This window comes from Archocentrus centrarchus, chromosome 8, assembly GCF_007364275.1.
Source record: "Archocentrus centrarchus isolate MPI-CPG fArcCen1 chromosome 8, fArcCen1, whole genome shotgun sequence".
Classification (NCBI taxonomy): domain Eukaryota; kingdom Metazoa; phylum Chordata; class Actinopteri; order Cichliformes; family Cichlidae; genus Archocentrus; species Archocentrus centrarchus.
This window is the reverse complement of record NC_044353.1, coordinates 4,790,959-4,863,047: the sequence shown is the minus strand read 5'-3', so window position 1 is coordinate 4,863,047 and position 72,089 is coordinate 4,790,959. Positions and strand designations below refer to the sequence as shown.

The window sequence follows — 72,089 nt, the reverse complement described above, 5'->3', positions numbered from 1 at the left end:
AAGTTCTTCCACCTCAGAGAAGTGTAAAAATGTTGCAGGGGTTACACTTTATCTACAAGTGCTTCTGCTTTGTACAAATATGGGTTCTTGTGTATCCAATATTGTCTTTAAAACAAGCCTTAAAATTAAAGGGTTGTTTTTACAGCTTCTCTGCAAATGTTGTAGAAATGTTACACAGCGACCTCCTCCAGCTCATCCAGGGAGGAACAAGATTTAATCTCTCCAGCATGGGCCTCCTCCCAAAACATCTAAAGGAGATGCCCAAAACACCTTAACTGGCTCTTTTCCATGTGGGGGAGTAGCACTCGAGCCCCTCCTGAATGACAAGCTCTTCACCTTATCTCAAAGGGAGAGTACAGCCGACTTTCAGAGGAAATTTATTTCCACCACATATGTCCGCAGTCTCATTCTGTCAGTCCCTACCCACAGCTTGTGGCCATAGGTGAGGATGGGAATAGATCTCTTCACCACAAAACTGGTCCACATCACTGTGTTCATCTTTATGGTAATTTTTTTTTTTTTTTTTGAGTTTCTTGTTTCATGAATCAGCATCCAATTCTTCCTGGAAGTTTTTCAGGGTTACTGCGAAGTGCCCACCACAGAACAGGTGTTTGTTTTTTTTTCTCTCTTTTTCCTCCACTAAAAATTGCCACACGTGACAGTGAAGGAACATCAACAGTTACTGGAATCTGATACTGGAGCTAAATAGTGGTTCTTTTTCTGTTTTCAGGACTTCGGTGGTTGACCTGCTCAAGTACACGTGCAGAGCAATTGAAGGTGAATTACACAACACCTACAAACTATCATGTGACAGCAATAAACCCGTGAGGCCACGGCGACTGCTCGTAATGATTATTGGACTCTCTGGAGATGCGCTCGTCAATACAGTTCACTCCACGTTGGAGCGATTTGGATAGGACTGATTAAAAAAAGCTGAATGCTTCCTTCAGTCAGAGTCTCAGTCCCCTTTGTCCAGACCTGCACTGACTGGACGTTTTCACCATTTTCTTGTGAACTATGATTTTCTGTCTTTCTGTTACCGTTACGAATCTGCAGGAAAAGCACTATCAAAGAGAAGGACATCAGTGCAGCTGCAAACTCTTGATCAAATACTGAAGATTTCAACCAGCAGTGTGTACTCACTAAACAGTGCAAACTGGTCCTGAGCTGAATCGAGAGTGACACCATAACTAAGCAAAAATGATAAGTGCATCAGAGTGTCTACTCTATGAAACAAAGACTTCTTAGGGACTCTGCTGGCAGCTTCATTAAATGCTACCCACAAAATAAAGTAACTCAAGGACGTGGACTTTTAGGCAGAGCTGTGAAAAAAATATATATATTTTATGTGCTATTTATTGATGGGCAAAAGAAAACAGGCACTGGACAGAAAAAGATTATTAAAAAAAAAATCATCAGATCACAAACACATTTGAGTCTAATCTGGGTTACTTACTGCACTTTTAGCCCTGGTAAATATTGTGTGGGACACTTAACATTAGACTCATATAAGAGGCTGAGCCGAAGCAGCCACACTCACCCGGAGTCAAGGGCATCAATCAGTTCTGTCTGGATTGTTGCGCTGAATAGGACAGAGCCTTCGAAAAGTAATGCCGTCATATTTGGCAGCAGAAACTTATTGACATCAGTCACTGGCAGCATGTTTAGTTAAGACACACGATCAAATTTTATTTATGTGTGAACACATCAGAACTGTCAGATTTCAGTCGGTTTAATAATTGAGCATGCGTCAGTAGCAGCAGCTACGCAGAACACGCTGCATGTGAAGCCATGGAAAACATGAACTGTCAGATTTATCACTTTATCGCTTGCTTCATTGGCTCTTGTGATGAATCAGCAGTTAATAAATTCAATTTTCGGAAAGCATATGAATGCGTGCAGGTGTTTGCTGGTCTGTTGCTTTGACTTCATTAAAAGTAATAAGGTTAAAAGGATTTAATATGTTGGAAATATTAGATTTTTATGTTTATTCCTAATTCATTGGTTAATAACGAAGCGGGTACAGAGCTCTCCACACTCTGGCAGATGTGGTGTATAGGCCTCCTAATCTAGTATGTGATTTTCCATGCAACACTCAAAGGGAAATGCAGTATTTGGGGGGATAAATGGTCATAATTAGTCAGTACTTCCACAGTCATCATACCTCATCCATTAGTCACCGTGACATCTACCTTTGGTTTGTAAGCAAAAAACAAGCTGAAGGTCAAACCAACCCAGGCTATTGACAGCAGACTGTGACAAGCTGGTAACCCTGAGATGCCAGTCACACTGAACTTCAGCCTACTGTTTACTCATGTATTTTTAACAAACCTTGCTTACACACACACAGACAAATGTACTGCTGCTAGATGCAAAGTGCTGAAGCAGTGTCCTACATTTCCCTCTCAGATATACGTTACCCTCTGCTTCCTGCAGCTTCTGCGAGCCGTGTTACGTGACTGACTCTGTGTCACTGCCAGAAGAGCAGCAGAGGAAACCCCGGCTGTCACAAGAAAGATCTGTGTGACAGCTTCATCTGAAATAATTCACATACTGTCTATGGGTTAATGTGTGACCTACTCTTAGCCGGAAGGATGTAGTACAACACTTGGCCACTAGAGGATAGTTTGAGAGCAGTTCCTGCAGCACTGGGCTCATTTAGGCAAGACATAATTAGCACACTTTCAAGACGGTCATATAAAAATATATTAAAGTCTACAGAGGCCAGAAAGTGGCAATTAATCCACACATATCTTTGCATGTTATTTTGTCAATAAGGACATAGTTACAATATTTGCAGCTTAACTTAATTACTAAGAGGACGGTACAGAGTTCCTTTCACAACCTTCTTTGTTGAGTCTATCTGGAAACCTTTAATTTCTTTAACTGTCTCTACTTCAACAGAAGGGGTTAAATAAAAGCTAATGGCACTGCACAGCTAACCATCCAGTTTGGGCTTGGTTCTTCACCGTTGCTGAGAAAGTTTGACATCTAGAGGTAAGCCTTGCTAACCATGAGGAATCGTCTACCTATTTGATGAAAGCTGACTGGTCACAAAGAGGTATCTGGTGCTCCCCAAAAAGCACCTTGCAACTGTTCTGGTCACTAGCAGGCTGCCGTGGTTGCCAGTAATTTGCATGAAAGATGCCGACTTGTTTGCAATCACTCTCAAACTATTTGCCAGGAGGTGGTAAAACAGTGAAAAGTGCAACAAAAAATGGAAATTGAGACCATTTGCCTTTAAAGTTTGCACGTTTTGAATTTTGCTGGCTGCAGCGGTATGGTACATGGAAGGCAAACATTCTCTGTTTCCAGTTTGGATTGCACTTTTTCAAGTTTCACTACATCTCTGGGACTAAATCCTGAGTGTTTGCAAAGAAGTTGGCATCTTTCATGCAAACTATGGGCAACTGCAGTAATCTGCTACCAACCGAAGCAATCACAAGGAGGTTTTTGGTACCGACTTTGCAACCGATTTTACCTTGCAAAAAGCCAGGAACCTCCAACAACCACTCACTAACTGGTCGGGGAATACACATTTTTCTCTGGCAGCTGGAGGTTTCCGGGGATCGCCGACTGCTCTATAGGCCTGTGTGACTGAGGCCTATGTTGCCAGGTTTCCTAGATAGACATCTCCAGGATAGGTCAGATTTGTTCCAATAGAGGTGACTTCTTTAGTATAAAGTATTTACTAATTAAAGCAAAAATTTATGATAGTTTCCTCTACAGTTTATTTTACAAAATTGAACAATGTCCACCTGGAAAGCCTAGTAAGAACTACATTTTGTCTGAATTGATTTACAGGTTTTTTTTAAAGATAACATGTAGAATGATCTACTCCAAGCAATCTCCAGAGTGATCGCTGACAGTGAGTTTACATGGATGGGCATGAAAGACCAACATAATCTCTCCATATGTAAACATGGATCATATTATGTTGGACTAGGAGTCCTAGTTTTTGTTTTTGTTTTCTTCCAGAAGGATCAAGAATCGTCTATTTTAAACTAATGTCTTAGAAAATGCTCACTATTTTTTTTTAGAATATATCAGATGTTATGATGTGACGGGGGTCAGTGAACAGAGATTATCTTGTACCATTTCTGTGTTTGCCTGCAGTTGGGAAACCCATTGCATGTTTTGGCTCCAGGTGGCAGGGAAAAGGTAAAAGTTTAAAAAAAAAGCTGAGCACCAGTACTTCAGATATTGGCCTCTAATTGCAACCTTAACAGTTTGCTACCTGTTGGCCCAAGAAAACACAAAGACAGCAAAACCTTTTTTTCTGTTTAGGACACAGTGCCACATCCTGGACATGTTTCTGCCTCATTTAGTAATTTATAGTGTGGGCTGTCGTGCCCATCACTTCTTCAAACAGGAAGACTAAAGGCAGAGCACGGGGACATCTTTCATTCGGGTTAACCACTGATTAACTTTCTCTCATTCAAAGCCAGTATTTATATCTTCAGGGCACCGAATGATTAAAAGTTATTAGTTACTGGAGGTCCCATTAATCATCTTTAATACAAAACATAACTTACGGCTCTGATCAATCTGTAATTAACTGCTAAATTATTATGTGAGGCATTTTTTTCCTGTCACTGTATTAATAAATGATGCCAATATAAGAGTTTTACGTGGTGGTGTGGAAACTGTAAATGTCGTGATTCGCTGTACGCTTGCCTTCTGTTTTCTGTATCCTGTGTGGTTTTCTGTATAAATGATGGTGGAGGACAAGAAGAAAACGCCCTTAGCAACAAGTGCAACATTACATTGTACCTGTAATAAACACAACATCAACAAAAGATTGAAAAATAGCTGGAATGCAGAAGGGCGGGTACTGGGTCAGAGTGTGTACTCTGCCCGGATTGATGGTGTGACACATGTGTGAGGCCCTGTTTCTGTGAACTGCATTCCTTGTGCAGGGAGGCCTCCAGGATAGGGGCTTGCTGCAGTATTCTTGTGCCTGCCTGTTTAATCACATTTACAGGAAGATGGAAGCAGCGGATTGGGATCACCAGGCCGCCCGGAGCGGACTCAAAGCTCACATGGCAGGCCATGCTTGCTGCTCGCAACTTAACCACACAGGCACGCCTCTTTTCTCCTAAATGGCGACTCAAACCAATACCTAAACCCGTCCATCAGTGCTCCGCCCACCTCCTGAAATGACCCCACCCCTCCCACAGTCCACCTCTTTGCAGGATTCCACTCCAAGTCTTTCCTCTAGCTTGTTCCCTACATTGAAAGTAGGTCAGTGTTTGCTTTGTATTATTCAGCAACTGGAATGATTGTGCGGTGAGGGCTCTTGACTGTGATCTGGGTGACATGCAGCCAGCCAGTGGTGTGCAGGGCGAGAGAGAGAGAGAGGACCCAGCAAGCACTAACAGCACACCCTGAGCGATGAATATGTGTTGCAGTGGAAAGCAAAGTGAAACTTTCCCATCAGGTTTGCATTCTCACACTTAAACTGTAACCTCAGTATGAGACCTCTCTGCCCACATCAGGCTGTAAATTTTACGCCACCGAGGAACCAGATGGATCCTTAATGAGCAGTCATGAGGAGGCCGGTGAATAAATAGTAGCGGAAGCTTGAAGCTGAAGAGCAGGGAGGTCACAGCAACAGGACGCGTGAAATGTTTCAACGTTATAAAGAGCATGAGAAACGAAGAAAATGCACCCTCCTATCGACAGGATGAACTCACATCGAGTTCATTGCTTCCTCACAGCAGCCCGAGCGCAGCTTGCAGCACATTCATAAAAGCTGGCAGCAGTTTAGTCTGAGCGTGTGCAGGTACATGAGGCATATCTGTGCCCACTTGGTATGAAACACTGTCCATTTTTTTTTTTTTTTTGGAGCAAAAATAAATCCAGTCCACTGAGGCCGGGATCCTACCTGGAATGCAGGGCTGTTACATAACCAAGAGGACTTTGGATGATCTGTGATTGATGCACTTTGTGGCATGTTATTTAGGACCAGCTGAAGCAGTGGCAGAGAAAACGAAAGCACACACTATAAAATTACTGGCAGCAGTGTTGAAGTATATGGAAATACTAAAGAACTCGTGATGTGTGATCACTGCTGTTCTCAGATTTGAGGGTATGCAAAAATTATCCAGGTACAAAAGGGCAAAAGAGGAAAAGGTTTGTGTTTTCTCCTTGTTATATGAAACACTTTTTAAAAATTATTTTATTTCATCCTTGCTTTGGAGCTGCACAGAGCTACCGCCTGCTGGTTCATTATGTCCCCTGACTGTGGTAATAACCATTCAGCTAGGAGCTCCTGGCTCAGGACTACAATGACTGGTGAATTCTGGTAAATACTAAAACATTTCTAACAAGATTAACAGTGTCACCATTTAAATATACATACATAGAAATATAAAAGTGTGTGTGTGTGTGTGTGTGTGTAAAACATAGTGTTCATAGTGGTGAGCCCACAGAAAATCAATCAAATGATCTCTTTTGGTTTCATCACCAGGAGTCGTTCAAGAATCTGAATCAGTGAATTCATAAAAGGCTTAATTAATTTTTTCTTTTTTTTTTAATGCAATTTCAGAAAAATGAAACTAAAGACTTTAGCATCATATTTGGGGATTTGTAAGCCGTGACTGGGTAAAAGTATGAATCTTACATCATGACCACAGTTTGAACAAAATGTTTGTTTCTTATTTTGTTTTTAAAAATAAGTTTCTCAGATTTGGGCCCATCTTCTTCTTTAGGGGTCACCACAGCTTCCATCTCACCCTATCCCAGCATCCTCCTCTGTCACAGCTTCTCTGTGGTCTTCCTCTTCTCCTCCTGCCTGGCAGCTCCATATTCAACATCCTTTGTTCAGCATATCCACCCTCCCTCCTGTACACATGTTCAGACTATCTCAAATTTGTCTCCAAACTGCTCAACCTGAGCTGTCCCTCTGATGGACTCATTCCTAATCCTGTCCATATTGTAAAGTAAAGATGCTACAATAATTAGAGAAAACCCAGCAGTAAAAATGACTCCCTATGAGCAGCACTTGGTGACAGTGGGAAGGAAAAACTCCCTTTTAACAGGAAGAAACCTCCAGCAGAACCAGGCTCAGGGAGGGGCAGTCATCTGCCGTGACCGGTTGAGGGTGAGAGGAGGGAGATTAATAACTAATGATTAAATGCAGAGTGGGGTATAAACAGAGTAAAAAGAGATGAATGAAAAGAAGCACTCTGATTGAGTCCACCATCAGTGCCTCTGACCTTACTACCCTTCCACCTGGTCTCCTGCACACACAATACATCTACCTCCCTTCTTTCCATCATATCAGCCAGCTCTTTCTTTCTTTCTTTCTTTATTTGTTTAAGAAGGACAACACATATTAACAAACATCTGTAACAATGTAAAATATGCCAGATTATAGTCTCTTTAAAGTCCCTACTCTCCACACTCCTGCCTTTCTTCCTCTCTTGCTGCCTCCAAACACACCTTCACCCTCTCCTCTTCCTTTGTCTTCAGCCAACAGTAGCACAGTTTCCACTGGCTCCCTGTTGGCCAACAGCAGCGGAGGTCCAATGTGGAAGTCTCATTCTTGTTGATCATGTTTGATTTGGCAAAGATTTTACATCAGATGCCCTTCCTGACGTAACCATCCCCATTTATCTGGCCCTGGGCCTGGCACTAGGAGCACACTGGCCTGTGGCCCTCCCCATGGATGGGATTTGGCTGGATTAACAAAAAAAAAAAAAAAAGTCAGGCTCTTATGCATCGCCACTTTTCATGTAACAGTAACACCATCTATATTAGTGCGCAGGGATGTGCATGAGCCTCCAAAACACATTCGGTGTTTTCTACATAATTTCCTTGGTCCTGTCCTGTCTGCTTTCAGCCAGCTGCTTTGGGCACTGTAAGATTAACAGCATCCAAAAGCACTATAATTAAAAGAAGGCAGTTATTTTCATCTGCAGTGGGCATCAGTGAGCAGTTTGCAGATGTGTGGCAACAGTGCGCAGGCTAAAGCCACCTAATGGCACATTCCATATAAGGTATACCAACTGCATACAGTTCCTCAGGCTGAATAAATAACTGCCATTCTCGCTGGTTTTTCTTGTGTTTATGGTGTATGCTGTCACAGTGTTGATGCCACTGATGAAACACCCAAATACCTCCCAGCGCAGAGCCGGCAGGTGTCAGATTGAAAAACTGACCAGAATAAAGAGCAGGAATAAATTATCTGCTGTTTCTTGTTGCGGTTCTGATGATCTTTTCCTTCCTTCATTAACAGATGGAGATTACTGATGTTTCTCCTTTTTGGAAATCTGTCACTGTGCCAGCTCAGCCCGATAGAAACGCTTTAACTTGCCTTTGAGTTTGCGTCTGCCACATTCATCTTTGTAATCTGGTGTCATTAAATGCAAAAGTCTGAGAGTCTGGTTTCCCGGGACTTTCCGTTTGTCTTAGATTCAGGAAATATTTTTTGTTTGTGTTTCATGAATGATTATGAGGAAAAATGTCTAACCAAACTGGTCTGGAGGCGCGGATGAGAATGACAGGTGTGTTCTGTAAAAACCTGACAATGCTGTGATTTGTTACTCAGTCATTTCATTAAACCCTCTCTGAGTCGTTAATGAGGAGCGTTTAAGGGTAACTTCCTGTTTTCAGCTTTGATCCCATAATTTAGTTTCAGATCCTCGTTAACATCAGTACAGACTTTAACCCCCAGAACTGCCTTAATTCTTCATGGCAGAGATTCAACAAGGTGCTGGAAACATTCCTCAGAGATTTTGGTCCATAATGACATGGTAGCATCACACAGTTGCTGCACATTTGTTGGCTGCACACTCATGAAGCAAACCTGTTCCACCGCATCCCACAGTCTCTCTCCTGGATTGAAATCTGGTGTCTGTTGAGGCCATTTGAGTGCAGTGGACTCACCGTCATGTTCAAGAAACCAGTTTGAAATGATTTGAGCTTTGAGACATGGTGCGATACAATACACAGGTTGTGGACACAGTCAGCAACAATAATCAGGTAGGCTGTGGTGTTTTAACAATGCTCAATTGGTACTAAGGGGCCCAAAGTGTGCCAAGAAAATTATATTATACCATTATACAGCCAGCAACAGCCTGAAGCACTGACACAAGGCGGGATGGATCATATTCAACAAATCCATCCAATTGTTGCAGCAGAAAATGAGACTCATCAGACCAGGCAACTTTTTTCCAATCTTCTGTCCAATTTTGGTGAGGCCATACTAATTGTACCCTCAGTCTCCTGCGCTTAGCTGAAGTGGTACCCGGTGTGATCTCCTGCTGCTCTAACTACTTCAACGTTCACTGCGTTGTGTCTTCAGAGATGCTCTTCTGCTGCTGCCTGTCCATCAGCTCAAAGCAGCGTTCTCCTCTGACCTTGGGCATCAACAAAGCATTTCCTGCCAGAGAACTGCTGTTTTCTCCTTCTGACCATTCTTTGTAAACTTTAGAGACAGTTTTGTGGGGAAAACCCCAGCAGATCAGCAGTTTCGGAAATACTGCTGAACTGCTGTCTGGCACTAACAGCTGCGCCACGCTCAAAGTCACTTATATCACCTTTCTTTCTCATTCTGATACTGTTTGAACTTCAGCACTTTGATCTAATGATTAAGGCCGCAGCTGCAGGTGGGCGCTGCTTTGACTGCTCTAACACTCTATGCAGTCAGCTGTTTGGTTTTTGTGTTTGTACATTTTGTTTCAAGCCTATTTTCTCAGAGTGAAATTAGAATCGCAAATTTCACAAATAATCGCAGATGTAGCAGTGTTAGTGTTAGCTGATAGCTTCCCACCTCCACCCTCATGTCCAAGCTGGATCATGCCTCTAAAGGCATTGTCTAGCGTTACAATTAAGGTGGTTTGGAAAGGATTCTTGCTCCTTTTACACCCAAACGAGTTTGGCAGGAAGATGAGCTGTTTTTTTTTTTCTTTATGAAAATAAACTGAGTGAAGGGGAAGTCATCAACTGATTTGGACCAGAGCAAATCAGCTTTAGGTATGGAAGTGCCCTCTCTTCTTGAGCACCAACCACTTTTGGGTTTCTGAGCGTTAAACGGCTTTAATGGCAGCTACAGTTACAGTTCTGTAGACACTCTGAAAACATTTGTCAGTGAGAACAGAAGAATTCCTCATATTTATTATATTTATGATAATGTTGGTATGGTAATGATAATGTTTGTGCTTAAAACCTTTCCATTCAGCAGCAAAGGAGAGTGTGTCACGCTAGCACGGTTTCGGTGGGAAGCTGCAGCCCACACAGCTGCCTGCTTCTTTCATTGGGTCTCTGTTGTCTGGCTCAGTGGTGGGTTTGTAAATGGTATTGTTATCTGCCTCGTCCTCCACAGAGAACAACAGAAAATTACCCAAGATATCTTGGAGAGCCGGAGATGGAAGATATTGCCTATTTAAAATAAGCTGTGTGGAGCTGATAAATATTCTGCTTTAGCCTAAAGACTGCTCTTTAGAAATGCTTACTTTTGTGAGGATACTTTGTTTTGGTTTCTTTTCAAGGTCTGTGGCTATTCTGGATGGTGTTTACACTTTTCTCTTTCCACAAAGTGATGGAAATTACTACGTTTGGACCCCGTTGTCTGGGTTAAAAATGGCCTCTCAGGTAGTCGGTGAAATGTGTCCTTCAACACTCGTGAGCCCAAACGTGGGCCGAGAGAAACAATTGAATCGACACAGTCTTTAACTCAGTTTGACAAACTGTACAGTGTTTGGAGCCGAAACCTTTAAAGGTCATAAAAAAAAGCAGTTCCTTACTTTGTGCCAGCACAGCACAACACACGTGGTGGCTCCTCCCCTTTTCTGTCAGGTATAGATGTGCTTACTTACATGAACCTGATGTTTTCTCCAGCAAGACTGATTTATCTTGTAGAATAAAGCCCCTGTGAGTTCATGAAAATGCAATCCTCCTTTAAGTTAGTTATCATATGAAGTAAATATATGTAAAGAAGTAATTAAGCCTCTAGGCGAAGGTCACTAATGACCTTTCACCCTCTTGTTTTGCTGTTTCTCTGGAACTGCCTTGTCAGATAGACGCTGCTGAGACAGAAGAGTGAGCAGGTCAAAGTAAGACTGCAGGAGCCATCTGCTGTGTGCCCTGAGCTTGGCCCTTAAATAGATACAAATCAGGACAGTATCACCCTGCACAACCCCAGGGTGCTGCTTTTATGCATGCACACAAGCATACTAACCCCCTCCCTGCTTTGACAGTCAAGCAAATTAAAGCTCAGTTTGTGCAGGCCGCAATGAATCATCACTTATTCACAAAGCTACAGCAGGTTTCTTATTTAATTTTTATTTAGTGTGCCTCATTTTTAAACATATAAAGAATGACGAGTCATTACAGATTGCACAAAATGCTGCAGTTTGTTCATTTACTGTCTTTGTCTCTGGGGAAAAACGGCTAATTTGTACCCAGCGAGTGTCTCTGTTGTTTATGAATACAGATACATTTCCTAAAAAATCAAATGAAAGCTAAATTGTTGTCTGATAATGACTGTACAGTGATTTTCATCATAATTTGCTCTCTGTGTGGACTGTTTACCTGCAACCAAAGCCGGATGACAAAAGCATCAAAGTCTCTTGTCTGCAGATTTCGCATATTCATACAAAGGTATCTGTTTATAGAGATTAGATTCTGACTAGGTCATGTTCTTTTTAAGAACAAATTAAGAGGGACACTCAGTTCATTTTTATCCAAGCAAACAGGCCACTGCAGTGGGGTTCTGCAGATTCTGCAGAGGTTCCATGTTGATTACAATATTTTTCAGACTGAAAACTGACAAAAATTAAATTTTTTTTTTTTCTTCAAGCATTCTCGTAGCCCTCAACCTCGTGGCAACTCGGAAGTGACAAAGTACTACAAAGACCCTTTACAGGAAAACCCGCCTCAGTTTTTGTAGCAAAACAGTCCTCCTAACACTGCCGTATCAGCCCAGGGTGCCAACTGTGGATCATATAAACTGATACTGGAACTATGTTATGATTAGATTAATGTCATAAGATGTTAATCTAATATGACCAAAATATTACAACACTGCTGCACATGGGTCTGCTTTAGACTGAGTATTGCCATGCAAGTCTCTGCACCATCACATGACTGCAAACTATGAATGTGACTTTTTTATTTTTAACAGGTCGTGTTTTGATTGCTGACGGATGCGGTAAACAACATGTACTTTATTCTACTCATTGTTTTTATTTACATGCTTGTAGTAGATGAACATGTATTTTTCTGCATTTTTTGGGGGGGGTCTATTCAGCCGTTAAAGCACCTTGGGGTGGCTGTTTGCTGTGATTTTGATTTGATTACATAAATCAGATTGAACTGAACTGAATAATGTGTATATTTCTAATGATCACCGTTTTTCTTTCAATTTCGAGACTATCTTTTCCTGCATCTTCAGCTTGCAACTGCTGTTTTTTTAAAAAAGAGGAAATATAAACGCTTGATCATATTTAGAAATACTCAATATACTGAACTTCATCCAAAAATGCACGATTCACATCGGAGCAGAAAAATAAAATGTGGGCTTTTAAACGTTGTCCAGCTTTTAGTTTTTTTGCACAACCATAAACCATAAAAGCTCAGCTGAAAGAGCTTAAAAAACACATTAGCAGCTTGTGATGAGGCTTGTTTTATTTCAGACTTACACGCCTCCATTTGCTATTGAGGATCATCCTCCCACACTGTGCTCTGAATATTGTATTGGTCAGACATCTGAAAATGACCAAAATAGCAGTATTATTAAAGCACAGGTGGAGGTGGAGGAGCACCTAGAGGTTAAAGCGAGTGTTCAGAGCTGCGGGCTGAAACTGCTGCTGTTACTAATTCATCCCAGCGAGCAGAAGATGCAAATGAGGAAAAAAAAATAGACACAGTAAGTAAGTCATCATCTAATTAAAAGGTTACTGGCTCAAGTATAGCATGCAAGTAAATGTGTGAAACCAGGTCGCGCTAACCAGCATACGTAAGAGCGACAGCGTGAACTCTCCTCTGATCCTTTGAACTCACCACGGTCGACAGAGATGATGTTGCCTGGAAACAGAGAAACTGCTTATTCCTCACTTCCCCGAGATTTCACATCATTATTGCAAGGACACCTCATCACAGACTCCCAGTCTGGAGGCTGATTCTGATGTTTAGAGGATGCATTCTGGGAAAGAAAAATGCTGTTATTGGAACTCCCCTCCAAACATTTGCATGAGGTCATTGAACCTGTTATTTCTTCTGTCCCAGCCTCGTGTTTCTGCCACGGTTTTCTTCTTAATGAGGTGACATAAGTATGAGTTACAAGAACTAATCCTTTGTCATTCTGTGCCTATTTGGAGCTGTGGACCTGAACATAAAGACCAGCAATCACTCAGTAGAGCAAATTCTGGCATAACTGAATACCGAATTATATACAACAATGCATGAGTCTCTATTCACTTCTATTTCTGTGTAACTCCAATGATCCAAAGTGCCCTGTGACACATTCAGGTGGCTCGTTAAGATTTCCAGGACACCGGGGGATTTACTTAGTAATCCTCCCATCAGCTGGTCAAAGCTAGCGGTCAACTATTTTGCTCCAAAGACCTTCAGCAGGAATACAAACAGAGTGGATTATGAGTTATTGTTGTCAACCCATTTAACCTCTCCACATTATCCATTTCACTGGCGACCTGTGTAGTGTTAGAGTTGTGGTACTTTCACCTATATGTATGCAAATCTTCTATCAGAAGAACTTAAAGGTCGTGTTCTGTGATGTGTTCACAGTGAGACACTGTGACAAATGTCCCACTGCTGCGCTGTACAGAGAATAAGCTTTATAGCCTGCAGCTTTTCTCTCGCTGCCATTATTCTCTTTTTCCCTCTGTAATCTCCATAAACACCTCATTACTGTAAAAATATGTTGAAGTATTGGAGATTTGTATCTCTAAAAATGCAATTTACCATCCTGAGCAGGCTCTGGATCTGGACATCCTTGTCCCAATACTTTGAATTTAGTTGATCTTCTTAGCACTTAGCTGCTGCTGTTATTCACCAACTCTGTTACAGGAATGCTTCTGAAGGGGAATGCTGACCTGAAGGAAACCACAATATGCATATTTCCACCATATATATATATATATATATATAGGTTGAACATGAATATAGTTATGGCACTGGCAGAGTTGGAAATAGTGACTTTGTCTTTTTGTCCTGCAAACTTTGCTTTCATCAAAACACACATCTGAGGAAATGTCAGCTTTATCGTTCTTCTGCACTCCGTTTCGGTTTGTTGAGATAATCTGGAGACGTTTCACCCCGTGCTTCCTGAAGATCCTCCAATAAGTGGCATCGTGACATCAATTCAATATTAACTTTGGTGACCTCTGATTGATGTAACCAGGCATCGTTACTGCTGACATGAATTATTATTTTACAACATCTACTACTACAGGTAACGTTATTATTAAAGGAGGCCGAGGAGTGACTAAATATTTGACACACTGAGAAGGAAGATGTGGGAGGGACAGGAGACGCAGCCATGCTGCTAGTTTTTTTGGGTTTTTTACTAAAACTTTATTTGAACAAGAAACACAGTACAGAAGTAAGTTGCTACCTTAGTAGCTCAACTTGAACACATAAGGGAAAGAATCTAGGTGTGGAAAATAATGTGTGTGTGTGTGTGTGTGTGTGTGTGTGTGTGTGTGTGTGTGTGTGTGTGTGTGTGTGCGCGCGCGCGCGGGGCGGGGGGGTCGACATCAAGTTATTAAGTTGGGAACAGATCAATGAAGTTATAATTTCACTGACGACAGTGTCGATACAGTCGTGGAATTCCAGCATAAAAGTGAGGAAATTTAATTTCCTGTTTAGCACCTTCCATCTGTAATTTGGCCCAAAAAAAAAAATCAAATTAATCAAAAGTTTGCATTATTGATGTTGATCGAGTCCAAATAAGATATCTTTACAAAACAATCAGAAATCACTTTGTATAGTGTCTTACATGACGGGAAACATGCTGACAGAAGCAGCGGGAAAATAACTGAACAATAGACTCGTGTAAGTTTACAAAAAGAGGAGTTTGTAACAATGTCTGCTTTGAGTCTTTTAAGGAAGCTTTTGATAGGATAAAACCTGTGGAGCAGTTTACTTCCTTCACCTTGTTAGGCAGAAGAAAATAACTGTGCAGACCTTACATCTGCGGTTGACTTAAAGACACTTGGCTCGTTTCCATTTAACACACGAGACGATTTCAATACACAGCTGCATTTGGAAGAGAAACAATAACCTTCTGATAAAGAGCTCTGATTTTTTTAATTGAGATTAAACCAAATTTAACCTACGAGAAAACCATGCTGTTAGTAACTCAGCTACGAGCTAAGCTAATACCTACACTAAGCTAGAAAATCCCTAAAGACATGAGTGAATGCTAAGATTTTTGTCCTCCACTTGTCCAGTTTTCTCAGTCTAATCGCCCCTAGGAATTTTTTTTTATATCAGGATTTATATATTGTTTTGTGTTTCAGTGTGTGTAACTGATACACACTCGCTGTGTGTGTACAAAATGTATATTAAAGATTTAATGCCAAACCACAAATATGCTTTTAAAGCTCAGCACTCCAATCTTCATGTTCTTCGTGACTTTCTGTCACACACGTTCTTCAACCAGCTAAATGCTTGCTAGTTATTACTGTGTGTGAATCATCTGGCCCGAAGGCAGACTGGAAACTCTCCAAAGGGCTTCCGTGACAATACCAGACAGCCAGAGGACAAACACACACGCTCATACTGCACAGTCACACTCACACAACTCCTCCTCTCCCTCCTCTGCTCCAAAGCCAACACTCTGCAGACGCTGGCCTGGCACCGCTCTGGTCTCCAGAAGGCAGGAGGGGGGGTACAGCCGGGGCAGCAGCTGCTGAGCCATACTGACATCGGTACACCAGAAACAACAAACCTAAAAGATGCTGAATGAGAGGGAGCATCATCCGCCATACTTCCTCTGAGAAAATTCTGCTCTTAACCCATTCACCCCAAACAAGCTCAGTTCCTAGTAGACACGAGTAAACATATCCAATTATGAGAAGACACACTTAGAGACACTTGGCTCATTCCCATATTAAACCAGTTCCTGCAGAATGGAAACTTCTTTCACCTTCCAGCCTAACGAGGCCTTAAACTAGACTTCTGCGTGTGGATGGATTTCTGAGTGCGTGCAAATGTAGGTAACATTCAGTGTGTTACCTACATACTCTTACTTAGAGGAGGCTCCTCTAAGTAAGAGTAGCTAACAGCTGTAGCTGCAGTGCAGGTCATGATTATGTAACCTGAGTTAATCAGTCCAATCAGAACCATAAGAGGCAAATGAAGCCACGCATGTTCTGATGGATTATCACCCCATGCAAAAAACAATTTCTATATTTGCAGCTCTCAACTTCAATACAGGAAGTAGCGTGCAGAAGGTGTGGCAGGTACAGGTGTGACAAATCCCGGATGATACGAGTTATTCCCTCAGCTGCACTTTGTTGTTTCCTGTGAAATATGAACTGCTGAGTTTGGTGGAAAATTAAATACATTTTAATCAGCACCACATAAAAAAATAACCAACAACAAAAACAGGGCGTGTTTAACCGCACAATAGCTGCAGTTTAGGATCCCATCAAATTAGCACCTGATCCTGGAACTGCTCTTTCCAAAGAATAATGGAGCATTCCCTCAGTGGGTATAATTCAGATCAGATTGGAAAGTATCAGGAAGCTACATGTACGGAGTGAAATGCACTGGTTGAAGCTGCCACATCCCATCTCTTTATTATTCGACACAAAGCTGCAAATCCCTGGTGAGCTGCACGGTGAGAGAGACACGGGGAGGAAGTGCAGAGGGTAAAGCTGATTGTAAATGAACTTTCAAATTATTTTTATGAGTCTTAAAGTGAAAGCAGCAGCAATAACCTGGAATGAGAGCATTTTTGAAGCGTTAGCTGAGCTGCATTTGTTCCTCTGAAAAGTCAAACCAGTTACAAACCAGTATCCATCTTTTTGGACAGCCCTGCCTTTCTGCCGGCCGTTTTCAGTCAAACAACCAAAACTGACTTTTTTTTTTTTTTCTGCTATTTCTTCACCGTGATGCCTCAGAATCAGCTGAAGTACGAGTACACACTTCAACATAACCAGATGCAACATTGCGTTTAAAAATAAATTTTCCGGATTTGCTCCCACTCAGCCACAAGAACATTTGTGACGTCCGCTGCTGATAAATCCTGAGGTGTAAGGCCTGGATTGCATTCCAGTTCGTGCTAAAATTGTTGGATAACTCGGAGCTCCGTGGCTCCAAACGCACAACTGGATCTATTGTTCCTTCGTTTCTCAATGAGTGCCTGAAGCAGCCTTCAAGTGTAAAAGGAAATTAGGATTAAATGGTGAGTTTAGGCTATATTGGTGCACCGATAGCAAGAAGTAATAAAAAAAAACAAACAGTTGTTGTAATTCTTTGAAATCTAGTTGCACAACAGACTAGCTGTGAATCCAAGCTGACGTCCTAAGTCAAGGCTAAAAACTGAAACCCAGAAGGCCAAAGGAAGTCAAATGATTTGATCAGAAATAGATGCATGTGTAACCCTCATACGGATGTATTCTGTGAAAAAAAAAAATGGCACTCCACAAAAACCTAAAAATAACCGAATGAATAACTGTTTTGCAGAGTGACGAAACAAGAATTTAGGCTTTACATAAGCAAAAGCCATGATCCTATTTTAGCAGCTGAATAGTGCACAAGCTTCAAAATATCCTTAAAGCACCGAAAGTCAGTGCTCATTATGCAGAATCATATACTCTACGTAATTAGATCATAATTAGCAATTCATCAATGTGTCACATTAGTGCTGCAGCTGGAGATAATTGTAATTATGTATAAACTGCTGGGTTTATCTATATTAATACAGCAAAATATATGAATAGGTTTCCATTTTAAAATCTGCTAAATATTCATTAACTAAAGATTTTAAATAACTGTTATCAAATATAAATTACAGTATTTGTATCCAAAAATTGTGGAGTAGAAGTGGAGCGTAGATAAAGTAGAAGTGCATTATAACAGCATTTCAGTAAATGCACTAAGTTAAATTCTGCCGCTGGGCCAATCCACGCTCTCATTCAGTGGTGCTGAGCATTATAAAAGTAACAGTGCTGTAGTCCACTGCTGCTGGTGGAGGAGCACCAGGGGGTCCAATCATATTTCATCCACCCCTCTGGATGCAGCCCTGTCTGTAGCCTGTACCTGGCTTCAGCTTTCAGGCTGATCCAGCCTTATAAGAGGAGAGGAGCCTGATAGCTGAAGGCTCTGCCTCCTGTTCTACTTTGGGAAACTGCAGGAACCACAAATAAGCCTGCAGTCTTACAGCGAGGTATTATATTGGGAAATTTTGGTCTATGACGTCTTTCAGATATGATGAAGTCCAGTTGTTCAGGATAATTTTGCACAAGGAGAAAGATTTTTAATTCAATTCTGGATTTAATAGAGAGTCGAAGAAGCGAGGCTAATAAATGGGGACCACCGAGTCACATGTTCATCTATTTCCTAAACTTCTAAAAAGTGATTGTGCGCTCTTCCTCGTCTAAATTCAACACACTTAAATCTCACAGGTCCGAGTCACACGCTGCAGATCTTCAGGCCACAAAATGACTGCTGCTATCATCCATGTCACACACACTGGAATTTTGTTGTTACTGCAACATGAACATTAATGTAACTGTGGATCTGGAGAAGCCCATAACAGCGAAATGAACTTAATTGTATTGGATAATCACTTATTCTCTGATTGGAGTCCTTCTCTTGCTGAGGGATGCTTTGCTTCAACAGCAATAACTTCACTCAGCTGATTATTGGAATAGGAGCAGACAGCAGTCACTTAATGAGGCGCGCTGCTGGGTCCAGATTGTTTACGCTCTGTGTCATGGAAAAATGAGAGGGCTAGATTAAAATGGTCTCTTGTGCCGTGCGGACGCTCATTACCCATTTTCTGCTTTCTGACTCACTCTCCAGCAAGAGGCATGAGCGTGGAAATACACTGGCGCACAGGCCCATGATATCAACACAAGAGGTTTTTTGTTTAGTAGACGAGACCACAGCAGCGAGAGGGTAATGCAGGAAGAAGGAAAGGGAAAAGAAAGAGAGAGGAGCCTGCAAAGAACAGGACAGAGTAAAGAAAGGAGATAGAAACAAGAGGGTTGGAAACGTGTCTGTCCATGCTGACAGTGTGTGGCTCCATACGAGTGAAGAGCACAGCAGGGGAATGTGTGACTGTGTGTGTGTGTCTTTTTTTTTTGTTACCTTTTGAAAGTGTGTTTCTCAGTCTTTCTCCATCTGCATGCGTGAGCAGGCAGCAAACACTGATTTTTCACCTGCTAGAATCCCACCTTGTCTGTCTGTCATGTCACGTTAAACTCCAAATGACACCAAATCAAACCAGCTGCCTCGTATCCATCATACTAAATGGGGGGGGCAGGCTCTGTTGTTTTGGCAAAACGGATCCCACGGGGAGGATTGGGGTGTCAGCGTGCAGTCACCTAGCAAGTAACACTTCCCCATCCAGCCATCCACACGGGAGGAAATATAATGTGCCATGTGAAGGGGACAAGGTGGTGAGGACAGGATGCATCAACAGAATAAGATCGTGCATACTAAATGATAAGTTAAGGAGGGGGGCACACAGGTGTGCTACAACTCTCTTTTATTGCTCCTATTCATGGAGCCTCACTCAGACAGCAGATAAGGATTACAGAATAAGCCACAAGATTAAAATTCAAATAATTTCTTATTTATAGACTATATACACTCACCATTTTAACTTAATCAAAATCTCTTTGGGATCTGAGTACCTTAAATACTCTAAGCCTAACGCCTTTTATAGAAAGTTTACTTTTATTCCCAGTTCGATGACACTTTAAAGAACAATTTTCCAAAGCCAGAAATCACACATGGGTACTTAGTCTAGTGACTCAGACGATCCATACATTTTTTGCCACTTATCTGGGCCACAGCTCCTGAGGCAGTAGTTTAAGCAGAGTTGCCCAGACCTCTCTCTCCACAGCCACCTCCTCCAGCACTTCTGGTGAGATGCTGAGGTGTCCCTGGCCATCTGAGAGGTATAATCTCTCCAGAGTATCCTGGGTCTACCCTGGAGCCTCCTCCCAGTCAGGCATACCAGGAAGGCCTCACCAAGGAGGTGCCCAAAATCAGATACCCTAACTATCTCAAATGGCTCCTTTCAGTGTGAAGGGGTAGCAGCTGTGCTCTGAGCCCCTCCCTGACTGAGCTTCCTCACCCTATCTCCAAGGCTGAGCCCGGACACCCTTTCGGAGGAACCTTTCCATAGCCGGCAATCTCATTCTTTTGGTCACTACCTGCAGGCAGCCACGAGTGAGGGCAGGGAAAACAGATCGACCTGAAAATCGAATTGATTTCACGCTCAGCTCTCCATTCACCACGACATATCACTGCACATCACCTGGAGACCAGACCAGACCAGCAAGTAAAACACAGAACGCTAGAGACAAGGAGTGACAAAGTAAAGCAGGAAACAACCGAGTACTGAGACGCAGAACAAAACTGAAGAGAAGGAGAACAAAAGGGAAACCTTTCATGGATCTCTGCTGGAAGACAGCAACTTTTGCCACACAGCAGAATTTGACATCTTAGGAAGATAAATGTGTTGCATATTCATCGTTCCAAGGTCATTTCTTCTTCCACTGACCCTCAGTTTTTCCCACAGGGTTCAGGTCATTCACCACACCTTCTCTTTCACCTGTTCTCCTTTTCCTTATCACATCACCTGTACTCACACAGACCTGCTTTTGTCAGGCTGTGTGTCCTTCATACTGTTGAGTCCTATTTCTTACCCATTTCCCATATCTCTACCCTTAAATCTTTTATTAAAGTCACTTCTCCACATCATCATTTCCCCCCCACACAAATTTAAATTAGTGACCTCACTTTAACACTCCCAGCGTTCACTGAGGGTTTAATGAAGTGGCTAACAGCTGAACTGAAGTCTCAGCTATCGGCATTAATTATCAAAATCACTAAATTAGCCAAAGTTCTATTTCCACAGTAGTGAAATTGAATTTCACACACTGTTTGAGACTTGCTCCCTCCAACGCTGCCAAATTCAGTGTCACTCTGCGTGACAAAAATTACTGCAGCCTGACAAAGAGGATCATTTTCATGGGTGGAAATAATATTCACAGTTTTGATGTTTTGCATTTTTTACACTCTGCCGACACCAAATGTGTCCAAATTTAGGATGTACTTTTTAACTAATTTACCTTCCCACATGTTAAACAACTGCATCTAAGAAAATGAAGAATCCCAGCGGGGCATCTATCCATGCATCACTTTTCCCTCCTACCGCTATAAATGGACTCTGAGCACATTACAGGCTCCAGAAATACACTGTAACTGTCAGCCACTTGTTTCACCTGAGGCCCTGTCGATGTGTGTGGGCAGCTGAGTGTATGGCAATGAGCGGAGGGGGGAGATGTGAGCGTTTTATGCAGCGTGTGGGATGTAGAGATGAACAACCCTGCACCTCGCCATCTCTCACCTGCTGGCAAGAGGAGATGATGAGCAGGTAGAGGGAAAGATGGCAGGAAATGCAGAGATGGAGCTCCTGACTTTGTTGCGGCAGAGAGGCAGAGAGAAAACACCAGAATGTGGTCTGGCTTATTTAACATGCAGTGGGCATGCATTAGTTTGTGGTCCCTAAAATGAACTAAATTAAGCTAAACTGCAGTCTTAATTATGCTCCATATGATTAATTATTAAACACATGGAGGAGATAATGAATCATAAGGATTTTATTTTTCCCTCTTTGGATTCAAGTTGCCAGGAAAAACACCAACACTGCACTCAGCCCGCGTCACATGATCCAGCCATTTTCTGAATCAATGTTTTGTTGAGTATTTTCCACTGAAATTAGATCTCGTTAAAGTTTTCCTGGTTCAAAGGAAGAGCTGTTCCTGCTCGAGTACAGCTAACAGACGTATGTTGTTTTTTTCCAGAAGAAGGAAGTTTGCATCGGGTATCATCAGCGTGGAGATGAGTTTAATTTTGACCTTAAAGGCTTGACAGACACATGTCACAGCACAGCACGGCTGGAGTGAAGCTGGTGCTTTCTTTTCTTTTTTTTTTGTTTTTGTTTTTTTTTTTTGGCCACAGCGGCTTTATTAACAGCGGAGAGTGAAACTTGGGAACTTGGGAGGAGAGATATGGGGGAAGACACATGGGAAATAGTGACAGGCCAGGACTCAAACCTCAAACCCTCAAACCAGTCGCCTGCTCAACCTCTGAGCCACCCCGGAGCCTGAAGCTGGTGCTTTAAAGGAGACTGCTCCATGTTTTATGGATGACGTATTGCAAATCACCCAGCAAATGCGTGCTGAATGCTCTGACAGGCTTGTTGTAAGATTTAAAAAGCTGAAACTATGAGCACAAATGAATGGCATCTTACTGCACTGCCAGCACGAACTAGAGACTCAAGTACAGTAGCCAAAACTTTATTAGCATCTTCACCATGAATACTTCACAGAAGGGAAGGGGGTGTGCTGAGAGTGTAAGTGGGACAGGAAAAGAGTGTAAGTGAAACCAGTGTGCATCCTATTAGATTTTATTTCTCATTAACTGAAAATGCTGGAATGCCATTCTGGATTGTGTTGTGTGGCTTTGCTGCCAGTCATCCAGCTGGAGCCCCATCTTTTGGTCCAAGTAGGATTTGGACTTTGAACTGTGGAACCTGCCCGCCCATTCCTCCAGACTACCAGTTTAAAGGTCTTATTGCCAGTTCCATGAACTTTAAATAAGCCTTTTAAACTGTCTTGTGAGTCTGAGTCTGCCTTTGTCCTTTTGACATCATGCAACTCTTTGGCAGTTTTCTTGTAATTTTTAGTAACTCTTGATGATCCCACACTGCTTCAATAACCTTGAGATCCGGGTTCTTAGGAGGCCAATCCATGACTGAGTTGTGTGTTTTTCTATCCAGGTATGCTTTACCACATTGGTAGCATGTTTGGGATCATTGTCGTGCTGAAAAATGAAGGTGATGTTTTCCAGATGGTACCGCATACCGCCAGGATCTGATGGTACTTTTCTGACTTCATTATATCCAAAAAATAAATAGTTTTGAGCATCTTTAGCACATCACTAGAATAAAATTCTTGGTATGAAGCACACAGTATTGTTTAAAAGTATTAAGTCACCGTTCATTTCTTTGTATGTTGCCTCGAAAATGGAAAATAGGTGCAGTGATTTATTGAAAAATGTGGAAATACAGTAAATAAGACAAAAATCACTGGCAGAAATGCAGCCAGTAACCACAACGGTTGGCCCTCTCCTGACCTCCTCCATGCATACTGTCCATTTGAACCAAAAATTCACATTTGGCTTTATCACTTCACTTTCAGATGTGCCGGTGCTGATTTTCAGTCCACTTTCTTTTGTTTCCCTTCCTTAAAAATGACTTCCTGACAGCCGCCCTTCCACTGAGACCACTTCTGATTAGGCTTCAGTGAACAGTAGACGGATCAGCTGAAGGGCCAGATGCATCCCTCAGGTCCTATTTCACGTCTTTATTAATTATTTTTCCTATTTCTTAAAGATTTTTAGATACTGTTCATCTGCTGTAGATAGCTTTTTGGGCCGGACACTTTTCTTTTCCTCCACTTCCAGTTTCCTCAGATTTTTTTCAGTTTTTTTATGCCAGGTTTTCAGCCAATAGCTCTCTGGGAATCACCTTTCTGGAGCAAAAATACTATTTCATGGTTATCAAATCGCATTAGCTTTGGCATTTCTCATAGATTCAATTAAAGGAATGGAAACAAATGATGTGTTTTTGCAGAACAAAGTCCCTAAAGATACGACTTGAAATGGATTCTGTGAAAACTTGAAAACTAGTGCTCAAGAACACTACAAGAAAATTACAAGAAAGTCTGACTCCTTGGAAGCAAAAGATATAGAAATGAGGAGCATTTTACATCTTTATTCAAACTTGATTCAACTTGACAGGTACACTTTAAGGCGAAAATGTAGCTGGCCATTTTGTAACCTTACCCCTCATATGAACTTAGTATAACACCACGCTGGGTAAAATGACCCACTGCAAAGAGCAAAAAGCGTCTCCGCTGTCTTGGTGGTGACAGATTATGTGCAGGAGCGATTACACTTAGAGGACTGTGAGAGGTGATTTACTCTCCAAACATGAACCCTAAAGTTTGCCGCTCAAGCTTAAACAAACAAAAATGAAAGTGATCATTGAGTCCTCCTTCACCCACAATCCTTTCACTTCCTACATCATTTTTAGGTTATCAAATATATTGCACCTAAAGTTGAACGTGATGAGTGACTATCCCGTGAAAGTGGTGGAGGGGTTGAACTCGATACGGGAGGGTGTGTTTGGGACATGATGTGAGGAGAGCGAGGTTTGTTATGTGCACATGACACTTTGCAGTTCAGGTTGCCTGCCTGCACTAGCTCGCAGGCTTTGCTCCAATTTGTGTATCCACCAGCATTAATTAACTTTCCACTGGCATTGTTTCAGTGATCCAGCAGTCATTTTAATAAAGCACCATGTTGCATGGCGTTAAGAGCTCCTTCTACATTTTTCTGTGATTATGTGGTTACTAATTCACAAGCTTTAATCACATGAACTCCTACATAATTCTGAATGTTTTTCCTATCACAGATGGCTGTAACTTTTCTCTGTTATTTATCAAGTGTAAATTCTTGGTCCCTTTTACAGTTTTGTTTCTTTAAATTAGGAAGCTAGATACTTTAGAAACTTATGTGGAGCCTGTGTTTCAAACAGCGAATGCCACACTGTAGAGACAAACGTAGTGGACCACCGAGGGGAGCTGCTCAGCCACGAAGCTCCCGGCTTTTTGTGCTGATGTTCATGCCACAGGAGATTAGGAGGTGTCTCAGCATTTGGCGGCCTCGTTCTGACGTCATGTGGTCTGTCACTGCTTTTGACTGCATATGAGTGAAATTAATCATTTATACTATGCAGTGGCATTTTAATGAGCAAATCTGCTGTTTACTGTACTTTGGAACTGTACTTTTGCTGTGCGAGAACGCATTGGCTTTGTCCGTGTGTTTTTCATGCTGTTCATTATCTTTAAGCACCAGCAGTTATATGATTATTTGGCCGAGGGTGTGTGGACGCCACAATTTTCCACCCATGTGATCCATATTGAGCATGTAATTTCAAAAGCATGAGAATCAGCACAAATAACAGCATTTCTTGGGGTTTGTTTGCAGGCTTTCTAAACGGTTTCTGAACCAGATTTGCTCCCATTCATGCATAAGAGCATCAGTGAGGTCTGACACCACTGCTGAGTGATCAGTAATGTATTTGACTTTGTGGTTTTTTTAAAGATGCATAAGTAAACCTATAGGTGAACAGTGCAATTCTGGGCATTCTGGTCCAGTTAAACTCTTTAAATGTGCTAAACATTTTTTTTTTTTAATAATTTCTGCAAAAAATTGTGACTATAGTACAGATGGGCTGATCTCCCTTGTTCCAAATTAGGGCTGAAACTTGCAAGATATACAACTTGCAAAGTTTTATCAGCATTCCAGACATATCAGGTGATTATATGGAATTGCCGCAAGTATTTTTAAGGCAGATATTCTGCAAATAGCCTCTTAGAAGTTTCCCTCATGGCATGGCTGAACAGTGCGTGCAGGGAGAGTTGTGTGATTTTAACTCGGCACACTGCTGTTAGGAGCGAGGGATAACCGCCTGAGTCTAATTGCTTTCCCGAGTGTTACGTAACGGGAGTAGTTTTGTTGCAGATTCAGGATAAATTCAGCAACAGCAGGCTTAAAACCTCCTTGCTGGATTATTCAGAATATTTGATCCAGTGTATTCGCTTACATTTCTCTTAAAGTTGTCCCATTTCTCAGAAAGATTAAAAAAAAAAGGCATGTCCAAAGATTTCTTACAGTCATTTGCTACTTTTTTTCCAAATCACCTTGTCAGGGTGGTCCACCTTCAGTCTCATGGAATAATGTGCTTTTGGTTGTGTTTTCTTGGTCTAACAAACACAAAGGCCCTTCAGTTCAATTTTCTGTGTCACACCTGGACACATTTTTATATACTTTTCTTTGTTTTTCCCTGATTGGGGAACATACTTCCAATGAAGGGAAATACAATGTTCAGGCATACAAAGGCTTCTTAGATAGTTCTCAGCTTTGTTCCATAGAACAGTATGGGGAAGACCCATTCGTGTTTCAGCATGATAACACCCATGCACACATAGCCAAGAGTGAAATACCAGCCAGTAATTTAATGGTAATAGATTCCATTAATAGTAAAATGAACTCAAAACTTAACGCAACAGACCATATGATGTTTTATTATGTTTTATTACACAATAAAACATAATAAAGCATTACATGGTGGTTAGTAAAGCAGAACAACATGTTTTTCTGCATCATTTGTGACACACAGAACCAAAAAGACTGGGATACAGTCCAGTTTGCTTCAGTGTCTGATCTTGAGCAGGCACAACATCAGAACTGTATGGGGATAATCATGCTGGAGATTCTTTGTTTTGGGGTGCAATGGTGACAGACATGACAGGGACAGTTCAGGTTGAGGGGTTTGGGGACAAAGTCATCGAGGCAAAGCTGAGATGGTTCGGACACGTGCCGATGGTGGATATATTGGACAAAGAAGGATAAATATGAAGCTGTCAGGCAGGAGTAAAAGGGGAAGACCACAGAGAAGATTCATGGTTGAGATGGAAGCAGATGATCTCCCTAAAGGGAGCAGCCAGAAGAAGACTTTGGTTTGGGGCACATTGTAATGATCACAAATGAGGAGGACCCAAACTCACCGGAGGGAGAGATGGTAAAATCCACAGATCGTACATGGCTAGGTATCATAGACTGTTTAAAAGATGATCCACAGTGATGTCACCCAGTGGTTTTGGACTTTGCATTTTGAAGCATCACCTTTAGTGTTTTGGCCCGTCCCATGTGACTTTATTAAACCAAATCTGACCATGCTAAGTCCTCAGGTGATGCCAGCAATCTTGGTTGTCTTTACTATACAGTAAGTCATACTTACATACAGCTGCCAGTATCAGTACCACATACAGCAGAAAAGATCGCCGTAGCTCCGGAGTCTGAAAGATGAAGCCAGTGTGGAAGTGCCTTAAAACCAGGTGGTTATTATCAGATTTCCAGTTGTACAGAAGTCAGTGGGGAAACTAGCATTGGCTCTGGTGCTCTGTGACCTCGGTAAACACACGATGACTTTATGGGCTCAACTGCCCATTTTCTAGTTTCAGGTTGTATTGAATACGCAAATATTACATTTCATTTAATAAACTATGGTGATTATTAGAGTCAGAAAGGAGGATTATCCAGGATATGCTCATGAGCTAACAATGCTAATCACTAGTCGTCAGCCAATGAGTATTCGGTGTCCTCAGTCTCACGGTCAGATTCGCCTCGGCCTCCTCACCTTCTGTTTTAAAAGAGATGGCGACAGCAAATGTCCAACTGTCTGCAGAATGTGGATTCAGTCATGCACTGTGTGCTACAAGATTAGCCCTCTTTTTTTTTTATATGTCCTTGCTTACTTCTTAGTAGATAGGCATCATTAAAAGGATGATGCTGAATTATTTATTATTAGGAGTTTGTGTTTGCAAAGCACCCACAGATGAATGGCCAGCTGTCACCGGATTACTTTAAAGCTGAATAAAACTAAAAATAAAAATGTGATCATTCTCAGGCTGAAGTTCTGAACTGACAAGAACAAACATTTATCCATTTTATGGATGTTTATCCACAGTGGACATAAACCATAATGTGAGCAGGTCACCTGGCGTGGCAGCATTTCCTCATGTCTCTCAAAGACACACGGAAACATCTGGCTTTGACCTTTGTACATATTTTCTCACTATCTAATTGTTCCGTCTCGGCCTGATTGACATGTTTTTAAGCTGTTTTCTAGCTTTCTCGTTATCAGAATCAATATCACTTCAGCTGACGAGCCGAAAAAAAGTTTTAAAAAGTAACCAAACATTTCAAGGTTTTAGGAGATGTTGAGCAAATTCAGTCATGGAACGCTGAGCACATTTTCAAGATTTCTTGTGAGGTAAAACAGACATTTTTGCACTGCGAGAACAGAAAATTAACTGCTGCTCCTTAAGGCCAAAGGATGAGTCTTATCAGCTACAGGAATATATGTGCATTTTAGAGCATTTCTGTCTTTATCTGTGCAGTACGTGCAAAAATAAGGCCTTTTAAACTGTGAGAAAACTCTGTGGAGGGAAATTTGTGACGTATAAGCAGAACAAAACGTGTGTTGTATGAAAGCGGTCAGCTGAAAGGAGCATCATGCCCCCGAATCACTACGGCAGAGTTAGTCAAGGACAGATAAAAAAATGAATTCTAAGAACTCAAGCCCTTTGAAAATGTGATTTCAAACTGTGACTCCAGACTACAAAGACTTGTGTGTACAGGCAGAGGGGATTACGCAGTCTAATGAAGGATAATGTCGGCTCCAAACAATCGGATTTCCAGATATTTCTTACGATGTTTGCTTTCTAGGAAAAAAAAATGTTTATGTGGTTTAATGTTATTAAGGTGACACAAGATAAAAGCAGAACTGGGCATTTATCCCTGTTTCTGTTCAAAGTGGGTCAGACTCTGTTCTGTAAGCCCTGCAAAGGAAAACCTTCATCATAATGTTGTGGTGGGGAACATTACGGATATGTCATGGGAACATTCGCCGTGATGAATTGGTGCCGGGTCTTAAATGTGCTAAGTGGAAAAAAAAAAAAAAGTAGGCACATTTCTTCACCTATCTATATTCTAAATGCATACAAATCCCACAGGAAATGCCATTTTTAAGGCTTTCTAGTACTGAAAAGTGTGTCACACAGAGGAGGCAGCCACACAGACCTAATCCTGTGCTGCAACACGTCGTGTACACGTCTCGACTAACAGTTCAACAATCCACCCGGGGGCCTAAAATCTAACCTTACTTCAAGAATAACAAACAGCTATCCACTCTGCTCATAGCAACATACTGCTACATACAAAGTACTGCTGTTCTGTTAGGTGAATCCAAATCCTTCTTCTAAATGCTGAAGAAGTCTTTGGACTTCCACAGTCATGAGTGGACCTCTACGAAGCTTTAGTGTTTTAACTAGAAGAGTTAAAAAAAATTATTAGACCACCTGTCATAAAAATAAGAAGTAAATGAGTAAATAACTTTAATTTGGCACATCAATCAAAAAATAACAAAGCGATACTATTTTACTATGATTAGCAGCTCTCGTCACCTGTTGCTTATCCTCTTAAATCCTATGGAAGCAGTAAGGGTGAGTCAAGTTTCTGCATTTTGGCTTAATTTTTGTTAAATTAATAATGACATGATGCAATATGTCATGTGTTGTTGTTTATCTGAGGCTGTATTTATTTAATTATAAGACCTGCTGAGGACCAGAATATTATTTTTTTATGTCCTGATACAAAAAAAAAAAACCTAAATTGAAAGAGGATGTATGTGCTTTCTTTTTACCATGACTGCATCTCCATCTGTACATACAGCCAGCATTACACAACATTTCAAACCATTACAGATAAAATGATCACTTTCCTCTGTGCATCCATTCATGTTCCTAATAGTTCAAGGCTGCAGTAGGCTGAGTCTGAGTCATCGCTGCAGCTAGCAGTTCTGCTGTATTTTAGATGTCTGAAATTGCCATGTAGGATGACTAAATGTTTGGCATGAACGAGAAATAAAGAGAGATAAGATGATAAATGGCAAATGTCCTTGGCCAACGAGACAGTTTCTGAATGATCCTACAGTTTAACACTTCACCACAGACCCCCTGGAGAGCCTCGCAAAATTTGAAAGCAAATTCAAAATAGTGTAACAGCTTGAATTTCAGGGACAAGAGGACATTTCCAGTCAGCGGGGCTTTGAATCAAAACGTCTGGGGATAAAAAAAGAAAAGGACTTCCATGGCACGGTGCGATGTTGTGTGACACTTTCATAGGCATGTGGGCAATTTCGGATAACAGGATTTGCCCCCATCTGGTCCTGATCTCCGGCTGCATTTCAGTTCCTTTCATTAACCTTTTTGTCACTCATATCCTAATAAAATGAGTTTTTTTCTCAGCTTGTCATTAATGTCATCCCTGTTTTTCTGGAACTTTACTTTTTTGTGTGTGCGCTGATGATAGAGACCAATCATTAAAAACAAACAAATGGGCAGAGCCAGCAGTTGAGACTATGACTCAGCCACTACTACACTAGAAAGCATGAGTTTCCATGTGCCACGACCTGCACGGATAGAATTTCAGCCAGACATCACCCATTGGATAAAAGTAGGTCAAGTTTAAATTCACGTCATTCTTCGCTGTGGTGTTGGCAGTGGTTTGTTTTCCCCATTGCTCAGATTTACAGTTGAATACAGCAGCTGTGGGAAGCTGATTTTGTCATCTCTTAGAGGAAGAGTTACACAGTATGTAAAGCACACAAAAGCAGGAGCTTATGCTTGAATATGAGCATATCCCAACTGGGGGAGGAAACTGTACCGATCGGGAATCGGTGTCATTGTCACAAAATGAAGCTGCTTCATTTATGGGTGAAGAACACAACTCCAAAAAGTGAATTCACATATTTGCTCATATGTTGGTTTCTGCTCTGTTCCCATTGTCATGTTCAGACTGTTTTTTTGTTTTTTTTTAATCAAAGTGTAAAGCTTGGTGGAAATACCCCCCCCCCTCCCCCGCCCCAACCAACAATCAATAAAAGATGCTGTTTGTGTACATTTTTGATTGTGGGGTAGTAAAAATGATTTAAGTGTCTTTCTGAGAGGAAAGTGCCCACATTCATAATTTTTAAATGCTTTTGGTTGGCTTGAAAAAACTTTTTTTTTTTTTTACAGTCGAGGTGTAAACACACATAACAGAAGGGTTGCAGTCTGTAACAGATTTTAAATATTGGCATAAATCAACTAATTTCTTTGCAGCTTTAGCAAATACTGGGAAATTACATGGTTTAATTTGAACCATGGAAGCGTTTCATAATAGGCTACAGCTTATAACCGACAGCATATACGTTTGAAGCGTCTTGATGGGCAAGCGTGGGCAAGCATGAATTACGCAACCTGTTGTACAACCCAGTTTTTGGGCAAACCACATGATATTCATTTAAAAATAGTACAAAGAAAAGAACTGTGTATGTTTTTATTTCATAGTGTGCTAAATATTTAAGCCCTGGACGAGATTTGTTGTTTCAAAATGTTTAGCATTAATGGGGCCTTCACATATGTGCAGCTTACCCATTCTGAGTGTGTGCTTGCCCCACACCTGTTTGACCTGCTTTTGAACTGTGTGCTGAAAACAAGCCAGAAGGTCCGTCTCCTCTTTAACTCGGAGGACATAGCGTCCAGAGAGCTCTGCAGTACTTCTGAATCTCTTTAATACTTGTATTTTTCTTTGCATTTTATAGTTTTATTCTAAGTGTTTCTAATGTTACTTTCCAGCGCAGTGATTTCCGCTACCGAATCGTGCCTGTTTTTAATGCAGTACTGAAAATCACAGCCATTCAGTAGTGGTTACAGCCTATTCCTTTGCTGAAAAAGGTTTCTCCATATTCTCTGAACGCTTTAATGACTGCATGCACTGTAGATAAAAGAAAGTATTTACCCAAACAGTCTTTCAGAGTGAATCTATCCCACATCTTTAATTCTGCAGACTTATCCTCTCTATGATGTGATTTCTATGCAGATTATGTTACTGACCTTGAAACCCAAATAATTTGGCAATATGTAAAATGTAATTTCTAACATACCTCAAGGTTGGCTAATACTGCAGATCACACCTTTTCTCCATTTTTAAGGCCCACTTCATTTCATTTTGTTTGTTCTTTGGTGACGCACATTCCAAAAATGGCATTTAATAAATCCAGCAGCTTAAACTGTGGCTTTTAGCACCCCTGAGAATCTGGAGCCCCGGTGCAGTTGTTTGCTTTGTGGATAGTCTGGCCTAGTTTTTGTGGAATAATTAAATAAAATCTGGTCTTCTGCTGTGTTCATGCTGAAAATTAATAAACGGTTGTCAGTTTATGAATTGAGCAGATTTGTTAATGCAGATATCTTATGCATCATGTAGCGCTTTCAGCTATTTTTGATATTTAATTTTTGTTTATCTTAGAATTACCTCTACATAGTGTTATGGTTATTTAGGGGTTTTGTAGTATAGTTTTACAATTGTTATGTGAAGACAGGATGAACTAAGATAATAATTTGATAATTTGATTCATCCCCATAGAATCTTTTACGGCAAAGATATTTGGCCTAGTAAAATAAATATGTGCATAATAAACTACTGCTGGAAATAATCTTTCTGTTTTGTTACACTTTAAACATTTTAGAGCATACTATTAAATAATACTTCTTTACTGTACAACATTTACTTGCCAGTTTCAACTATAAGATTATCTCATTAATATTTAACATCAAAATAGAAAAATAATTAAAAGTTAATCTAATTTTGTGGAGCATAATTCTAATAATACTTTTCGTCACATTGAATAATGCCCATATTTCCCACCGTCGCTGAAGTAACTCTGCAGTTGCTTTTTTCCCATGCCTCGTGAACGTGCCGCGCTGCCCGCCCTCCCGGTGCTTTGACGTCACCGGCGTCCGTCTCCGCACATGGATGGAGGAGTGTAGCAGCTCCGACAGATCGCCACTCCTCCCTCTGCCCTCCTCCTCCAGCTATTTGCCAGCCTCCCTCGACGACAGACAGCCAGCCGCTCGCCGTCCTGCTGCTGCGCGGAGCCCCGTCTTCTCCCTCCGAGCACCGGCGTCGTTTATTCCACCTGCGCGGGATCTCCACGCGCCAGCCAGCGAGTTCGGGCGCATCTTTTCTTTTTTTGGGGGGGGGAAATTCAAGTCTTTGCGAGCTTTGTTCTCCAATTGCCCTTCAAGACATATGGAGAAAATGGCCAGACCTCTTCCTATAAACCCAACTTTTCTGCCGCCGACTCACGGTGTGCTCAAATCCCTGCTGGAAAATCCGCTGAAGCTGCCTTTCCACCACGATGAAGGTACGTTTCAAGCCGGCCCAAACTTCACGTTGTCAGCGCGCACTCTCGGCTTTCGGCTGCGGTGTTTATCTGCTTGTTGTTATGGTCATTTTGTGCGTGGATTTGACAGATAGAAGGCAGTGAAGGACACGCACACTAAATCCACCAGCAAGTGTGATTTCCCCGCTTAAAATGTAGCGATTTTTGTTGAAAATTAAGTCGTGTAATCGTTTTATGTCCGGGAGCTGCAGGTTGCCGCTCGTCTCCGTTAGATGAGTTTGACTGACAGGTTGACGTGAACTTTAGTTCAAGCTAACACGCTATGTGGCATTTACTTAGGAACTAAAATTGCACAATACATGTGAAATTGCATGTTATGCGATTGTAACTGCGCCGTTTCGAGCGTGCAGGCTCCTTTTACAACCTTTAAATCCGCTCGTCTTCAATGGGATTTATATTAACACCACCTCAGGCTGCCGATAGAGGGCGTCGTTTCCGTCATGAAGCTGTTGTGGATATTTGCGCTCAGGTTATATCCTTGAGCGTAGTGAGTGAAATTATATTTAAATATGAATGGAAATGTAGCTTTTAATCTTAAAAGGTGAGTCTATGCAGAATACAAATTTTAATGCGTATTTCTTTGGTTTTATTTGTCTGAGGTGTCTGAAGCTTGGACTTGTGCCACCACTTCAGCACAGTTGGAATGAATATACTTTTAACTTTGCACACATTATTGGAAAATGACGCACTAAAATCCCATCAAAAATCATTAACCGACATATTTTATTAGTTTAACTTATTTTTTGTTTACTTTTAACATCTGTTGTCCATATTTGTTAATCAGTTAATTATTAAATTTAGTCCCTTTTGGAAAATTGGTTACACTGACCTTTTTTTTTTTTTTTTTTTTTTTTTTTTTTTAAATAAGATGAAATCCCCAGAAATTCTGTCTATTTATAACCAAGACCTGACCCGTGATCTTCATCACTAGAGCAAGACAATAACATGACTGTGTGCAAACATTTGCAGGATTCGGAAAGGACAAGGAGAAGGAAAAGAAGCTGGACGATGAGAGCAGCGCGGCCAACCACCCACAGTCGGCCTTTCTCGGCCCAACCCTTTGGGACAAGACTCTGCCCTATGATGGGGACAACTTTCAGCTGGAATACATGGACCTGGAGGAGTTCCTGTCAGAAAACGGCATCCCTGCTAACACAGCCCAAAGCGACCAGGCCCCACAGACAGCGCAGCCACCGCAGGCCCCTCTGCAGCAGGCCCCGCCGCCCGCCCCGCCCACGCCCTCCGTGGTTGACCTCAGCAGCCGCGCCACCACATCGGTTCACACGGGCATGGCACCCCAGACTTGCCTCCACAGCCCCAGCACAGCAGGTAGGGAGTAGTGGAGCTTGACATGCACCTCAAAATTGCTCTTGAGAGGTCTGTGCGCCTGTTAGTTCACCTGCTACAAGCACACAGAGTTTTAGACCTGCAGGCTAAATGCACACTGACACACTTTAGTCCCATTATACAGTCCTGAACTGGACTTTGGAGTCCCTGTGTTCAGGGTAAGCAGGCTCAAGTTCAAGGATGGAGTACAATCTCATTCACAAAGCTCTGATTAGCAGAAAAAGCTTCCTGAACAGACAGTGTCAGACATTAGTCATGGTCATTTTCTCTGCTGCGTTTTTTTTTTTTTTAAGTTGTATTGTTTCCTTCAAATTCCTCCTGTAAAAGTTCATTTTCATCCTTTTCATTCACAATAAATCCCTGCTGGGTTTGGCACATACTGGTATTGGCTGTTTACATTAGTCAGAAATGTGACTCAGAGACTACTACATACTGCTGAGCTTCATTTAGTTTGTACACACTCTTCTTTTTATAATCAGAATTTCTAATGAATTTTAAGGCACTATTAAATTGTTTCTTGAGTAGGAATTACATGAAATCATCAGAAGATTTTAGGTGGAGGAATAATGTATATCAGAGCTGAGCTCCAGTGTTGTGGTGATTAAATAGAACTCCTCGTCCTGGAAGATTTTATTATTGTAATGAGCTGACATTAAGTGGGCAGTTCGCATTTAGGCGGAGGCGCTAAACTGTGTAACTGAGGTTGTTAAGTCGCTGCCAGATTCTGTTTGGGTTTTTCAATTCGCCAGACACCAGAAGTATCTAAATCAATTTAAAGGGTCTAACCTTCAGCATGGATGTAAACAGAGTGAATTCTTTGCAGGCAGAGCCAATCGCATCCAGAATTCACTCACCAAGGCTCCCAGCACATGTGACTGATAAATGAGGTAGTCAGTGGGTGAAGCTTTGTGTTTGCTACCTGTCAGTGCTGAAGAGGTGGGGGCCTGATTCAGTCCCAAAACCTATAATCAGGATGAATGCAGACTGATCTGATCAAAGACTCTGGATGATAAGAGAGGATGAATGGTGATTTGATCCTGTCCAGTTTTCCAGGACCTGAGCCTAATCACAGGTCAACTCCTCCTGGATCAAATCGCCCCTCCTGAAACAGAGTCCCATTATAAATGTTACTCATGTTTATGCCTGAGATGTTTGTGGAGCTCTGCAGCTGCCGTACTGCCGCCTCAAAAGAAAACTTCCTCCCAGTGTGTTGTCTCTGAGTTCAGAGATTAGGAAGGTAGAAACCTTGATGAGGTATTGTCAGCATTGTGTTGGCTTTACTGTTATGTGTTAAATTCATTATACAGCATCAAATCTTGGCTCTCAAGCTCAGTCGTGGTCAGGGAAAGCAACCAGGAAACACCAGGCTTTGTTAAGAAGTCATTAAGGGAAAGTCCGTGCAAAGAAGGTTCACATCAAAAATGTAATTAACCAGGTTCTGTTCACATTTATCGATCAGATGGCTTTTTACAAACACATTTAAATGCTCAGTTAAGTAACTGGGAAACGGGGGATGCATCGTGCGACACTGACTGACATCAGTTTTGTGTTGAAAGACTCAAAGACGGTGTGATGAAGACATAATGAAGATTTGTTTGTGTCCATAGTACATAGAGTTGAATTAATTACACATACCGCAAAAAAAAATCAGCAGCTTCTGTTTATTATTTTAAACATGGTCATTAGTACAGCTTCTGCAAGTGTATCGACACCAGCAAAATAATATGATAAGAAAATGGCTAGACTTAATATCATAGTTGATCTAAAATGTATATTTTCTAAGGCATAATTAAGTTTTCAATAAAAAGACCGTGTAGCAGTTTAATAGTGACTTTCCTGCTAAAGAAGGAAGTCGGTGTCGGTCCTTTAATAAAAAGTATTCACTTTGAGTACAGCGACGGTGAAATTCTGGGCCTATATTAATCTAATAATTTCTAATAACAGTGTTACCAGTTTTTGAACATTAGCCAACTTGAAGTTAATGAGACACAACAGATAAATATTGTTGAATGCCATCTTTATTTTCTCGATTGATATTGGCTGATGTATCAGTGCAGACACAAAACTATCCGCACATATTTTTGATTGATAATGGCTTGTAATTGAACTGATAATTAACAGATCATTCAAAATCCCTCATGCAACACTGTGGTTCTTAAATTTACAGCATGACAGCCTAACAGTGTTAAGTTCCTGCATCTGTGCAAAGTCACCAATAAACAGACACTCAGTGGAGGTGCATCTGTACCATATGGTTTAATCCAGCCTTGGTGCACATGTGCAGAGACCAGACACATGAGCGCATGTGTTTGTGTGTGCGTGTGCGTGTTTTCTCTGCTTGGGCCCGTCTCTGTCTACCTCTTCACATTTGTCTTTCACGTGAACGCGGCTGGAGTTTCCTGCAGTGTGCCAGGCCATGTGACGGACACATGCAGGCGCCGTGTGCAGCGCTGAGTTGCAAACAGGAGCTTGTCACGGCATGAAACCTGCCTGCTTTTCTGGTCTCCTTCCCCTCCTTCTATCTCGCGCACTCTTCCTCTCTTTCACTAATGCTTTCACTGTCCCCACTTCTCCTTCCCTCCCTACAATGCTCTCCACTTCCTGTCCAGTGTTCCTCTCCCTCCCTTGCCGGGCTCAGCTCCGACACAGCCTCGGACTCAGAGCCAAGGCACAGGCTGTACCCTGCATAGATCACATGGACTCGGGTGTGCTTCAGTCACGTGAACGCAACATTGTTCCAGCTCAGCGAGTCTAGTCTCGTCTAACCAGCCGCACTGCCACCATCGCCATCGTCCAGCAATACAGGCAGCTGATAAGTTATCACAAGCAACAAACAAATAAGGGGGGGTGTCTCAAGCTAGTGGTTGGTTCAGAAGATGGACTCTGGTATGCTGCTGGCAGGAGCCAAAGGGGAAGTCAGATCTAGGAGGGGTCAAAGGATGTGTTGTGCATTCCACTGTGTTATGAAAGGTGGCTCAGTGAGGGATACGGTCAGCACAGTTGAGGAGCTAAATGTGGAATTCATGCGTCCATCAACATGTAGAAACAATTAGTGTATAAGTCATTTCATAATTACCAAACCTGAGCTCAGAAAAATATCTTTTCACTTTGTTGTTGTAGCCAGCTTCCTCTGGTCTCGTTGAAATGGTAGCTTTCCTCTGCAGGACCAGACCGTCCTGCATGAGTGGCCTCGAGAAATGAAGTCCTTTTGACTTATAAGAGATAAAGACAAACGCTACGGGTTCATGTTAATGAACTCATTATAGAACTGGCTGCTGGCTTTACTTATTGTCTAGAGGTCACATGAGGGGGAAACCAGCACGATGTCTTCGCTGAAGACTTTGGTCTTTCATAGCTGCAGATACATGGTTCATCTTCTAAAAGGAAAACAAAGTCATTTCCTTAAACAGCTGGAGTAATTCATGCACTGGTCTCAAGGGAGCCTTCAATTTGGTGCTTCACTGTAATTTAAGAAGACTTTAAATAGTTTTTAGACAAGGGCCCAGAGGCATCATTTATATCTGTTTTATTATACTTAAGTTAATGCCTACTAATGGAATACATTAGTTTTAAGTTTGTAATAGTGCATTTTTTTCACTTTGCCAGCAATATTTTTACTTTAAATGAGTTATCTTGGTCATATGAATAACGTAACTCATTTAAAGTCAGACTAGAACAGCAATCCTTCTGTCCTTTAACACACAGAACGGTCTCTGGCAATATCAAGTGGCTGCTGTTTGGCCGGTGTCACTCCCAGGTTAGAGTTCTGCTGCAGTTTCGTCCCTGCGCACAGATACGACCAGCAGCTCCGCTTATCGCTGACTGCTGCGTTATCACCCACACGGCCTCATGATTACACTCACAGCAAGCTTGATACGATCGTTTAGCGTGACAACAGCCTGTAACCAGCAGTGCGCCTAAACAGATAAAATTCCCAGATGAAAGCAAGTTCCACAGGTGCTTCTCAGAGGGACCTGCTTATTCCTGCTTTCGTGCAGCTTTTTATAACACAGGCTACCTTTCATGCCTAGTTAATTTTAGATTTCCTGGTCGGGGAGGGAACTATTTTATGCATCCCGATACGACTAGTTCCTCCCCCCTGGTCCATTAGTTTTGGACACTACAGGTCGATGAACAGGCTTGTGCATCAGCTGTGTTGTAACTCCGGTAATTAGGAGATCCAAGTGGCTCGTAAAGATGATTAGGGCGAGGGTGGCTATTTGCAGGTTGGCAGACAGACCCCATTTTTAGTTGGTAAGAGGCTTGCTCTCTGGCAGGGTGCAGTTTATGAATGGTGGGAGGCTAAGTTCAGCTATTTCTATCTTAGCTTATGGACAGATTTACCTCTACACTGGAAACCAAGAATCGTGATTCAGCAATACTTCTGCTTATCAGCTCAACCTTCGTTCACTAGCAAAAAGGTATTCTTAGAAACACTTCATACACCAAACAAGTAATCAGTGCTGCTAATAATTAATTGTTGCCCTGGAGTTTCTTCAAATTAAATTAAGTTTTATGCTGAATTTAATAAAATGTTATGAGGTTGAAGATGTGCAACTATTCCCAGATACACACCCCCATCATGTCGAGGAAAATGCCAGAGAAAATTCCGTTTTCATGAGGGGAATTTTCCCACATTTCTTTCTCAGTTTTATGAGGTAATAATTGGGCGTTTTGATACTCCTGCATAGATTTTCCAAACAAACCTGCTTCACTGCTTTTAGTTTCTATGAGAAATCTGAAGCGAGGTGGCACTCTCTTGAGGTTTCCTTGTGTCTGTGATGAAGAAACCATCAGTTCCTGTGGTTAGGATGGTGCCTCTTAATGGTTACAGACAGACGCAGAGTGAGCTCAAGGATTCAATCTGTTTCTGCTTTGTTGAGCGTGAGTGTTCTCGAATCTCCACAGCAGCCAAAAGCACAAAGCAGTATGACCGTGTGCGCGCTGGCTGAAGGTCTGCAGCATTCACTGGCTGTCTCGGCTGCTCACAAGTCCAACAATTTGGGTCATGATGTACGAGCTGCTAGCATATCAGCAGCTCATGGGAATGTAGGCCGCTTTGAGTCACTTCATAGGCTGCTATGTTACACTTGTGGTTTTTGTATAGGTGGGGAATACAAGTGGGGTTTTTAATCAAAAAACAAATAGTGTTAATGTAATGAATCACTCAGTAATTGTCCAGTGTAGGCCAGCTAATGTCCTGAATCGCCCTTCACTGGTTGGTCCCACAGCTTTAGTTCAGTTAGAGAAGCCTCACGTGACAGGCAGGCATGAAGGCATGCAGCTCATCTCCAGACTAAACCAGGTGGTTTGAGAGCAGCTGAAAGGAGCTCATGATAGCTTTCAAGACAGCTTGCGGAAGTGATGCCAGTGTGTGTGTTTACTTTGTGCTTTTAAAACTTGTGTGCTTGCACCACCTGCTGGGCAAATACGGTACAAAGATTCTTTTGAGAAAAGTAGCAACTGTTCTCAAGTCAAACCCTGACTTCTCCTCCAGGAGCTGCTCTAAAGATATGCATGTTCAGAGGAGATTAAGAAGCCTCCTGTAGAGTCCTTCTCTGTCCTCTGTCCAGCTTTAGAGCTTCTGATTGGGTCACCAGGCCAATTACCTCAAATAGAAGTACCACTTTGAACTTTAATGGTGCCATTTCTGCCCAAATCAGAGGTCCTTACTGTTTGGCTCCTGCTGACTTCAAATCAAGAATATGGGATGCTTCTGTGCACTTACTGACTAATATGTCTGACTTTTGTCCTCAGCCCGGGACACTCCCAGCCCTATCGACCCAGAGTCCATTCAGGTGCCTGTGACCTATGAGCCTGACCCAGCAGACCTGGCTCTGTCCAGCGTGCCGGGCCAGGAGATGTTTGACCCCAGGAAACGCAAGTTCTCCGCTGAAGAGCTGAAGCCGCAGCCCATGATCAAAAAAGCCCGCAAGGTCTTCATTCCTGAAGACCTGAAGGTGACCCGCTGCTCCTTCTCTTTGTTTTTGTTTATAGCTGTGTAAGATCAGATTTCTTGTTTTGGCTAAAATGCCCTTATGTTAAAAAGGTCTGAAGCAAGTTAAACAATGAGGGGAGGAAGACTTTTGAACTGTAAGCAAATGAAGCTGCAGTCGCAAGCATGGGAAGTGTTAGCTAAGAAAGATCATAGCTGTATTAGAAAAATGTGCTATAAAATATTTAATATTAATAAAATATTTAATAAAAATTAGATTTCATCTAGCACCTGCAATCTACTTTAGTACGATGGGAAACATTTAAAAGCATAGCAATGATCTTGCTTCAGTATATGTAGTGATTATCCAGAACTGAATCCTGGACAAGCCCCCAAGTATTCTGCCCACGGAATTTACAAATATTTAACTGAAAAGGAAAAAACATGAAGTCTGTAGGTCAGTATTAGTGGTATGAAGTGATGTATGTAGTATGTATTGACATACTGTATATGAAGGGCATAACAAAACTAAACACTCACAAAAGAAAAGGGAGATGGGCACAATGACGTGCTTCTGTGCCCCCCATTTATGACATCATACAGAGCCAAGAGTAGAAAACCTAACAAACTGAGTATTTAAAACAGTCTGAAACCTCAGCTTTTAGCTCACATGGATTATTCATACACTCGCCTCATTATTTTTGGCCACGTTTAATATGAGCATTCACCCTTGTAACAGTGTATATATACGGGAAAAACAAGGAAATGCATAATAGGTCCCCTTTATAATAGATTCACTCACATTTCCAGGGTGGAGTTCACTGTCAATAATACTTTAAACTAAAAACACTGCTCAGCTAAGGCTCTTTTGACCCCTCCAGCAGCTAGAAATCATCATGGCATCTCCTTTTAGTGGGACTCATCAGCCTTCACATTCAGAGCCGCGTTGCTGTTTTTGACTCGAACTCTAACCTACCCGATGTTCTCTGTAGGACGATAAGTACTGGGCCCGGCGCAGAAAGAACAACGTGGCAGCCAAGCGATCACGGGACGCCAGGCGGTTGAAGGAGAACCAGATCGCCATCCGCGCCTCCTTCCTGGAGAAGGAGAACGCCGCTCTCCGCATGGAGGTAGCGGACTTGAGGAAGGAGCTGGGCCGCTGTAAGAACGTTCTGGCTAAATACGAGGCCCGGCACGGGCCCCTGTGAGCCCTCAAATCCCCACCCTGCCCATCCAACACCACCAAACCCCACCTGACACCCCCTCTGCCCCCCCAGACCCTCCTTCCCCTCGAGTTTGAAGGACAATGTGTCTCTTTTGGTGGCACTGACCCCCTCCCCTCCTCCCACTGCTCCCCCTCCCACACCAACACACCTGTATGATTCTGGTATTTTGACTTCTATCATAAGCTTCAATTTGTCTGTACCTTCTTTTATTTTCTGTACACATTGTTTGACTAAATATATATACATATACATAGATTATTATATATATATATTTACACCTGCATACTTCCCACTTTAATGTACTGTGAGGAGTGATGAGCCAGCTGACCCCCCCCCTGCTGTTTGTTGTTCACTTTCATACCGATTTTATACGTGAGATCAGGACTGAAAACTGATGTTTCCCTTCTTTCTCTTCTCCCTGTGACATGTGTAAGAGCCCGCTCCTAGCTTCAGAGTCTTGTGCGGCTTTTTTTTTGTTTTTAAGACCTGTTAAAGTTCTTTTATTTTTTTAAACCCTTTTTGACTTTTTTTTTTTTTTTTTTTTTTTTTTTTGATGTTCATGTTGTATTTTGGTTGGGTAAACCTTCCCGTGCGCCCCTCCGGGCTTCTTTCAGATAGCACTTAAGGAAACCGTCTTTTCCTCTGCATTCATGCCATTTTTCTTCATCTCTCTCTCGGACACTGAGCAATAATCCCTGACCACCACTAACCTGACACAAGCATCTACGTGTTCCTGCGCTGTCCCGGCTCCGCCCGCTTTCCACATCGCATCCTAGCTCACCTCCGTTAACTAAGCTAACATTAGTTAACACCTGCACTAATGCGTGTCTCACAATCTGATCCGGTGCAATGTTTCCACTCACTCAAAATTTCCTCTGACTCATATTTATCTACCTTTTATTTTTCAGATGGAAGATTGTTGTTTTGAAAAAAATATATATAAATACATATATATATATTTCTGTTGATATAATTGTTAGTATTAATACTACTCTTGACGTTGTTGTTAGGCTCCTTGCTTTCAGATTCAAGCATGATTTCTTTGACAGAATGAAAAGCTCTTTGCATTGATTTTCTCCTTTTTGTTTTCTGTTTTTTTTTCTTTCAAAATTGTTTAATTCTTTTTGCTTCTGTTCAGCTTAGCATGATTTAATATGAGTGTTTTTACTTTAGAAACCAGTCCCGATGTCTGTAGTCTCTCCTCGTAGCTCTATGTCTGCCTTCTTTTTAAAGATGGCTGTTTGAATGTAAAAGGTGTTGACAAAAAGAGTTGGATGGTGTTGTCCAATACTGTGGTTAACCCAATTGATTTGTTTACTGCAGACCAAACGATTCACAGCAGAGATGATATATTGGTTACAAGAGATATGTTTATATAGACCTATTCTATAAGTTGTTCTTTTTGTACAGTATTTTTCCTATACATTACTGAACTATGTATTTTAAAGGCACAGCAGATCCAGATAATAATTAAAGAATACAAATGCATAACTCAAAGACAAATGCATATAGTGGTATTTTGATATTCTGTAGTAGGTAGGATGTGGTAGTTTTACAGAGATTTGCGGACATCCAGCAGCACCCAAAAACCTCATGGGCATTATTGTAACTGTTATAATATCTATAAAAACACTCCTGCTTGTGTAGGTGCCCCCTTTAGGCTCCCTTATTAATCTTGTGTAACTCAAAAGAAGCAGATGTTGTAAATGCAGTTGAGAAGAGAGAATGTGGAGCCAGACCCCCACACTTGGTTTACCGTGGTTGGCGTCACAGACTCCCCAGAATTAGAAGCTGCCCACGAGCATCTTTTTTCTTTCCTTTACTGGCGGCTAACGAAACTCTTCACACAGCTTGATAGTTTTGATTGTTTTCTTCTTTGATGGGATGAAGTTACTATGAAGGAAGGGAGATGTATAGCTGGTTACTCTCGCGCCTGTGTATGTGATTGGTTCCTTTGACCAGTGCAGTTGTAGCGTGTCCCTGAACCTGAGTGATGCACACTGGGAAGCTTTTAAATTTTTTCTTTAAACAAAGGCTTACAGTGAAGATCCCCGAGCCTTAGCTGTGTTGTAGTGTAGAGCTCCACGCTGGAAAACCTTCCATCAATCAGACTAAGATGTGAGCGATTTCGACTCATTGGTCTGGAAGTCCAGATGTGCCAGTATTAAAGTGAAATTATTTATGGGATTAGTTAATGCTTGCTTTTTCCTTCTTTTTTCCTTTTAGCAGCTTCTTAGTTTACCTTAAAGTAAAAATCTGCAGTGGATCACCTTGTAACAAAGTCTATCCACCAGTTTCTTCTTCTTTATGCTTGTTTTTGTATATGTAATAGAGTCAGTTTGTGGTTTTATGCAGAACTATTCATGTAATCCACTATGAATTCCAGACAAAGACTGGGAGCCAATAGGAAGACGTTCCATCCTGATCATTTTTATCAGAATAGATACATTTCCAAATACTTTCCACCATTTAGCTTAATCTCATATTTTTGTTCCTTTAAAAAATATATAATTTTTCATTTTATTTATTTAAAATTTGACACGAAGTGAATCTTTATAATGGAAATATTTCCATATTCTTTTTACTGCAGATGATTGGTAAAAAAGATTAAATGATTTTATTTTGTTACTGGCATCCCTGGACTTATCTTTGTGCCGACATCTTGAAAGTTTAGGCAGGAATTCCCATTTTATTCTTTTTGAGGCTAGGGGAAAAAAAAAGGGCCTAACAACTCCAAACGCAGCAGTTGGAACGGCCGCCATCCGCCCAGTAAAACAGAACTCACACATTCCAGTCTCAGTCCCGGAGTCAGTTGAACATAATCTATCTGATCCAAAGGTGTGTGCGATGAAAAATATTTATTTTGTAACCACATCTCTGTGCTTTAGATGTTTTCCTTCTCCATCTTACCTGCGCAGACACACCTGAGTGTGAACAGTTTGCAGCGAAGACCCGAATGATGCCTCCCGAATCGCCGGAGCATCTTTTTATGAAATCGTATGCCGTACGTGTGTGTATAAATACAGGAAAAAGCCAATAATTAATCCGTGTGTATCCCAAAATTACCTCACTGTCAAGTGATTTCACTACCTCACCTGGAAATGTTAACCATAATTCTGAGTCTATTCCAGTGCCTTGAATACACCGACTGTTCCCCAGTCTCTCAGCAATGTAAAGTTTTCATCACAGCACCACTCGGATAGGTTCAGATCTGCACTGAAGGGCTTCTTAGTGCATCAAAATCTCTATATTATATACTATTTACACTAGTAACTCATTTCTTATTTTGGACATTGCACCGCACTTGTAACCATTGTATTCATGGCAACACCAAAAGGCTGTTTCAGAGTGTACAACAAAAAGGAGTGTTCGGTCTTGCTTGTCATGGAATGGATGCATAACATTGATTCGTGCTGTTCAGCCCTCAGCCTCTCTGTCTCTGTAATTTGTAGTGTCTAATAAAATCCCAGTTCTTTTCTGCTTTGTCTTATTTATCTGCTCAGTCACAGACGATCGCAGGTAGCGGTTAAAATTTGGTGCTTCTTGGTCACACTGCTAATTGGAGAGATGTTTTCTGATGATAATTTTTGAGGGTGTAGGTATTATGACTTCTTTGTGCATGAAATTGATTTACAAAAATCTGTATATGAATATAAAAGTCTGTCCAAAGGGGACGTGATTTGCAGTCCGCATGTTCTGTTGACCAATCACGTTTGAGCAGGCGTTAACTGATTACAGGTAAACGGCCTGTGTGGCTAACAAAAGGACTGCATTTGCAAGAGTACCTCAAACCCTCAGTTACCGTCTATGATTTAGCTTTGTAAAATCTATCTGCAGCCTTAAACAGTGATTGACACACAGAACAGGAAGTCTTGTTCTACACATCCATTATCGACTACAGCCATCAGCTAAAGATGTGCTTTTCTAAACCCTCTTAGAAACTCAATAAAGGAAGATTCTAGTTTCTTTTATGCTGAACATCTAATGAGAACTGGATTCAACACTGACCCAGAAAGTCGGTTCAAAGTGAGTTTAAAAGGTCATTATGAATGAGGGTCTGGAGGCACAGACGTAGGGTATTCTCATTTTTTATTCTCACATCAGAAAGGTGATATTTCGTACAGTGGAGAAGCATTCATGGTTATGCAGCACCATTAACAGCCAACAGGAGATATGAGAAGCTTTTTTTTTTTTTTTCTCCCTTGCAAAGGCCAGGAGCATGTCATCATCACAACAAAGAAGAGAATATACAAACATTACAAAACAGTGGTTAAGGAAAAATTGGAGAAAAGTGATCATTCAGTTCCAGACATCACTAAGAGGAAAGCAACAGGACTATCACTGTACAAATCAGGAACCACGAAGCTAATTTACAAAACCAGCAGCATGAGACAAAGACGGGAACATGAGGATTTTTCCACTGATCCCTTCCAAAGAATGCAGACAGGGAACGCCGCTCGTTCTCAAGGTGCAAATCAAAACCTGAGAGGTCAGTGGAAATAAAAATGTAATACTGGACCACAGTACAAAGGTCATGCATACACACACTGTTCACATTACAGAGAAAGTGGAAAAATTCTGTCTCGTTATACCGCCTCAACTGATCTCTCTCTTGTTTGGCTCATTAACAAAAAACCCCCACCTCGCCTGAGTCGCACTGAAATGGTATGAATCGCTTGCTTTATGCCTGCCCACCAGTAGGCGGCGCCAAGTACTCGCAGGAGAAACTGGTTCTCTGAAAACTGCTTCTGGTTGCAGAAACAAAGCGACGTGCATTCAACAAAACAAAAAAAAAGTGCAAATGTAAGTCAGATGGGTTAAAAAACATCACTGTAACTTTACAGAAAGAATAAAAACTGTATCAGCAGAACACAATGTAGCACTGACTTACTTTACACACTTTAAATGTGTATCAACTACTGCGGAGGGTTTACAATGTCTTTTTTTTTTTTTTTTTGGCATCGAATGTGTGGTTGGATTAATAAAAACATGGTTTTCCTTAAATTCAGCTCCTACATCAACGCTAGCATCTGATATAACATCATAAGAGATACTGATCAGAGCTGATTTTTAGCACCTCATTCGATATTCCTCATCTTCAAAACACCCGAAAGGATCAATCTCTGAGTTTTGACACTCAAATAACCCCAAATGTTGAATGTGACTTACTTCAAGTGATACAAAAGACGGCTATCAAATTTCTCAAATACTCATTCAAATACTTATTAATGTGCCAAGGTCAATAGCAAGTGTAAAAGTTCAAAAGTTCCCTTCCTCACTGTCAAAGTTTTTTTTTTTTTTTTACAAAATAGCTATGAAAGTAACTTTTGTTCATTGGCTGAAAAATCTGTTGTCCGCGTTAGAAAACGGTAAACAATTCATGGTCATTATTTTCGTAAACCTTACGGCTGTCGTTGCAGCTTTGGTGGGCAGTTGAGGGAGTCGCCGCGCTCGGCTCAAGAGCACGAGGTGGCGGGACAGGAAGCGTCCAGTCCGGGGTCGTGGTCACAGGTTGAGGAGGGTGTCGGAGCTGGGAGCGTTGTAGAGGTATTTCCAGATGGCGTGGTAGTGCACTGCCGCCGCCAGCGCCACGAACACGTGCCAGATGGCGTGCGCGAAGGGGATGATGCCGTCGCTCTTGAAGAAGAACACACCGAGGCAGTAGATGAGTCCTCCGCAGGCCACCTCGTGAAGACCGTCGGTGTTACTCTGCAGAAACACAACATAAAGGGAAATGTGATATATTCATGTAGCAAGCAAATAATCTCCAGCTCCCTGTCTGTATGAAATGCATTACTGACTGCGGGATGATCGAGTATGAAGTACTCACACACACTTTCTTCAAAAGGATTCATTAAATATTAGCAATTCAATTCAATTTCATTTATTTATATAGCGCCAAATCACAACAGTCGCCTCAAGGATTTTATATTATAAGGTAAAAATCCTACAGTAATACAGAGAAAACTCAACGATGAGACGACCCCCTGTGACAGTGGTGACAGTTTAATAGGAAGAAACCTCCGGCAGAACCAGGCTCAGAACAGGAATTTAACATCGGATTAAAGAAGTCCAGGGAGTCCAGGATCAGAAGGTTTTAGTTTGAGATCCACTGTCTATGTAAAATAAAACATGTAATATGCACTGAACAGGATTAATGAGATATAAGATTGTGTTTTATGATTTATATAAAACAAAGAAAACCAACTTTAAATTGTTTTTTTTCTGTGAACTCTTGTCAAACACTCTAAGGAGGAAGTAAGACACTCCTAACACCTCCACCCTGCAGCAGCCGCCTGTTGTGTTGAGCTGCTGAGTGGAAGAAATGATGATGACGGTTTAAGACATAAGCTGAATGTGACTGTGCTTGTATTAATCAAAATATATTACCATTGTTGTCACGACAGATGCAGGGAAAAATCCCATTGTCAAATAGAAGGCCAGCTCAACAAGTTTATACCTGTGGAGACAAAAAAAAAAAAACAAGCATGTTTACGAGGCCCATGTGATGCAAATTCAAGGAAATGTGAAACATGAGTGAGGCAGGGAGACATTAAGCAAAGTATTAGATCAACAAATCTTCACACTGCTTTCATATAATGTCCCTAAAGAAATCATTTAAGTATGTCTGACTCAGGCTGCTTTATCTTATCAAACACATGAGCCAAAAGATCTGGTTTAATGACAAAAAACAAAGCAGCAAAAAGAAAAGGCCGTTTATCCTCGTTGGGACAGTCTGGTTCAGCTAGTATTGTGGCAGCCTACAGGGGACAACATTTAGTTAGGGCATGAAAGGCGATAGGGGCCCATTACCATGACATGGAAACAGACACAGCTCGTCAAACCCGCCTGAATGCCTGTACAAATCTACAAGATCCAATCAGGTCTGTTGAAAAGCAAACAGTCAACAGACACAGGCAGAAGATGGAGGAAGTGACAAAGTCAAGTCAAACTGATTTTCAGGGTGGTGCGAGTGTAGATTTTTGTGGCGTATGATGTAACCAGTTTTGAAGCACTGTGATTACTTCCTGTAGGTTCAGCATGTCTTCTGAGATAGGAGAGAACTCAAGTCAGATGTGACTTTAGGCTAACATGTAACATGTCTAAGATGTAAGCTGCAAATGTAATCTGATCCAGGGGGTGTCCAGAAGAATGTGTGCAAGAACAGTACAAGTTATTATAGCACAAGCAGCTAAAGCCACTGACAGGTGAAGTACATAACAATGATCAAATTACTGATCACACCAATGCAAATGTTCTGCTGGGAAGCTTGGGTCCTGACATTCCCACTTTGACACTATGTTTGCAGAATAACACTCCCCGATGGCAGCAGCCTCCCTGAGCATGGCACTGTGACTCATCACATTACAAGACAGCTCAGGGAACATGAACAAAAGCTCAAGACCTCAACCCAACCTCCAATCCAGCAATCGCAAGATACAGCAGAACAAGACTCAAAAAAATGGCAGCCCAACACTGCTAACCCACAGGACCAAAAGGATCTGCTGCTAACGTCCTGGTGCTAAACCCCCCCAAACATTCTGTGTCGTGCCCCATGGCAGGATGAGGAACATGTAGACAATATCAGGCAGTGGAGAAGTGAAGAAATAAAATTTCTTCTTGGTGAGTCCCCTGTAATTGACTCACTTTTCGTGATAGTTGAAGACATAAACGGTTCCAGCAGCAGCCATGAGCCACACAAACCAGCGCATGTGCGCTGCAAGGGGGCCGAGTTCACGCAGGTTCAACCTGAATAAAGATGAGGAAAAAAAAAATCCAAATTAGACCCCCGTGTATGACTTAAGCCCCAGTGAGCATATCCTGTCCTCTGTCTGACACTCACCAAGGTGAGTAGGAGGCAGCAATGAAGAAGTAGATAACCACTCTGTCACACATGTGAAAACAATGTTCCACTGACCTGAAACAGATGACACACAGGTTAATGCCTTTTTCACAAACCATCATTTGCATGTTCATATATGGGGAAACCCTTCTGATTAACAGGAAGTGAGATTGTGTTTCCATACGAACAGTGTGTAGTTTGCAAGTGTACAGAAATCACTGTCTGAGCAGGAAACACAAAAAAAAAAAAAAAAAAAAAAAAGCATGACGCAAAGAGTGAACAAAGCAGAAGACGGAACGTGTGAGCCCGCACACCAGATCAACATCTCGCAGCAGGAAACGGTCCATTGCTGTGAATCTGACAGTGCACTCAATTTCATAAGAAAACCAAAATCTGAAGTGAAAAAAAACAAAGCTTACATGTCAAACATTTAGTGTTAAAAATATTGTTTTGAGGGTATTTTTCTGGTATTTTATCAGCACAAACACAGAAACGACTTAATAAGTCTAGTGTTAGATGTTAGCAGATGTTAGATATTAGTAAAGCCCAATAAAATTTTCTCTAAAGCAACATTAGTTCTAATATTGCCTCCAGAATAAAAACAATGTCTTGATGTTGTTTTTGTACAGTTAGCTGACACAAATCGTCATGATTTAATTCTTTAATAACCACAAAACACAAAGGAGTTTCCAAAAGTGGTTTTCCCAATAAGCTCACAACATACAGGTCTTTACATAGGCAGGAAGATGTGAATGAGTGCATGTATGAATGCTTTTACAAGAACATTCACTCAAGACAATATCTGCCATTACACAAGATGAGCAGCAGCACATTTCAGAAGTGGCCCATAAGGGTCTCTCTGCAGCGCTTAAAATAGCGCTGGGTCTACTGGGTCTGCACAGAGCAGATGATGAGGGCATGAAATTGGAGAAATGGCACAGAGAAGCCTGTCAATTTTCAAAATAAAAGACCCCGTGCAGACTAAACGCTCCGCTTTGGAACTGCTCCTTGCATGCAGGATGCAACAAAACTATGTCAGAGACAAACATCCAGGGCTATTCGTGGGATAGGTGACATCAGTCCGCACCTCATGTGACTCTTCTTCCAGGTGATGATATGAAACACAGTGGAGACCAGGAAGAGGGCACACAGGCCCATGCCGTAAACCCAGGCCGTGATCCTCTCCCAGCGGTTGTCCGACAGACAGTGCAGCAACGTCATCCCCACAAAGGCTGGCACAATGAGGAGCTACAAGGATGACATAAAATCACAAAAAAATGATTATTAAGACACTGTCAATTAGTGATGTAGAGTAACTGTGAGATCACAGACACAAACAGTTTGGAGCTACTCACTGCATGAGTGTAGAAGTTTGCAGCATGCTCATAGCAGGTGGGCTGGTAGCGGCAGTTGGCAGAGGCCCGTCTGTTCATGAACCTGAAACACACACACAAACAAACGGAACAAAACATTAAAGTTATGGCACACCGTAGCTTTAACAACAGGCCCACTGTTCAGATTCAGGGCTTTTCAGAGGGGGGAAAAAGGTGCGTTTAATTACATCAGACATGGGAAAGAGCCTATATTGGAACTGCCAAGCAGAAATAAAAGCAGAAGACCACAGAGAAGATTCACAGATTAAGTGAAGTGAGGTTTGGTGTAACAGAAGTGAAAGCATGGCATAGGGTGAGATGGAGGCTATTGATCCGATGTGGTAACCCCTAAAGGACGCAGCACATGCCACTGAATTTATAACTGAAAATCTGTCAACTTGGTTTATAAAAATGGCAGAAAAATATAATTTAAAATGCTTATTCTGTCCTATTAACAGTCCCCAAACCAAAAGATATTCAAATTTAAATAACACAACTCTACAAATCCTCAGGTCTCGGCATTTTTCTTAAGTCACTGTTTAAAGATTAGTTTATCCTTCTTTGGATTTTCTTTCGAAATTTACAGGCTCTAAACTTCCTTTTGTTTGTACAAAACAGGAAACTAACCTCCACTGCGTGCTTTATAAAAGTATGTCACATTATCAGTGGCATTAAAATGTCCCTGTAGTATCTGTAATTTTATCCAAAACACAACCAAAACGGCATTTTTATCTATGATTTCCGCTTTGACATACCTCTGAAAGCTGTTCAAGCTCTTCATTTTTTTTAACTGCGGGAAGCAACGAAAAAATGGACCAGGGCCAACAAAGTAAAGAGCAAAAGTCCAGCTTTAACGAGGGAGGGATAAAACAATAAACTGTCCTGACAAGTCAAAGGAAACGGAAGGCCTAGCATTAGCTAGTTGGCTAACGTTTTGCTATCATGCGCTAACTTTCACTTCGGCTACAAGGCACCGGTAACATTAATACTGCCGCTACAAAGGGCACCATTTTAGTCTTTTTCTTAATACCATTCTGCAGCTAATACTGACTCACTGCCTCTTCTTTAAGCTAGAAAGATCCATGAGCACCCCGCCCCCCGGCAGCCAGGACAAACGAAAAAGACCCCCGCAAATAAGCAGCCCCGCCGGTCAATAACACGCTGCTCCCCGCTGAGCCGCTTCACAAAAAATATGATTTCTTTTAGAGCCCCACAGACCAGCAGTGGCGAGATGTCGAGTGGCAACGGCATGAGCCAATGAGCAGCCACTGAGCCGGAAAAACGGCCAATCGGCTGCTAGGTGGGTGTAGTTCTGTAGAGGTGTATCATTTTTGGTTGACAGCTAAATATTGACAATGGCACAGTTTATGGCAATGTCTAGAAATAAAAATAATGAAAAAAAAAAAAAAAAAACAGACACATAAATAGTCTTTTCACATGGTGTTGATATAATGCCACCTTCTAAGACGCATAGGGCTCTATTAACAGTTAATTAATGATTCACCAACACTTTACAGCTCTGCCAGAAGTCATTAAAAAATGAAAAATGGCTCTTATCCATCCTCTTCCATCATTAATCTTTAGTTTATTAGTAACTGTTTGGCCGGTAACAGCAGACATAAGGGGGAAATGGCAAGCTATTAATTTTATTTTACAGTTGTATAAAAACAGTGACTTGAAACATTTGTTGAAATGTCTCATGTAACTCAGACAGAAAGGCTCGTTCTCAGGTGATTTTATTTTCTGACTGGTTTTTGCCATATTATGTCAGATTGCACACCTTCAGCCTGCTGCTGTTCTGTGAAACAAAACATGCTCTGCAGGAAGTTCTGCTCAGATGGAGGATGCATTACTGACCTCAGCTGTTGTGCCCACAGCATGCAATCACCATGAAATCTTAGTAAGCAATGCTTTAACTCATTTTCAGTTCTTTCTTCTTTTTTTTTCTTCTTTTTTTGCAACTATTAACCATGTGACAGATTTTATAGTAGGCTTAAAAACAGACTCCTGTAAGGAATTGTATTATGCATGCTAGAATAATTTCTTATGATGCTGCAGCAGTCAGACTGACACAGCCACAGAGTGAAGCGTACACACAGTATCACATTGTAACAGCCTTGTTACATAATAGCGCCACAACTTGACAAGTGCCTCTTAGCTATAAGACTGTTTATGTAAGACCAAAGTGAAATCCTTCGGCTTAATGAAGTTCATGCTGTGCGCTCTGCTTTAAGGCTGAGACCATTCATGCCATGTTTTCTGTGCACATTTTCTAGCTTCAAGAGATACCACAGAAAATTTGGCTATGCTGCATGTCAGAAATTGTACACCCTTCTTGGGTGTAGCCTGTCACAGTAAATAAAAGCCTTACTGTACCAGTGAGAGCAGAGAATGGGATTGATCCAGACAAAGGGAAACAGCTCATTGTGCGCGGTGGACAATGGGAGAGTACCAGAGGCCATGTGTCAGAGGACAGTGTCTTCTGGCTTCAGTTCTGCTTTTCTGTTTTTCTGCATCGCTAACATCATTGACACTGAACCTAAGAGCTGCAGGCTGGCAGCCTGTCACAGCAGCACAGGGTGACTTCCTGTCCACAGGCTGAGTTTGCCTGTGTGTGACTTGCACTGGTCACCTTCTCACTTGGATGGAGTTTCTCCCACTGTGTAACCTGCACTCTTGAATCACAGGTGCAGCTGTATCAATTTGCACCTACTCGTGTCACCGTGAGAGCAATGACTGGATTCAGAATAGAATAGAATAAAACTTTATTGATCCCTTGCAGGAAATTGCTTTGTTACAGCAGCAGCAGTTAACACTAATACAATATACAATGCTATAAGGACACAATATAAATACTATGGGACTAAGAATATTACATACACAATATAAGAGCTATATACACAACATAAATATAAATACTATATACAACTGTGCATTGAAGTTAGTGGTTGATTGAGGCGCTTGCCCTCTTTATGAGCTTATCCACTCTGTTCCTGTCTCTAGAGCGAGCCCCCTCCCCCCAGCACACCACACCAAAGAACAGTGCACTCACCACCACAGTCTGGTAGAAGGTAAGCAGGACTGGTCTGCAGATGTTGAAGGATTTTAACCTTCTCAGGAAGTATAACCTGTTTTGCCCCTTCTTGTACACGGGTCATTTTGAGTGAGAAACAGCATTTCTATCACAAGGTAGAAGCTGCACTCACTTTTTGGCAAAGTGACTTTTATATATTGATTTTTTTATCAATGTATAAACTGTCATTGACATTAAAAATGCCTTTTTAAACAAATCTAGCTCAGAAGGCTGCAGAAATCACAACAAATATAACATCACAGTTCTATAAAGATATTTTAAGTGGCCAAAGGCACAGGATTGATTATAATGTAGGTACAATAACACAGACTCCTAAAGATTCTTGAAAAACAGGTTATTTCTTCATTTTATATATAAGCCCTTCATAAATCATGATGACTGCAGTCTATTTACCATAATAAGCAAAGGCATTACACATAAAAGCACTCAGAAACATTGGAACCACTTTATGGCAGATTGACAGTCACAGAAAACATCCCAGTCTGTAAGCTCTAAGCATCCCTGTAGAGATTCCTCTGCATCCCTGAATCAGCATTTCACAGTCTTAAAAATAACAGGCAGCTTTTTGACTACGGGGGTGTGGGTGGGGGAGAGGTGAATAAGATTGTGGTCAGAGTCACGATTGGGGTGGGGGTGGGGGGGTAGTGACGTGACTTCGTATGCATCCTTCACAGCATACAAAAGATCCAGCGTTTTTCCTCCCGTCGTATGGCAGCCCACGAACTGTTTGAATGTTAGTAATGTGCTTGAAAGGGAGACGTGGTTAAAATCTCCCGAGATGAGAAAAAATGAGTGTGGGTATTTTCCTTGTAGTCTCGCGATAATCACGAGTACTACATCGCAAGCCGATTCAGCACGTGCGGACGGCGGAATGTAAACAACAATGGCGACCACCATAGTAAACTCACGTGCCAGGTAGTAGGGCCTTAAACTAGCAGCAAGAAGTTCAATTTCCTTGTCACAAACACGCTCCCTGACTGTCACGTGCACCGGGTTACACCGTTCGTTGTTCACAAGCAGAGCCAGACCCTCCTTTCCTCTGACCGCTTGCTTTGTGTCTCTGTCCGCACGGATCGTCAGGAAGCCGCTGAAGCTGCTGTTGTTTTCTGATATACAGTCCTTTGGCCACGTCTCTGTAAAGCACATAAGGCTGCCCTCCCGCTAGAGTTTCGAGCATGGAATGAACATTCCCCATGAGGACGGATGGGAGAGTCGGTCTGTGGATCTCTTTCCATGCTCTTCTCCGTCTCCTGTTCCTTTTGTGTCCCCTGTTGTCTCCTTCATAGCACTAGCACGAGAAAAACAATAGCAGGGCAGAAGGGATAGGTACTACACACTAACAAACTGTTTATAACTGGCTATAGGCTTAAAAACTAAAACGTGGGCCGAGGAGCTGCTGCTGTAACAGGCTGAGGTTTCTAACTGTTAAAAGGGAGTTTTTCCTTCCCACTGTCGCCAGGTGCTTGCTCATATATCATAGGGGGTCGTTTTGACTGTTGGGTTTTCTCTGTAATTATTGTAGGGTCTATATCTTATAATATAAAGCGCCTTAAGGTGACTGTTTGTTGTGATTTGGCGCTATAAATAAAATTGAAAGTTGTAAACATGGAGATATTTGCCCAAACACGTGGCGTGAACTTCAGCGTTTCCTGCTTTGCTGGTCATTTCCAGTCCCTGCACACCTGTTCCTTGTTTCCTCATTGAGCCAGGGCACATCAGTACGCTTCCCAAGCCCTTGATGCCAGATTGTCTGTGCTATTCATCTGATACCAAGGCCAGCCTCCCATTTTACTTCTGCTTGTCTGTAAAACCAGCTAACACAAAGCTCCTTTTTTTATTTCTCAGTTTGCTCAGCCTCGGGCCGACTCCATAGGTTTCTGCAAATGTATGAACAACCACAGTTTCTAAAGCCCACACTATCTAATCTCCCTGATAACTCAGGGGTCAGGTGTGCTCACAGTATTTAAAACGCACTCGGTGACCTTTCACTTTCTACAAAAGAATTTCCTGCCGAGAACCCAGAGTGGAAGAACTAAGCAATCCTCCCCACGTAAATACTAATGCAGGATTAGAGGATAACCAAAGTGACTGTATGGCTCTTAGCTCTTAGTAGATTTGTCTTGTAGGAGAAACATATAGGTGGGAGTGCCCTTGGAATAAAAGAGGCTTTATGTGCACATGTGACATGAGGTTAAACAGCTTTGTAAGTGGTTTACTGTTTCATGGTAGAATGCAGAATCCTTGGGTAATTTCCAGTAAGGGGTGGGAAGGAAATCAGTGTGGAAGACATTACTGGAATGTCACATTAGCTAAACAGGCTAACTGTAAAAACTTGTGTGGGAATGCAATAAGTTAGTATTTTCATGGCACATTAACGGAATTAAGAAAATATTCCAGTATATATCCATCACTGTAGAACTAAGAATAAATAAGGAAAACAGTTGCCTTATTTTATTTTAGATCGATGACCTAATCTCTTCATGTCCCTTTTGATTACAGTCAGATGAACGTGTTTCTAAAATCACCTCAAATATTTTCAGGTTTTATGACTCACTCAGCCTTCCGTTACAGCTGAGTCTGCTTTTTCAGTTAAAACATAAACTGTGTCACACTTTTTGCAGAACTTTAATAGAAACATTAAAGTTTCCCATCAGAGGACTTCAGTTTGACCCTGAGCAGAGCATTACCCTACACTCTGCTGTCTGTCATCAAGCCAGCAGCTCCCTTTACTTGTGGTGTCACAGTTGTGCTCATGTGGCACGAAGGCAAATAAAACACACGCAGAGCAACGTGTCATTAAATACAATGTAACAAACACAGAACAGCTTATTTTCCTTTATCCTGTCTTCCTGAAATCATACCTAGAACTATCTACTGTGCTATGAATGATCATGTAAGTACACACACACCTTTAAATCCCAGTGATTTTTGCAAAGCACTTTAGAAGGTTTCTCACATTGATCTCCCATTAGGAGCAATTCAGGGACAGTTTTCCATGAAGAGGGTACAGAGATCGAACCTTGCTAACAGTGGACAACCGGTCTACGTGTACCACCCGAGCCACGGTCGCCCCAGATCAGCAAAGCAAAACTAAACCAAGTATTTAGGTCAGGAGCGATCCTGCTGCAGCATTTTCCGTACCCAACTTAATTAATCTTGCATCTATCAAGCTGAGCCTGCCGCACTCTGTAATGGAAAGCACAAAGGCAGGATTACTGCGAGCCTCAATGCACGGCTGCTGTTCTGTTCTGTTCTTACACACAGGGGTGTCAAAGGTCAACGCCTATTGTACTACAACAAATATTAAGAATGAGAGCTCAGTCTGCTTTAATTGTGCCAGCGTGTCCATGAGCTGAGGAAACAGCAGTAGAGAAAAATAATTTGGCCTCATTAATAAAGCGTACATATTCTAAGATTGAGAGCAATGACTCGCGGGACTGTTAATGTAGCGTAGATGTTATCTGTTCATGTGGGAGTGTTGTGATCAGAGTTCTGTTGTTTTTGGGCTTTGATTGTTGGCTGTTGTTGGGTGTTGTGTGATGTGGTTTCCAGTGACTATGTGGATGAGAACAGTGTTAAGAGTTGGCTTATAGCAATTAATATTCATGTTCCAAATTATTGTTTAAGTAGTAAAATAACTGGTGTTGTTGTCTCTTGACTCATAAAAAAATAATTAAAGAAATTGTTAATTAAATTTTTCATCAGGCAAATTAATTTAATTATCTAATATATAATTGGATTTAGACGCTCAAGATTAAAACAAAACTTTCTGCATGAAGCAGAGAAAATGTCATCTGAGCATATTATTTGAGCAATTGTATATTTACCATATGTTTGGCCAGCCTTTACCTGTACAGAGAATTCTGTTGACCTCTTTTATGAATGCAAACTGTTTATGGCACATTTCTTAGAAGAACCAGGATTACACTGAGAATCATCCAGACTCCAGATCCAGACTCAGACGCGGCTATTTCTGAGCTGGCAGCACAAACTGGGAGCTGTAATCACAGCGTCTGGAATAATCAGGGAACAGGGCGGCTAGTTTCCTTGTTTCCAAATTGAATTTTATTTCCTTTCATTTTGTACCGTGTCCTACAGTAAACGGTTAAATCATAGACATCTGTGTGCATTTGTGTCTGTAAAGTAAATTGAAACCATGACTGATGCATGTAAACCTCAATAAACAGCACTGAAAGAAATGTCCCCAAATGACAGTAAAATACAGACAGATTTTCCAGTTCTTAACTGTTATTTTACAGCGTGCCTGTAATGGGTTCTTACTGGATTGTACGCTTCTTCCTTCAGCTTCTCACTTTAAACTATAACTGCAAACATCACCCATTAATTCATTTTTTTTGTCTATGTAATTATGGAAAGATAAAGTTGATCAGTAAGAGGAAAGTGCTGCAGAAAATATGTTTAAATAAATACAAAGAATGAGAGGAGAAAGCGACATTGATCAGTAAGTATAGTGAATATCTTTTGACTCACTGATGTATGAAAACAACCACCCAGAATATGAACACCGGCCAGATCTGATTAATCTCTGAAGGAGTCTTGCTGATGAAGGCCCATCACCAGCTAGAATCAACATCACATGCCCACAGCACAACAAAAGCAATAATCAGTGGTAAGAGTGGTAAGAAAGCTCGCTGCTGATATATTTACTTTAAGGGCATTTGCAATATTTAATTGGATCTGGCGTATTTTAAACTTTTGTGATATTTTTGATTCTAGAGTGATCTCCGGGAAATGACACCAAGAGGCCCCCGTTACACCGTGTACTGTGTTGAACATCTTAAATCTCAGCCCTGTCTATTATCGCCCATATTATAATGTTAAAAAAAAAAACCAGTTAAATTAATGAAAAGCACACAGGAGGACCTAAACGAATGACCTGAAATCGCTGAAACGAAAGTTCGATCACAGTCAGATGGAGCATGAAAGCAGAATCAAAGTTGAGTAGTGGTAAAAGCCATCGACAGAGTGCAGTCAGAGTGCATCGGAGGTGAAATCAATCATAAAAACCTCAGTTGAGTTTATTCACTCTCTCGCTCTTTCAGCACCACTGCAGCTCCGTGCTCTGTTTGCTCGATAAACAAAACTATCACGAGCGTCACTTATGCTCCAACTCGAGTGTTTGCTTTCTGCAGACTTGATACACCTTATCTGCTCTTCAGCGATGGATGAGACAACAGGAAACACTTGAGGCTTAACCGCTGCTTTGTGCTCATTAATCTTACCCAAACATTTATGATGGACAACTTTTAAACTGAACTTTTAATGCAGGTGGGACGTGTGTCGGGTCGGGAACTGGACGAGAGCACCTTTAGCTTTCTGTCCACCTTTCATATTTCCTTGAGTTATGCAAAGCTTTACAGTTAGTCCAGCCTTAACCAATTATTCAGCATTGATCCCTGAGCAACAGCCAATCATGAGCACCGCACCTTGGATTTCAATGTAGTAAAGATTGTTTTATATGGAGAAGAGGTGCAAAGTCCACAGACATCAAGTATTTCTCTTGTGTAAGATCATTCATTTCTCCTCCACTGCAAACCTGAATCTTAAACCTCTCTTTCTGCTCTTCACAGTTCCTTTTCAGAGGTGACTGCGGGCTTTGCCTTGAGATCCTTGAGATAAAGAGGGATTTCACCTGCATGCACACAGTGCTTAAAGACATCAACACATGTCACTCTCACTCACCGTCCAAGTTTGGTCCTGTGTAGGTCAAATCCCAGCATTGTCCCAGCAAAAAACAAACAAACAAACAAAAAAAAAAGCCCCAGAAAAATGTAAAAAGCAATGTGTGTACAAAAAGGAGCCGGGTATAAACAGAGGTAAGTTTCACTCAAACCATCGTGCTCTTCTTCTCCCTGAAGTCTGAATGTGACGGTTCGTGGTAGGTGGTGATCATGTTGGCTGTGTCCCACCGTCCCACAGGTGCTGTAGAGCTCTGCATCACCACCAGCCTGATGGGAGACTGAGTGGGCTGTGGGTCCGGGGCGTACTCCTTAGTAGGATCTTTGCCCCGGCAGTCATACATTATACAAGATATCAGGAAGACGAGGAGCAAGATAACGTAGCTGGCAATAAGGATGCAAAGGTTCAAAGTGACAGGGTCAATCTCCTGGTAGTTTTCCAGAAAGCCCATGGTGCCTGCTTCATGCTGGGTGGCCCAGAGGGCCCTGAAACCAGCACCTCAGAGGACGGAAAGGCAGGAGATGTCTACGGCTGATGCACACCAAGAAACACTAAGCAAGCCTGGTGACATCAGGGCTCTCTCTCTCTCTCTATCCTCTTCAATCTGCCCTCCCTTCCTGCTCTCACTCCATCCTCTTTGCCTCGCTTCTGTCTTCTTCCTCCTCTCTGTTTCCGAGGAGCGCTGTGGATATGTGGCACTGAGGTAAAAATACTTTAATCCCCATCTCTCCTCTAACCTGGAATTTCTGCGATCCATGGCTCACTTTAATAACTTAAGCTTCGGTTGTAACGCAGCAACTGCAGCAGATTCTGTGTTATATCATCATCTGAATATTTAATTACTGCGTGTGTGTGTGTGTGTGTGTGTGTGTGTGGTAATCTTAATCTTGATTGTGACTGGGGATTGACGGAGGAAGCCATCTGGCTAAATAGGAGCTGGACGGTGCCACTAAAAAGCCACTCAGAAAGCGCAAACAGAAGACTTATTCAACCTCACAGAGGGCGCAAGATGTTTATTTCTGAAATATCTGTCAGATGATTTTGATTTGGATGAAAATGCAATCCAGACAGATTACAACACCCGCTGCCCTCTGGGTGTCACGCTCCTTTTTGTCAGGGAATCGGAGATTATCGTGAAGGAAATAATCTCTGTTCGTACAGGACAACGCACGGCATGTGGTGGTGGGAAAAACCAAAAATATGAACAGTAATAAATAACTTGAAATGCCTGTCGTTTGTGTCGATATTTGTACCTGTTGCTGCGGTGCAAAAGCATTCAGACTGATGGACAGCAGAGGGCAGCAGAGGGCAGCAGATATCAGCACAAGAAGAAGCAAAGCTGTTCGCTCAACTTTGACCCAGACAAGCCTTCTGCAAAGAGAGAGCACACATAAAGCAGCAGCTCAGGAAAAAGTAAAGAAAGTAAAGAAAATTTTCACATCAGACGCAGTCTTTGAATATTACAGGATTAATAAGCTATACTAAAAGTAATTATGGATACATAATGTGCTTAATATGCAGTCGTAATAAAATCCACATTAGAGACTGCTTGACTAGGACAGCAAAATAAGATTAAGGTCATATAATTATTAGGCAAGAACTATTTGCAGTGCTGTATAAAAACCAACACTCAGATCAAGTTTGAGAAATTCTAAAAAACCGTTTAACTGAAATTAAAACTTGATGATCCCATAAGTATGTTTTAACACAGTCAACTTTCTCCAGGCGGATCCCTCTGGGACCTCAGGGCCCAGATTGTGCAAGAAAATGGGAGACACCAGCTATATAACAACAATAAAAAATTTTAAAAAGTAGATCATGAAGCAAAGCTTTTATTTATTTATTTTAATGTGTCCTCCCTTTACTTGGAGCACTACATTTGATCCCTTATTTTATTTTGATTTTTACCTTGAAGCGGCAACAATATATTTTAATTTTTAGTTCTTTACTCATAAAACATAAAAGCTGAGGTGTGTAAGTTTAACAGTTACACGAGAGAGCAAAACCAGCAGGGCTGCACAGAGCCCCCCCCCCCCCCCCCCTCCCCACAGCAAAAAGATTTCATAATATAAACAGGGGAGCATGAAATCAGGCACTGATCTGCTCCAGCTCCCCTGCAGTCAATCACGATGTTTCCTGCCTCGTGGTTTAAAAGTGAGTTTGAGCAGCAGATTGGACACATTACATGTGCAGAGTACAAAATGAGCTCACTGCTGTCTTCGTGTTCAGGCCTGTAATCAGTGTGTATGTCCAGGAAACTGATGTCAGAGGCAACAGGCTTAACCTCCGAACCCGCCTGACCTCTGCTCAGCTCCTCTGGCTTCTCAGGATGGAACTTGTTGGAGGTGCAGCTGCAGTGACCTCTGTGCATCTGGAGAAAGTACTTTAATTTATGTAGCTTTAGTTTGTCTTTTTGTGTGTGCAATTTTATGCACATGTGCATTATTGTCAATCAGAAAACATCATTCCTTTTTTTTTCAGAAGCACAAGTGCTTTTAAAGACAACAAACTAGATTCAAAACTCTAAAAATGGCAGCAAGTGAGAGGAAGAGTGATGTTTCTGTCCTGGGGATGTTTGTGTTGTCGGGCTCTCGGGGAGGATTAGCTCAGAGGATGTAATACATTCATCTGTGTGTACACCAGGCCTCTCGGGTGGAGCTTCTCCTGCTTGTATCTTAGGGATAGATCTTCCCCCAGTGTCGCCAGACTCTGGTGCCAAGGAGTCCGGCAGCCTCTGTGGGACCTGGAGACAGACAGATAGCAGGGAGAGATGGGAAGGGATTGTGTTGACAAATTGCGCGGGTCACTTAAGCTGTGTGCGTCTGCGAGCCGAGGATGTTAAGAGGTTTTCTATTCTTCTTCTGTCTCCCAGGCATAAAGCACCAGCAGGTTGTTTGCTCGTTTTTCACAGCGTGCCCCTGACTCTCCCTGCAGGGGGATCCTCCCCTCCATCCCACACATCCTGACCTCACCTCTGCTCTTCCACCATCAACCATCCCCAAGAACAAATAAGGAGCAAGAAATACAGTAAGTTCTCCTAACCTTAAGATGTGACCCCCCCCCCCCAAAAAAAACAAAAAAAAAAAACACATCCGCGATTTGCTTTCTAAAGGCTTGCACGCTTTTCTTGGATAACAATGCAAGAATGATAAATGTGGAGTAAAAGGCCAATAAATTACTCACACAGACAAATACAGTGTTTATTCCTCTTTCACTCTTCCTTTCTTTGTTTTAGTTTTTATTCTTATTATTATGTACTAATAAACAAATGCGTGTTATCTTATTACTTTCTGATAGCAGAAACATAGACTGTACATAAAGGATGGAAAAAGGCTATTTTGAAGCCACTGTAAGCTTGTTTTTTGAGGAGACAGAAATTATAATATTTAGATGACAGAGTAGAGTTATATGCTAATGCCAGTAAACTTTTGCAGCAAAGTGGCTCCAGAAAACATTAAGAATATCAGCACAACACATAGATACAGATGCCTCCTATTTATTGCTAACACATAAATAATGTGATTTGCACTCAAAGAAAGAAGAAAAGAGACTTCTAGTTCTGGTCCACAAGCAAAACGTTAATTTTTGGGCTAAACGTGCTAAAGGGACCACATTCATTCTTATGTCAGGTCATGTCCTTAATCAATTAAAATTTAAGCTCCAGTACAATTTAAACAGCTTAGATTTATTAAAATTCAGAATTCTTTTTGCAGCCACAATTATCGCCCTCTGGTGGCCTTCAGATAGAATGCAGGTTTAAGTCTTTCCTCATTGGCTTCATTTTTTTGAACCAGAAGGTACATCCATGTTTTATACTGTCTGTGATTCACATAAATATGAAGACGGTGAATGTGATCCTCCATCTCTTTCGTGTCTTCAGCCTGTGACTGCAAAGATGTTCCATGAGGTCACCAAGGAGGTGCTCTTACACAACCGAGGGGCAGCCGCGAGAAGCTCCTGCTGCACCGCTGACTCACACCAAACAATCATCACTATGTAACAACACTTTTCTTTCTTTATTTCATCATTTTTCCACTATCTATTCTTTATTATTATTTGTTTTTACATATATAACAACTGATTGAATATATCTAATAAGATAATACATGGTTTACTGGTAAGTTAAAGTCAGGATAGCTAAGGACAGAAATGAACCAATAGCAAAAGCAAATAAAATCAGCTGTTTTTAAAGAATTTAATGGTGAAGTAATTGATAATTAAACAATAGCCCACTGTTTATCTAGCTGGGGTTTTATTCTATAGTGTGATTATTATCTACTATTTATTTAATATGGACACTTGAGGCTGTCTCCAAAAAAGACTCAGCCCTGCAGACTCCTAAATGTCCAACTTTACAGCAGAAATATGCATGTTTAGTCTGAACAAAAGTAGCTTTAACCCTAACCCCTGAGGCTGCCAATATCCTTCAAAATTACTTGAAATTAATCACCTTGCATTCTATAGGTCCACTATGTTAAATTTCCTATCCTACTTAAGAACCCAGGGGGAACCCATGGAACTTGTACTGTAAAAGGCTCTCCCTGTGCACCCAAGGTCCCAGTCAGAAAATTGATTATTCCGCAACCAGCTGCTGAGTCACTGCTGGAGGTTGCTGGCCGTCACTAGGTGAAACTGGTTGGAAAGGCCCTGCTCTAAAAACCTCCTTGCAATTCATTGCCACGGTGCCCTGTATGCACGGACGATGCCAACTCATCTCCAACCACTCGCTAACTAACCAGGAAGCAGTAGTGAAACTTTAAGAAGTGTCCCGCAAACTGGAAACAGAACGTTCGCCTTCAGAGTAAAAGTTGGTTTCACCGGGAAGGCACAACTTTTACCACTTCAGGTTTTGCGCTTCTCCTTTTCATTCAGCATCACACTCTGCTTTTTAGATCCAGTTTGCATGCAGATCAAATAGGATGGGAAACCTGAGCATGAGTCAACTCAGGTGAGAACTGTTCATTGTTGCATTGTAACCTGTTATTGGCAAAAGCTAGTGCTAAAACTAAGGCTGTGAAGCTAAACCATGTTAGAAAAAATGACAGTTACATGTTTTTGGCCTCTTGTAGCTGTTACGATAACTCAAACATGAGCTTATCCTCCTGAAACATCCTACCAAAGTCCCAACTGAATAACAGCAGGTGCTTCTCCTTTTCACTCAGGATCACGCTCCACTTTATAGACCCAGTTTGCATTATTCATTATGCAGTATTGGCTGAATGAGCCTGGGGCCGCATCTCTGGCCAGTCAGAATAGGTATAAATAATGTAGATTATACATATTAATAAATGATGCCCTATAACACATGTCTGGAGAACACTTTACATTCGATCTTGTAACAAACTGCATTCTGTAAGTTCCAAATCAAGTCAAGGTGTTTCAGAGGTATTAAAATGCCAGCATAGACATGACGATATGACAGGTAGCATTTTAGCAGTGTCCCTCCTCATAATAAAATTGGATGTTAAACTCATCTGAAACATGCAGATGAAGCCTGGGGGAGGGTGGGGTCACACCTCTAATAGCAGCAGTGGGTGACGGACATGTTGCAGATCTGATAAAGACCGAGTGAGCCCTTTCCTTCCTGAGTGGAGGACTGTTTGTGTTACAGCATTCTGTGTCTCTTCTTCTGGGTGTGGGAACCTGCCCCTCCCAGAGTCCACGGTTTCCTCTCACCAGGGACCCACCACCAGCTACCCTGTGTTTCTGTCAGCACTAAACATGACTGAAGAGGGTTGTAAATACTAAAAATCTGCTCAAGTGAAGCGATTTAAGCCTGCATGTAAGACAAACAGTCGCTGGTTCCTGTTGACAATCTGAAAGATATGCAGGTTTATAATAACATACAAAAATAAACAATAAACCTAAAGCTTTAATTTCTTATTCTTTGTCTCAGTTGGCTTTAATCTCTGCATGCAGTTGCAATGCAAATGCACAATGGTGTATTATTCAACAGTGAAACAGGGTTGTTGATATGCATGTGGAATTTAAGTTGGCTTTAAAAAAGTCCAGAGACAAGTACAAAATTATTATTATTTGGCCCGCGTGTTTTTTAATTAAAATGTAACTTTGCCATAAAAATAAAGGCACAAAATCTCAAAGGGGGGTTCTGCTTACTGGGTCAATTAAAACACCCCATATGTGACTTTGTCTCATCTTTGTCTTGGTCTAAATGTGGGTGGTCTTTGTTCTGCAGTCCAAAAACCTGAGTTTAAATCAGCTGGAAGCTGTAAAACTGACTTCTCGCCATTGTCTTGTGTACGTCATCGGAGCAGCTTGTGTGTTCTCCCCATGGGAATGTCCAGAGCTGATAAACAATCACTGGGAGGTGTGTGTTTTGATGAGGTCTGGGGGAGCTTTTTTGGTTTTTGAGTGTTTACACTCACTCGGGAGCTTAAAGGGGGGTTGAGGTCAGTTCTGGCTCCGCGGTTGATCAGGATTCAGGGTGGTGGGACATTTAGTTCATCGCTGAAAATGTTCCTTAACTTTAAAACTGTAAAGCCATGATACAGTAAAATGCTGCATGATTTAAAGGTTTAGTGTGTGAAATCTATAGATCTGTTGGGACAGAATTATTATTCATGCCTTTATTAAAGTATAATTTACCTTAAGATAACAACCATTGTGCTTTTGTTTTCCTGTGAGCCTTTTCTGTCTACAATAGCCCAGAAAGATCAAAATGAACACTAGCTCCAGAGAGCGTTTCTTTCAATTTAAAAAGCCAATATTGGTCATCCTGCTTAGGAGGGAGACTGCATTAAATGCATGCAAATATATGAACATGCTGTCCTTTGGTGTTGGTGCAATGATGCATTGGATATTATTGGATGCTAAGAGATAACAGTCCTCCCAAAAAAGTCCAGTGGAGGGTTGTCATACAGAAAACTAGAATTTCAGTCAATTAATTTTCATTTTATTCTCTTTTTTTATGTTTACTTTCACTTGTAAGTTATGTAAATGCCAAATAGTTTGATTTGGAAGTGGATTGAAACAGACCACCTTGTAAGATTAAAGCTGTGTTGTACTTGTCACCATATTGGATGTGATAGAACCACCAGCTGCAAGTTAAATGTGTATTTGCCTGTGGTTTGCTAACACTTGCTAACTCGCCAAGTGGTAGTAATACTTGAAGAAGTGTGATGCAGACTAGAAACGAAGAGCATTTAAAGTACAGTAAAAGTTGTGTCTCAGCGCTGCAGCTAACACAATTCAACTACTGTCCACTGGGAGTAGTTGGCACATGTTTGCAGACAGTTTGCCTTTCAGGCCCCTTTTACGCGAGAACATTTTTGGTGAAAAAGGTAAAGTTTTGGTGCATTTTGGCCTTCTGTTTACAGTCTCTAAAAATGTTACTTTTTGAAAATGGTATCCAGAGTGGTAAGTTTTCGAAGTGTTTTGTGTAAATGGTGAAAACACTACTTTTTGAAAACGTGGGGTGCTGGCACATGTGCACTATTGTTGTGACTCCTGTACCCCCACACCGCCATCTTGTGTCCTGGCAATGGGAACTACAGCGTTTCCAACATCTTGCAAATGCTGTGTGAACAGCGATCATTTTTTCTGAAAATTAACGCGTTCATACGGAAACAAAAAAAATGATCGCTGTGTGAACAGCGATCATTTTTTTTGTTTCCGTATGAACGCGTTAATTTTCAGAAAACTAAAACGGGAAAAATGACACCATTTCCACTGGGTGGTTCTCGTGTAAACGGGTCCTCAGTTTGTAAACTGTGGGTGACTGAGGGTTTTCAGTGCAGCGTCATTTGCCTCTTTGGAGCCAGTTTCACGTTGTGGCTGCCAGCAACCATTCGCCAGCACATTTTCCCCTCAAGACCTGCTGGTTGCTAGATGGTTGCTGACTGGTCTCTAGGTCTGTGTGACCGTGGTCTTATTCACCTATCCACAGATCCAAAATGGCTGACAAGTTAATGTCATGTGACTAAATTGCTAAAGATGGCTGAATGGCTCCGTCTTGCTAGAGAGCAAACCCATCCATCCATTCTCTTCCGCTTATCCTGTTCAGGGTCACCGAATGGGGGGTGGGGGGTGGAGCCTATCCCAGAGAGCAAACCATTGCCCGTTTTATCTACTACTTGTCATGGTCCTGGGCCGTCTGCCCAGCGTTTTGTGTTTAGCTTTACTTTCCCTGAGTTTTGTTATTTTCAGCTTATTTTGATACTCTTGTTCCCTTTGTCCCTGCTTCCTTGGTCTTGTCTGTTTTGTCATTTTGTCTAGACCCTGACCTCCTGTGTTTTCATGTTGAGTTATTCCTAGTGTTGTGACTAGTCTGCGTCTCTGCCCCGTGTCTGTGTGCCAGCCCCCCGTATGTACTCTGCGTGCACCTTGGTTAGTCACTTCCTGTATTATTTTGACAGTCTTGTGTTCCCTGTGCTTTCTGTTTAGTTTTGCTTCCCCTGTTATTAGTTTCATTTGCTTCACCTGTTGCTCCCTGCTGTTTCCTCTTGCCCTGATTACCTGCTGTGTATTTAAGCCCTCAGTTTTCCTCTGTTCTTTGTCGTGTTGTCGTCTTTGCCTCTGTTGTGCGTGTGATCCGTCTCTTGTAGTTAGTTCTGGCTTCAGCCCAGTTTTGTTATTACCTTCATGTCAATAAACCACTAAGCTCATCACCTCTGGGTCCTGCGTTTTGGGGTCTCCCTGCTTCTGCCACACGGCCTGACATGACACTACTACTGCTACTGAAATGCTGTCAACTCAGGTGTGACATCAGCATCTGATTCAAGGAGGTAAAAGGAGCGTGGCACAACCCTGCATGTTGAGAAACGACACGTACTCAGTGCATTTAAATATCCATGTGAGAGGACTTGGGAGCAGCAGAGCTGGGTCACTGTTACCCTTTGTGCATTTCTGTGAGATGCTGGTGACTGAAAAAACTGCAGTATTTGACATCATGGAAATGAGGACGTTCTGGAATTCTACACACAGCACTTCTGAGCTGGATTTATACTGACATGATTAATGAAAGTGGATACCTATAATGTTACGTTTTAGTGATTGTTAAGCATCAGATTTCAGCATTTGGTATCACCACTGCGACACTAGATAGCTTTTCCCAACTCAAGTGGGCCGGATCATGCTTTAATTACTTTCCACACTCCACGGTAACGCTGTGTGGTACAGTTTCATTTGGTGGTTATCTTGTTGAGAAGAACTTCTGATGTTGAAACAGTGTTACCAGATGGTCGTTAGTGATCAAAATAAGCTAAAGCCTGGGTGACACTCCTAAACTGCTGCAGCTCAAAAGCTCGTGGTCTTCAGAATTTTTGATATTTTATTCACTTTGAAAACTTCAGTGAAAGAGTCTGCTAACATTTTCCTGTGATTTTCTATGATGAGATAATCTTGATAATTTTGTAGGCATTTGCTTTCATATTAGAAAAATTAAAAGTCTTATCTGATGACATCATAATCAAAGGCAAAAAGGTGCCATGATCTGCACCAACTTTTATTCTAGTTATCAAAACTACAAATGTCAACCTCGCGATGATACAAGCCGGCTGCTGTAAACTTCAGCTCCAACATACTTAACTGGAAAATTTCACAATTTGAAATCTAACAAAATGTATAAAGTAACATCTGAGTTGATTTGTGTGCAGGGCGAGGTCCAAATTCAGTTATAAAAGCACATACAGCTTCAAGCTCCAACTACGGCTGCTTGGAAACAGATGTGAGTTTGCATGTCATTCTTTTATCAGATATCAGAACCCAGAGTAAATATGAACAATCAACCAGAAAAATGAACATAAACAGCAGTTTGTTTTTTTCCCTTTAAATTTAGTCCAAGTAAAACATATATGTCACAGATGTTGGTGCGTAGATTATAGGTGAAGTGAGTCTGGAAAGAGTTTGGGGGGGGGGGGGGGGGGGGGGGGGGGGGTGATCTTTATGAGGCCCAGGCAGGAAAGTTTCAGCTGCACAAAGCAGCTCAGCTGTTCACATGAAAAGGAAACCGAGTGCTGTGAAGAAGCTACTTCCCATGACATCACTGTGTTTGTTAAATGACCTCTGTGGGCACAACAGACACACCTTCTCATTTCCTCCCCGAGCCATTCAAATTATTTACTTCATTCAGCAAAGAGGAGTTTATGTTTGCCAAAACATTCAGTGCTAAAAAGATGCCATTTTAAATCAAAGAATGATCTACAGTATTACTAATTTACAAGGTTTTTTAATTAAAAGATTTAAGAAATATCTATTGATATTTTATTTTATTTCATGCATGCATATTACAGGTTAAAGATGGTAATGTTATGATATGTAATGTAATGTTGCTGATATGTGAGTGAAGACACAAACAGCTTCCTGCTGTTAATGAATCTACTTGAAGTCATTAAACAGGACGTCTTGACTGTTTGTGGTGTTGGCGCCTTATGGAGCATTTTTTTTTCTTTTTTTTTTGCTTTCTGTTAAATGTACTAACACCCTGCACTTCAGTTTAGGTGAATACTTAATCTGCATGCCCTCACTCAGAGGTGTGTGTTAGCTTTGTGTTAGCATGCTGTGTGCAGATGTTTGCAAAGAGCCAAAGTTGTATGAGCAGTATAATGCAGTCGTTTCTGTCCTGGATGCAGTTTGCACTTTATCATCACGCTCTTGCCTTATCTTCACTCCTCAAAAGTTGCAGACCACTCCATTATTCACTCCATTATTTTCGCTCTCCCTGCACATGAACTGAAATCAACTGATTGAAGAATTTGAAGGGAGCAAGAAAAAAGACGTTTAATATTTTTTCCTCTGCTCTTCACTCAGATTGAAGAACCTTTGTAACGCAAGTTAAAACATATCCCTGACTGTAATGTGAATTTGAATTTAGTACAGCAATGTGTTACATTACCGTTAAATGTGACTGCAGTAATGTGTTACTTTGTACGCTGGTGATGTTCAAATACAGACTATGACTCTAACTTGCTAACTAGGCTTGATAGCATTAGCTACAAACTTAGCAATCAGTCTTTTAATCGCAATCTACTCACTTCTGGCTCCACAAAACAGCTGCAAAAATGATGAAAACAAGGCCTCAAAACAGGACTTGAAAAAGTAACTTACATACATTTTAGAGGATAAAGTCATCTTCAGTTTATTTGTCATAAACACCAATAAAAAAAATAGAAGATTGCCTAAAAAAATCTTTTCTTCAGTTTCAAAGTAATCCAGAGTCTGGCTCTCCATGGGTGGTGCACTGCAGGGGTGCCAGTTTGTTAAACTATGAATATAAACAGCTACTCATGCACATAGTGCTAACATATGTTGCTTAATGAAGCATTTTAATCACAGACTTTCCATTAATTGTTAATGGCTGCAGCAAACTGTAAATTTAATGAGGGGTCTCTTGCTTGTTTTTTGGTCATTTAACGGCTCCTGTAGACCTTCATCAACAGGATTACAATAAAAAGCATTTGACCAGTCCGTTTCTCTGCTTTGTCTAAATCACATTACACAGTATGTGTCCAATGATACAATGAATGCAAAATTAATGTAATAGGCCAGTAAATGATTTAAGTCGGAGCAAATTTTTGAATAGCAAACATTTCCATAATGAAGTGGGCAATGCCAATCAGGAACAATAAATGCAAACATATTGGCTATGCATGCAGAGCCAAAAAAGAAAAGAAAAGAAAAAACAAGAAACAAAGAAAGAAAGAGAATAACCCGGTTCAAGTCAAACAAGCAGTCATAATTTTTACTTCCATATGGGTGCAATCATTCCTGGTGCACCATGAGGCTGAGGGCAGGGTGTTGACTTTCCTTTTGTTCTTCCACTTTTGTCCTTTTGTGCTGTTTACCGCACAGATTAAATTGCACAATAGAGGATTCAGATGTTGTGTAGTTATGACTCGGATAGTCCAACAAGTCACTTCCACATGTGAATTAAATTGGTACGTGCACCTCTTGTAGCCCTGCTCTTCACAAGGAAAATGGAACTTCACTTGTGGGTTCAATTAGAAAGTGTATAAAGTAACAGGAATCTAGAGCATAACAGAGGATGAAGGCAGCTGCATTGAAGCAAGTTGGCTTTTTTTGGCAAATTATTTGCTGCCTCAGCAGTTTGCAAGCAAGCGGATGGTAAGGAATCTGCAAGTTACATCTCAATACTTTGTTGCTCAGCAGAGTAAAGAGTGAGTTTTATTACTTTCTTGATACAGTGTAGCAAGGATTATATCATATATTTTATACACATGCATCTACAACATTTTACTTCCTAATATATCATAACCATGTTGTCATTAAAGTGTCAAAGTTATTCTCACAGTTCCTACAATCATTATGTCTTAAGTACGCATGGTTCACCCAGTTTTTCTCAATGTTATTTTATTAACAGATTGTAAAGGTAATAAGAGGCAGTTGGAAACATTATCAACAACCTGAAAGAGATCAATTTAATACTCAAGTCATTTTTCAGCTGTGTTGTTCATTACCAAT

The 72,089-nt window shown here is 41.4% G+C and overlaps 2 protein-coding genes across 3 annotated transcripts; one reads left to right on the top strand and one right to left on the bottom strand.

The window, feature by feature from the left end:
• The first annotated feature begins 32,767 nt into the window (after positions 1-32,767).
• On the top strand, positions 32,768-45,121 carry hlfa (HLF transcription factor, PAR bZIP family member a). The gene is made up of 4 exons (XM_030736459.1): positions 32,768-33,094; positions 34,103-34,462; positions 40,238-40,440; positions 41,408-45,121. The coding sequence occupies exons 1-4, from the start codon at positions 32,980-32,982 to the stop codon at positions 41,621-41,623; spliced, it is 894 nt and encodes a 297-aa protein (XP_030592319.1). The 5' UTR covers positions 32,768-32,979; the 3' UTR covers positions 41,624-45,121.
• A 592-nt stretch (positions 45,122-45,713) lies between these two features.
• On the bottom strand, positions 45,714-59,830 carry mmd (monocyte to macrophage differentiation-associated). 2 transcript variants are annotated; one of them, XM_030735263.1, is made up of 7 exons: positions 59,655-59,830; positions 50,840-50,921; positions 50,572-50,732; positions 49,485-49,559; positions 49,289-49,390; positions 48,032-48,101; positions 45,714-47,350 (listed from the first exon to the last, which is right to left on the bottom strand). In XM_030735263.1, the coding sequence occupies exons 1-7, from the start codon at positions 59,690-59,692 to the stop codon at positions 47,147-47,149; spliced, it is 732 nt and encodes a 243-aa protein (XP_030591123.1). In that variant the 5' UTR covers positions 59,693-59,830; the 3' UTR covers positions 45,714-47,146. The 2 variants fall into 2 exon arrangements, with proteins under 2 accessions (XP_030591123.1, XP_030591124.1); XM_030735264.1 differs by lacking the exon at positions 59,655-59,830 and adding an exon at positions 51,613-52,038.
• Positions 59,831-72,089: the final 12,259 nt, after the last annotated feature.

Coding starts and splice junctions, on each gene's coding strand:
- hlfa (XM_030736459.1), top strand. CDS start 32,980: ATGGAGAAAATGGCCAGACCTCTTCCTATAAACCCAACTTTTCTGCCG. Junction 33,095..34,102: donor GCCTTTCCACCACGATGAAG/GTACGTTTCAAG, acceptor AAACATTTGCAG/GATTCGGAAAGGACAAGGAG. Junction 34,463..40,237: donor CCACAGCCCCAGCACAGCAG/GTAGGGAGTAGT, acceptor TTTTGTCCTCAG/CCCGGGACACTCCCAGCCCT.
- mmd (XM_030735263.1), bottom strand. CDS start 59,692: ATGCTGGGATTTGACCTACACAGGACCAAACTTGGACG. Junction 50,922..59,654: donor CACAGGACCAAACTTGGACG/GTGAGTGAGAGT, acceptor TGTGTGTTTCAG/GTTCATGAACAGACGGGCCT. Junction 49,391..49,484: donor GCTGCCTCCTACTCACCTTG/GTGAGTGTCAGA, acceptor ATCTTTATTCAG/GTTGAACCTGCGTGAACTCG.